Here is a 65,810-nt window from a genome sequence, read left to right on the forward strand (position 1 = left end):
AAAAAAAAAAAAATTGGGATAGAAAGTGTGTGTGCGTTGCTCTTCTTCTCTCCAGACATTGTTGGTGTATCATTTTTTATTTTTGCATCTTGACCAACAGAAATTAAAAATAGAATCCTAGTGCTACCTCATGCCAAAGCTTCAAATTTTGCAGAAGCAACCAGTTTTGCAGAGATAAGAGGAACGTGTTATTTGGTGTCTGTGGCATAACACACCTGGCACAAAAATATGTAAAATGTCAGTATTAGGATGATGGAATTATGGTGATGCTGGAGACCTAAATCGCAGAGATCAAGGCTCTTGTCCTGTTTGCAGCCTTTGTTTTAATGATTTTCATTTGCTTGGTTAATTTTTGTTAGTTAGGTTGGGTATCATACCTCAAGAAGATAGATGGGGTCAACAGAAAGATCTGTAGACTCATAATGCAACGTAAATGTGTGAAACGTAATCATATGTTTGGTGTCAGGTCTCTCATTGATGAGCCTACTTCTTAATAATTGTTAAAGGGTCATATGAGGTCAGTTTGTTCAATTCAATCATGATTCAGTAGCAGTATGCGATTGCTAGCATCAGAGCTAGCTTAGCATGAGCAAAGGGTCAGCAGTTTGGAGCTGTTTCAAAGCCTAATTGTGGTCTAGTAAGTTGATGTGCCTGACAAGCAACAAATCTTTTAGCATCACCCTCACATGTCCCCCGGAGGCTTTAACATGATGTAACAGTGGCTACTTCCATCTTTTATATACAGTTTATGGTTATTGTTGTTTTTTAGGTAATTATGTGTCAGTACACAAGCCAATAGTACAAAGAAACAAATGATAACTAATGATTTGTAAAAAAAATAATAATAATATATTGATAATAATATTGATTAGTGGTAGTTATAAAGTGTTATTTTTTTTCTTAATTCATGTGAAACTATTCGGACTGATCCAGAGCAAAATGTTAAAACAACAACAACAAAAGCAAAATGTGAAATGAACATCACTCTTTGCCTGTTACACAGTATTACTGGGAGTGATTTGGTCCTTGCTGTTGGAGTTTCCAAAGTTCACACCACAAAGCACCCCAGGCTACATATACACCAAGCCGAGCACAGAATCTCCACAATCTCCACTGAAGCCCTACATTTCCTTTTAGTGAGCCAAGAAAATAGGACAGAAGTTTCACAAAGCCATGTCATTGTTCAGTGAAAAAAACAATCTATCTTTTCTGGTCTTAGAAAAAAAAAGTTTATAGAAACAGCATCAGTTTTCTGGACTTTTTTTCTTGGAGCGGGAGGTTACACACGGTGTACAACATACACCGGAAAAGGTATTGGTTTTGAAAGGGAACACACGCACGAGGAGACTTTAATTTATTTTTCGCTCAGAGCGCGTGATGTGCTTTTGATTGACCATCAGTCTGGACGATTACTGCCAATTCACAATCAGGGTAAATTGATGTCTACTTGCAGGGCAAAATGCTGTGTTTGTTTTGTTTTTGTTACTGCACAGACAGCCTGGATGTATGTTCATCTCAGAGCAGTGAGGGTGACTTTAACGGCTTACCAGAGGGAGGGAATAAATGAGAAAATGTGATGGAATTAAAAGAGAGGAAAGGCCAGAGATGTGGCAGAGGCCGAGAAATGCAGGGAAGTCTTTGAATAGCAATAAATAAATAACTGTACGGCAGAGTAAATATATAAAAGCTTTCCTCTGAGGCACTTCATGCAATCGTTCCTGTCATATTCTGCAAAGTTTCCTCGCCTGTCACAAAAACAAGGTTAGCTGTTTTCCAGACTTAGCCCCACACACCCCACCCTTTTCTGTGACAGATACAGAATGTTTTATTGAAACCTGACTGTTTGGAAAATGTCACGCCTCGCTGCAAAAAGGAACTAAAGATAGATGAAAAAATAACACCGGGGGCTGACAAGCCATGAGTGATGTGACGTTCCGGCAACAGGTTCCCACAGAAATGACCCGCGCTCATGTGACCGATCAGTCACCTCAATATTTTATACGATGAATGCACCATGCTAAATTTCCCAGCGAGGTCTTGTCGGGTTTAGATCCAATCTGCCTGTCTGTTTATAGAAGAAAGCACTCGAGTTCCACAGAAGTCTAGTAATGATGTCAGGGAGAGCCAGGATCTTATAGCAGATAGGGAGAATGGTAGATGAAAAAGTGCAAAAGTCTCATTTGTCAAATGTCTTGTTTGGAGAGGCTTCTGGATTTGCTTGTTTGTTTTTTTTTATAGCAGCAGTTGCTCACACACCAATTCTACAGGAATTTAATCCTCTCAATATATAAATTAGAATTCTGCGAGCGCTTCGGATTGACCCAGTTAGGCACCAGAGTATGGATTCGACACCTGATGTCCCACTTTTCGAGAGTGCCAGATGTTTGGATGTTTTGCACCCAGGGGCATTTAGAGCAAGATGAAACTGAGAGGCTGTCAATTATTTGCACATAAGTCCTTTTTTCTTTTTCTTTTTTTGAGAAAATAATCCATCTGTCAAGAATAAAAGTTTGCTTCTGGAATATAAAATGCATTTATGTAAAAAAATATTTAACATTTCAAAGTATCTGTTTCCCCGAGGCTATATTCCTGTAATAATTGCAATCCAGACCTCCTCTGGGGCCAAGAAATGACACATGCATATGTATGTGAAGGCCTCTTTGGTGCGTACACCCACCAGACCATCCACCGACACACACTGAAGAATCTCTCTAGAGAGAAGCAGCAGAGTGCACCCGAACGCCCACAGAGTCTGATCTAGCCGAGGCGCTGTCTATTTAGCCAGACGGAGCAGAAAGCTGAGACTTCCTCCAGCAGAGAGTCAACCTTGTTATCCAGTGGCCGAAAAAGTAAGATCCACTGCACGGCAACAGCAGCAGGCGTGTAACATTTAGTTATCCCCGAGAGAAATCGGACACGCGCGCACACACACAATACAAAGGAGGCAGCACACAGGACCTAAGCTTCATCTCATTCACTGGGTCAATATATTAGGGACGAATATAACTCAGGCAGACAGCCCAGGGAAAGCTGAGGACCAAAACGAAAAGCATGTGCCAGAGCTGGCTGTCCTGGTGCGAGGAAAAGTGGCTCAATATACACAAATTCACACACACACACACACACACACACACACACACACACACACACACACACACTGCAGCAAAGGCTCACAAGCTGTGTATAAGAATGACAGGCATGAGAGACAGAGGGAGCATATTATGAAAGCTTTGTGGAGTAATATCAGGAAAGGGCGACCTATTCAATCACAGAGATCCAGAGGCTAAGTCTGTCATGTAATTAGATGCTCTTTCATTCCTGCTTCCCCCGGTCTCATCTTTTTTTTACCCTGCTCTTGCATACTCAATGAAACGCGCTCTGGGTGCAAAGCTGCAAATAAAGCGTTGTACATTAATGAGAGCCCCCTCACCATTTGTACGAGCATTAGGCTCAGACATTAATGGGGCCCCTCACTTTCCTGGGTTGTGCATCGGAGGGCAGCGCCCCCCTTCTGCGTGACGTGACAGGCGTGCCTGCAGAAATGTCACCCAGATCACAGAAGGGACGTGTGCAGACGTGGAGGGATGGGAAGAGATTTAGTGAAATCTGATGAGATGTTAAAGATACAGAGGGGAACCGTCGAGGGTCGTACGGAAAGGCTGAGGAAGACGGAGAAAGGGTGTAAAGGGTCAGACAGTTGGATTACAAATGGAGAGAAGGCAACGTGGAGGGGTGAGGCAGCTTTCTGTCAGGGAAGGCCAAAGGTCTGGAAGTAAGCGTTGTTGATATAATGATATGAGGAGAGGGATGGAAAAATGGCAAAGGGTGGATGCCGAACAGGAAAGGTAACACTTACTAATCCACATGCACAATAACTGCCCACGTAAGACAATAAATTCACTGACTAATAGAAGCATGTGTCTTTATCTTATTGTGAGAAATGGCGGGGATATCTAAGCTCTGGGTGTAAAAAGGCTGACCTCCACTGGGGTGATAAAAGCTAGAAAACTGATCATTTCCCTCTGGGAAATAGCCTCCAGTCTTTTGCTGTAAGAGGTGAGAAAGAAACTGTGTGCTTCCCGGCATAGAGTGTGCATGGAGGCATTCACCAGCACTCTATTTCTGTGTGTGTCATAGGCAGAGAGTGTGGCCTCTGCAGTTGTCTGATTTACCATGGCAGACTTTTTAGGGGTTGGCTCCTCCATCCTCCCTGCGTGGTCCTCCCCCACAGAAATGGACATCTATTTCTGTGAAGATGCTGAGATGATAACGTCGAGTTTCTAGGGAAATTGCTTTGGGTTATCTTTTTTTCTCATTTCTCTAAGTGCTTTCCAGCAAGAAGGGTTCCTGGAGTCTAGTAAGGCTTCTTTGTGTGCCACTCGGTAAACTCAGTGGTCGAGTTTACCGAGTTGCTCAAAGATCTACTGCTACTGGACATGTGTGAGGGGTTGTACACGACTCTACTGGCAGTGTTGAGCATGCCTGAAAGCACAGTCAAGTACTATCAGGTCGCAATCAATTTACTAAGCAAATAGTTATTCCCATACGGAAAAGAAATAGTAAAAACTTATATGTGATTACTCATGAAAGTGGCCACTTTCATGAGTAATCACATATAAGGCTTACATGATTTACTCATGAAAGTGGCCACTTTCGCATTACATTGTTTTAGTAAGTATCCAAAACATACAAGTTTCATTATATAATTTTTCAAGGGATCTTATATCTGTTTTCACACTTATATGCTTTTCATACAAGTTTCACACAAGACAGATACAAACTTTATAAGATTTATATATATCTTTTCCATATGGGTTTACTCAAGATGTTACTTATTTGGTCTACTCTAATAATCAATAACTGTATGCCCCACATAGCATGTGACTCTGGCAAGAGCCCACCTGTAAGTTGGTTATCACTTACCATCAACAGCGCGCTTGACCTCAGCCTTATAGGATGAGACACTGTAAAAGACTGTATTAAAAAGATGGTTGCTGGAACTATTTTTTTTTCCACAGTTTTTCTGTTTCCTTCTTTTTGTTTGATGTCTTCTTTACTAAAAGACAAAATTTGTAGATTGAACAAGGTCCTTATGTATCTCTGCTTGGTGTTTGAGCTTTCCAGCATGATGTCACCATGTCACACACCAGACAGGGCTGAGTCACATGACCCCACACTTAGTGCGACGTTTCAAAACAGTGTTTCCCAACCTTTTGGAGCCACGGCACATATTTCGACACATCACCAAACAAAAATGTTACAAAAAGCATATTGATCATTTTTCCCTGTGCACCAGGCATAGCGGAATTGGTTCAGTATGTCCCCCTTATACATTTTTTGCTTTCTTCTGATCACTGCTCATGCTAGGGCCTTCATCTGGCTCAGAATTTTCTTCAGGACCCAGGTCAGATTGACTATGTTTTCTTTTCAAATATTTATCTATTGCTGTTACGTGCTTTGTTGTGTCATTCACAGCATGACTATTACGTAAATTCTTTTTCATCTTCTTCGGTTTTACTGGCAGTTGGCAACTCATTTAATTAGAGCAGGTAGTTGTACTGCCCTCTAGTGGAAGAGAATGTAATTGTTCTGCCCGTTATTCATGCAGGTGGAACCAGATAACCTTTCACCTGATCATATTTTGAGAAACACTGTTTTAAAGGGTAGAGTGCATACTGAAGGGAGTATTAACAGGATTTAAAACAGCAAAAAAAAAAAACATAACCAACACAGACATGATTACGAGTTTCTGAATGTCAGTTTGGATACATTTTTGACAAATTGTCCATCCCTAGGTGTAACCATAATTTGACAGGAGGGTAACTCTGGAGAGTTAACAGCTTATCAGGTAGTACTCACTAATTAGCCCATTTGGAAAGGTGCATCCCTAGCATCACCTTGATATAAAACTGTATTAAACCAATGTTAGCCTTTCCAATCAAAAAAAATTGGGGTAAAACAAAATGAGAAAAACCTGAGAAATTAAAGAGCCAATTACTCTGAGTGACAGCTGGATTGTGTTTCATCGTGTCCAGCTTTTGATTGAGCAAAAAGACACCAGCGAGAGAGACCGTTTACTGAGATTAGCAGAAACTGAAAAATGACACCAACACTAAATTACCAAAGCACTTTCTGTGACGTCCACTCAGAGACTTTTTTGCCCATCTTCAGCTATAAAATCAAAATGTTTCCGGTGTGGTAGAAAGGAGACAAGAGATATTTCTGCTCAGCCTCACATTCACTAATTCAGGTCACTGAAATGGATCTTTCTACTATGTTTGCACTGGTGGAGGCTTTGGAGCAGTTTTAAAGTAAGCTTGTCCTGTACAAGAAGATTGTGTTTCAGTGTTACTGAGTGGAATTATTGGCCTCCTTACACTGGCTTGCAGTTTATTTCAGAATCCAGTTAAAATGTTTGTTTTTTATATTTTTAAGAGTCACAATGGTTTGGCTCAAACTTACATAACTGAACTTTAGCAATCCTGCACTGCTATCAGAGCGCTGAGGTCTATGAACCAACTACTCCTGAATAGTCCTAAATGGTAAATGGCCTGTATTTATATAGCGCTTTACTAGTTCCTAAGGACCCCAAAGCGCTTTACATATCCAGTCATCCACCCATTCACACACTGGTGATGGCAAGCTACATTGTAGCCACAGCCACCCTGGGGAACACTGACAGAGGCGAGGCTGCCTACCACCAGTAGGCAACGGGTGAAGTGTCTTGCCCAAGGACACAACGACCGAGACTGTCCAAGCCAGGGCTCGAACCAGCAACCTTCCAATTACAAGGCGAACGCCCAACTCTTGAGCCACAATCGCCCCACACGTAAAAGCAGAGATAATACAGGGTTTTCAGTGGCGGCTCCTAATTTTTGGAATTACCTATCTTTCCATATAAGAGCCACACAGTCTCTCAATCCTTTTAAAACACTGTTAAAAACCTGCTTGTTGTTGCTTCCTTTCAGTTCTACTTGCACAAACACAGTCTTGCATATTTTTGTTGTTTTTAAATAATTTTAGTGTATATTTATTGCTGATTTAGATCTTTTCAGTACTCTGGTTAACTGAGCTTGCTTAAAATGTGCTATATGAATAAACATTGACTTGACTAGGGATGGGAATTAATAAGAATTTAGGGATTACAATTACAGTACCAATATCACTTATCGAGTCAATTTACCACTGTTGCTAAGCAGCATAACAAAGACATTACATTCGTGGAAATTAATTGCATACTTTGTGGTCAAATGTTTGTGCATGTTGGAGGTATCTCCCTTCTTTTTTGTGATCAGTGTTGCTCAAAAAAATTATTACACATATTACCCAGAACACTTTTCTAAAGTAATGTGGTTCATTAGTTACTCCCAGGATGAAGTAATTCGTAATAATACTCATTACATTACTTTCCTGTTTCTCTACAAAATGGCCTGAAACACATTGTCTCTAAATTACCATTTAACAATATAAACCTACAGGCTACAGTACCACAACACAAATTCTAATGAGGACAAACGCAGTGTTGTCAGCTTAGTAATTTTATCGCTATACTTAGCGAGTTTTCAGACCCCCTTAGTGACTTTTTTCCTAAAAAGCAACTAGCAACAAATCTGGCGACTTTTGCTGGTGTTATTGGAGACTTATGATGACTTTCCGACGTGAAAGCACACGTCAAAGCTTACTCTCAACAAGCAGCAGTTGCTGTTGTGGGCACCTCGCCCATGCCAAAGCGCTCACAGGCGGTGGATAGCCCCCACACAGCAGTCGCCCCCAGCTGCTGTTAGGAGTTGTTCACCCCTACGCATCAAAACTGCAACTGAATCGCGCATAATTGAAGTTGCTGCTCCCGCCCTGACTTCTTCTTTTACTGTTACTTTTTGTGGATCACAAGGTTTAAAACTACTTAAAAACACAAACACACAAAAAAGTAACTCCACCAGAGTGCCTATTTCAGGTCACTTTTGCCGATCCCAAGCCCAGACAAAGGAGGAGGGTTGGAATTGTGACATTAAAAAAACGATAATTGCTAAAAGAAAATTAATTTGTAGTTATAAATACATTCTAAATGCATTTAAAGTGTTTTTTTTACTCAATTTATGTCTCTTCCACAATGTTATTTCTCTCTGCTAAAGGGTAGGTTACAATTACATAAGCATGAACAATTATGCAAATTAGGTGATGATGTCTTTTAGCGACTTCTAGCGACTTTTTGGACAGCCAGTAGCAATTTTGCTTACTGAGGCATTGGCAACATATGATCTTTCTCTGGGAGTTTAGGCATGAACACAAAGTCAGTGGTTCAAAGAAAAGATAAAAACCACCTATTCAAGTTTAGGGTCTGGTTGTTGGGCTAGGGTCAGCATTCACTCAGCTTTAGCAACATTCTTGGTTCTTGGCTAGTTTAGCATTAGCATGCTAGCTGTGTAGGTGCTAATGAAAAGCTAAAGTTGTGTTAGCAGCATAGTGCAGTGGTCCTGGATCCAGTTTGGATTTTGCCATCACACTCTTGTTTTTGTGTACAATAAAATATAAATAAAATGCTCATATCTTGACTGTAGACTGTGCCGCTTGTCCTCCAGCACACAAACTGAAATTAGCTGATTGTAGCAGAAGTGCAAGTAGCCAATAAGCAGAATCGAGACACAAGCTGGCTACCAATTCCAAGGAATTGGACTACTGGGAACCAGCTCTTGGCAAGAACTGCTGAAATAAGTACAACAACCCAGCGAAGAACCTTACCCAGCCGTCGCCTTAAGTAGTGGCGGGAGCAATCAAGAGCGATGAGTAGCAGGTGAGTAATCACGACAAGGTATGTAGGCCAAGGCAGGAACCCAGAACCGAATACCGTCCAGGCAGGGAGGTGTGAGGATGAGAGAGAACAAACAAAACCAAACAGTGAATCGGAGAGGACTGGAGGGCCATGACAGTGTTATCTGTAATGGATGTATACATGCTCATCATATATTACATCTTGTTTAAGCATCAACCTAATTTTTTCCTGAAAATTATTCCTGCCTGTTACATGTTTTTTTGTGCACGCACAAACAAGAACCACTGACACGCTGAGCGATTATGTTATTTGTTAACTGCGAAGCAGCACTAACAATTGCTCTCCATCACTTGGCTGCTAGACTCTGTCTTGCTCAGACTAACTAGAGGTGAGACCTCTTTGTGCACTGGTTTATCCAGGTTGCGGTCTGGGTCTGACAATCTCACTAATACTGCCACAGCACTGCTGGGGGAACCACAGAGGGCAAAGAAGCAGACACACCTACGCTACATGCACACATACACATAAACAAAAGGCCTCACGGTAAAAAACTTTATCTCAACTTCCCTTGTTAAGGATTAGTATGATTCTGTCTCTCATCCTTCTTTTCTCTTTCTTTCCTTTTACTCCACTGTCACAGGGGGGAGCAGCATAGCTCTGAGGCAGCCTCTGCAGATAGTAAATTTAGTTTAAGTCTCTGTGGAGAGAAGTAAGAGAATTTTTCTAATACCTTGCTACCTTTCTCTGTGCTTTAAAACATGCCGAGTCAGCAGTTTTACAAATGTGCTGGGGAAGGCCTTGACGACGCTTGCCTGGAATAAGAACACTCCAGTGTTGAGGGATAGACTCAGACCTTGAGTTTTAAAAGGCAACACTAGTACCAAAATAAAAGAACAGGTTGCCTTGGAGAACGATGATGCTTTTGTGAAAATTTACGATATTAATGGCGTTTTTTTTATTTTTTAGCTGATTTAAAATCTGCTCAAGGCAATAAATATCAAATCCCCAACCTGCGACTCCCAGAGAGCACATTACACATATTGAGCTTGGTTAAAAACCCACATAGATGAATTTTGTTAATTAAAATTGTATCATGGCAAGAATTGTAAGAATGACTACAGAAGAAACACCGGCTTGATTTCATTCAAAAATGTCTTTTTAATGATGCTGAAAGGAAAAGCAGACTTCCATTTGAAAGAATACATGAAATCAATGAAGCATGGAAACAATCAGACAGAAAATAGATGGTGCCAAGTGGGAAAAGCTACTGAAGGAAAAATTGAAGAGGCACACTGAGAACATTCGAGTTCAATTGGTTCAAGAGAACACAGTGAACCACGGGATTTATCCAATTCAGTTCAATTTGATTGAGCCAGTTTGGGACTTTGTCATTTACTTCTTTTTGTCCAGTTGTGTCTCCACTTTTATATTTCTTTTTTTTTACTTGTTCTGGTTATCTTTGAGAAACAAGAAAACTGATGTCAAACTGTAATAGAAGCTACTATTATAGCCACACAAACAAATCTTAGAAAGGAAAAACAACAGAATAAGTGTAACAGCTTTCAGCCTTTGATACTTTCTGCTGTGGAGGATCATCCATCCACCTAGACTGAGTCATACAAATGTATTAGTGATGTGTCGGTTGCGAATGAAATGGCTCTTATTGGCGGATCTTTGACGTAAACGTTTTTTCCCTTCTCTCACCCTCTCTCTCTCGCACTTTTTTCCCGCTTCACTCCACGCGTGAGCCTTGTGCTTTGCGCTGGGCAGAGGGGGAGGGGCGGTAGTTACACTCGCATTAGCACAGGAACAGAGCAGGAGGGACAGACAGAGAAAGAAAGCCAGGGACAGCAATGTCACATTATAAAGGTATAGTAATCATCCACAACTATTTCCAGCTGCCGACGATAAAGGATTCAGAAGGTTTATTCATGCAGGCCCATATGACAGAGAATGTGCATCTTCTTTTTGTTTTCATATTTTAATTTATATTTAATTGTGTTGTGGTTTGCAGTGTTTTGTGTTGTTTCACTTTAAATTTGTTTAAAAGGACAAAGCTGAAAATTTAAGTAGTTAAAAGTTGAACTGTGACTAGTTGGTTTTTGTATTATATGATTTATTTATTAAATTTTATGTGGAGTGATAAATAAAAGTATATTTATGGTGGCCCCTACAGACAAAGTACGTACAAACTTCAAAACACGTAAAAACTCCAAAACACGTACAAAACACAACAGAAGTGCTCCAGGATGCTAGGCGCAGTGTTGAGCTTTTGTTACCTAGAGGCTACACAAGCCAGGAAGTACCAACGACCGGATTTGGTATGTGGTAGTAACAGGTAAATGAACATTTTTTTAAAATTATTTGAATATATATGAGTGCTTGTGTATAAATACACAAACAATACACATATGCTTTCAATTGTGTAATTTAAGTGATCTAGGTAGCTCTGTTTTTAAGTTCAGTTAACGCTAGAAATTTGTTTTGGAGTTTGTACGTGTTTTGTCTCTAGGGGCCACCACATATATTTATATATAAACATATATAAATAAAACCACTTTTTTTACATTAGTAATTCCTTTTGTGCATAATTTTATATTATTGTTAATAATAAATTACTTAACCCTCTGGGGTCCAGGGTATAATTGGCCGTTTTTGACTACTTTTGATTTTACCTCTATATTTCACCTTTAATATATGTTTTTCTTGCCTTGTTTGGCATCATTATTTTCAGCACAACCTCAAATATCTGAAATTTGAGTTATTTTTTAATTTTGGTATACTATATTAGCACAGTTGATCTAAATTCAGACAAAAAATTCAAAATCCGAGTTGAAAAAAGTTATATTTTTTACTGTAAAACCCACAAACATGTTTAATGAATCATTTTCATAACTTGAAATGCAAATAGAAATTGTACATTTCTAAAAAATTATGCACAAGTTTTGCAAACAACAAAGTTATATGGTACTATTTACCTAAAAATGCAGCCAAGGCCTCAGGTGTTTTTTATATAACCATTTAAATCTATTTACAGAACAATCAAATAAGAAGTCACACAAATTATTTGTGTCAGTCCAAAAAATGTAGTTTGTGTTCAGTATAAGACAGAGGAGAACACCACAGGCCTAAACCCTGCAGGTCTGACAGCAGGAGGTGTATCAGTCCAGTTTTCCATGTGGGAACAGCGTTTCCACTGGAATCTGCCTTTGACAGCGTTTTTTTTTTTTTTTGGAGAAAATATGAAATTCAACAGTATAACTGACATACAATACAAAACAATAACTACACAACAAACTTATTATAGCCTCCAAACACGCTAAACGTCACTAATGTTTCACATATGAATACTCGCTCGCCCGCTTTCCGTCGCGGGTGTCACTCCCAAAAACTTCCCCTTCTCCCTAAACAACCAAGTGCCACATGTTGCCATATCATTTTTTTGATTGGCTGACATGGTAAAATCTAGCACCAATAGGGAAGGGGTGTTTTTTCTTTTTCTTTTTTCACCCGCAAGCGGAGAGTGTTTGCAAGCGGAGAGTGTTTGCTAGCGCTGTCTGTAGACAACGCGGTTTTTACCGTTCTTCCCGCTGTAAACACCACTGTTTTGTTCAGAAAAAGACATCATGTGTATTTTTTATCGTAACTTTGGTTTTACATGGCCCATCGACACAATTCAAAAACTGGTATATAGTTTGAATTCCGCACTTTCAACCCAAGGTGAAATGGAGACTGACTTGCTGCACCTTGTAGCTGTGTCGTCTTAAATTAGTCACGTGATTTTGACGCGCCGACGCGTCCGGCGACCCCAGAGGGTTAAAGCAACAAAACAACCTGAAGAGCCGGTTCGGAGCCGAAAGAGACGGCTCTTTTTAGTGAGCCAAGCCGAAAGAGCCGGTTCTCTATAAAGAGCCGGAAATACCATCACTAAAATGTATTAAGCTGTCTGTAAGACAGAATGACTGCAACATTAATGGGACACAATAGATAGAGACTAAAGGTAAACAAAGTAAACATTGATATTTGTTATCGTATCCCTAAACAGAACTCTTTTTGCAGTCTGTTTGTGTTAAAGTAGGGGTGGACTATTCAATTTCCCAAAGAGCAACATAAGAAACTGGGACTGTTGTGGAGGGCTGCAGCAGTAAGTTTGAAAACAGATGTAATTAATACTGAACAGAACTGAGTGCAGCTTATTGGCACGAACCTTCACAACAGTCCCAGTTTCTCAACAACTAATACACTCAAGCATTCCCACTCTCTGGACTTTGGTTTCATTGGCGTTGCTCGAGATATAGTGCAGAATGAATGTGGTTCTACGGGGCTTTAGCCCCCAAATTTTATGGGGTATGGTTTTTTTTTGTCTGGCAACAGGTTTTTGATTGTAATGAAATACCTTTTTTGTAAATATTAGGGATGTCACAGGACCATGAGCCACTTTATGGCATCCACCTTAGTAGTCCCTTTTAGTCACCATAACCAGCTGCTTCTTATTCACAGAAGAGAGTTTCTGTTGTGATTTCACTGTATTTCCTACATTTAGTTACAATCTCACTAAACTGCAAATTAAGCTGTGTCCACAGGAAGCATTTTGGAGGGACATGCCGACCAGAGACCTAATTGACGTTTGACAACTTCAAGTTCAACTATGGGTAGAAAAAAAACCCCACTGGTACAGCAGGTCTCAAAATAAATCTTTCTCAGCTTCAAGACAAGTGAAGTGTGTCGTCCAATGAGAACAGATATGAAAGGGTACACTGTTAAAGAAAACATCTTTAAAAAACGGTAATATCCCGCAGCTGGGGCGCCAAAATACAACCGTAAAATAACAGAAAATAACTCCCGCATAAAAATACGGTTATTTCCAGTAATGAAAATACAATTAGTTGCGCTAATTTGACATGGGATCTCGCCTTTTCAAGTGCCACTAAACATTAAATTAGGAATATGTTAATGTGATTAAACAATGAAATCATCTATAAATAGGGGAAAAACGGTAATATTCCGGCAGCTGGGGCGCCAAAATACGACTGTAAAATAACAGAAAATAACTGTCCCATAAAAATACGGTTATTTTCAGTAATGAAAATAGAGTTTGTTGCGCTAATTTTACATGGGACTCTGCCTTTACCAAGTGCTTTCAGACATTAAATTAGGAACATTTTAGTGTGATCAAACAATGAAATTACCTATAAACAAGGTCAATGAATGTGGCAATATGAATCATAATACGTAAATGTACAGAAATATACAGTTAACAGTTGGTTTAAATAATAATGGATTGCATGCCCTGGGACAGACTGGCAGAGGCGAGGCTGCCATATCGCACCATCGGCCCCTCTGGCCTTCACCAGTAGGTGAAGAGTCTTGACCACGGACACAACGACTGAGAGTGTCCGAGCCGGGGCTCGAACCGGCAACCTTCTGATCACAAGGCGAACTGCCATCTCTTGAGCCACGATCGCCCTAAATAGGTGCAAATGCATAGAAAAATCTGCGTTTTCAAAAATACCCGGGTACGTGTGGACATAGCCTTAATCTGACTATCTTCAGTTTTTAAACGCTTACATACACACACGTAGTTACTGTCCCTCCATTTAGAAATGCAGAGGTCATGGTGTAATTATTTTATGTGTAGTTTTTTTTCTTCTGTGTAATAATATTCAACATTGCTATCAATACATTTTTCAAAGAATGCCTCTCTGTGCAAAATGGGTTCAAAAACATAAACAGCTGTGGGATACTGTTTGTCCCTGATTTGAACAATTCGTGGTAGGATCAGCCTGATATTATTTGTATCCCACTGCAACTTTACTGTATAAAGAGCTAACATCTCCAAAATGTCAGGAGTAGTTAGTCATTACAACAAGTGTTTGTGAACTAAAAATCAAGAATGTGGGATACTGTTTGTCTGTGATTTGAACAGCCCAGCGCAGTGCAGGTGAAACCAAATTTTTTCCCCCTTTTCAAACCGCACCTCCCCTGCACTTTGGGAAGGTCTGATCTAGGATGACCTGTCTTGACTTACTTTGCACGGCAACCAATCAAATGTTAGAGAAGCTGCAGTGGCAGCGTTAACCCCGCCCCCTTAGTTTGATGGGTGAGGCTGACAGATAAAATGATTTCAAGGTGAGACATGAAGGGGGCAATAGTGCCAAAATGAATTAAATAAATACATCACTAAATAATTAATTAAAACTGTCAATTATTTAAATGTGTTATTAATTAATTATGTAAATAATTAAATGTGTCAATAATTAATTTATTAAATGTGTTGTAAATATTTATTTAATTCATTATTTCCAATTTTATTTAATTATTGCCACATTTAATTAATTATTTAATTAATTCATTATGTCAGTCCTGACGTTCCATATGTATTCAATTCAATTTTATTTTATTTATATAGCGCCAAATCACAACATAAGTCGCCTCAAGGCGCTTCATAGATACAGAGAAAAACCCAACAATCATATGACCCCCTGTGAGCGTGCTTGCTCATAGGGGGTCATATGATTGTTGGCATCATTTGGCAACAGTGGGAAGGAAAAACTCCCTTTTAACAGGAAGAAACCTCCGGCAGAACCAGGCTCAGGGAGGGGCGGCCATCTGCTGCGAGCGGTTGGGGTGAGAGAAGGAAGACAGGATAAAAGACATACTGTGAAAGAGAGACAGAGATTAATAACAGATATGATTCAATGCAGAGAGGTCTGTTAATACATAGTGAGCGAGAAAGGTGACTGGAAAGGAAAAACTCAATGCATCATGGGAGTCTCCTGGCAGCCTATGTCTATTGCAGCATAACTAAGGGAGGATTCAGGGTCACCTGGTCCAGCCCTAACTATATGCTTTAGCAAAAAGGAAAGTTTTAAGCCTAATCTTGAAAGTAGAGATAGTGTCTGTCTCCTGAATCCAAACTGGAAGCTGGTTCCACAGAAGAGGGGCCTGAAAACTGAAGGCTCTCCCTCCCATTCTACTTTTAAATACTCTAGGAACAACAAGTAGGCCTGCAGAGCGAGAGCGAAGTGCTCTAATAGGGTGATATGGTACTACAAGGTCATTAAGATAAGATGGGGCCTGATTATTTAAGACCTTGTATGTGAGGAGCAGGATTTTGAATTCAATTCTGGATTTAACAGGAAGCCAATGAAGGGAAGCCAAAACAGGAGAAATACGCTCTCTCTTTCTAGTCCCTGTCAGGACTCTTGCTGCAGCATTTTGGATTAGCTGAAGGCTTTTCAGTGAGTTTTTTGGACATCCTGATAATAATGAATTACAGTAGTCCAGCCTGGAAGTAATAAATGCATGAACTAGTTTTTCAGCGTCACTCTGAGACAGGATATTTCTAATTTTAGAGATGTTGCGCAAATGGAAGAACGCAGTCTTACATATTTGTTTAATATGTGCATTGAAGGACATGTCCTGGTCAAAAATGACTCCAAGGTTCCTTACAGCGTTACTGGAGGCCAAGGTAATGCAATCCAGAGTAAGAATCTGGTTAGATACCATATTTCTAGGCTTTTCAGGGCCGAGTACAATAACCTCAGTTTTATCTGAATTAAGAAGCAGAAAGTTAGCGGCCATCCAGGTCTTTATGTCTTTAAGACATTCCTGCAGTTTAACTAATTGGTGTGTGTTATCTGGCTTCATGGACAGATAGAGCTGGGTGTCATCTGCATAGCAGTGAAAATGTATGCTATGTCTTCTAATGATACTGCCTAAGGGAAGCATGTATAATGTAAACAGAATTGGTCCTAGCACTGAACCCTGTGGAACTCCATAATTAACCTCAGTGTGTGAAGAGGACTCTCCATTTACATGAACAAACTGGAGTCTATTAGATAGATATGATACAAACCACTGCAGTGCAGTACCTGTAATACCTACAGCATGTTCTAATCGCTCTAATAGGATATTATGGTCGACAGTATCGAATGCTGCACTAAGGTCTAGCAGGACATGCACAGAGATGAGTCCACTGTCAGAGGCCATAAGAAGATCATTTGTAACCTTCACTAAAGCTGTTTCTGTGCTGTGATGAGCTCTGAAACCTGACTGAAACTCTTCAAATAAACCATTCCTCTGCAGATGATCTGTTAGCTGTTTGACAACTACTCTTTCAAGGATTTTTGATATGAAAGGAAGGTTGGAGATTGGCCTATAATTAGCTAAGACTGCTGGGTCTAGAGATGGCTTTTTGAGTAAAGGTTTAACTACAGCTAGCTTGAAGGCCTGTGGTACATAGCCGATCATTAGAGATAGGTTGATCATATTTAAGATCGAAGAATTAATTAATGGCATGACTTCTTTGAGCAGTTTTGTAGGAATGGGGTCTAAAAGACACGTTGATGGTTTGGAGGAAGTAATTATTGAAGTTAACTCAGAAAGATCAATTGGAGAAAAAGAGTAACTTAACATCGATGGTACTAAGAGTAGCTGTAGATAATATTACATCTGTGGGATGATTATTGGTAATTTTTTCTCTAATGATAAAAATTTTATTTGTGAAGAAGTTCATGAAGTCATTACTAGTTAACGTTAAAGGGATGGTTGGCTCAAAAGAGCTCTGACTTTTTGTCAGCCTGGCTACAGTGCTGAAGAGAAACCTGGGGTTGTTCTTATTTTCTTCAATCAGTGATGAATAGTAAGATGTTCTGGCTTTGCGGAGGGCTTTCTTATAAAGCAGCAAACTATTTCTCCAGGCTAAATGATGATCCTCTAAATTTGTAACACGCCATTTCCTCTCCAGATTACGAGTCATCTGCTTTAGGGTACGTGTTTGAGAATTATACCACGGAGTCAGGTACTTCTGATTAGAGACCTTAGTTTTCACAGGAGCTACAGTATCCAGAGTTGTACGTAGTGAGGAGGTGAAATTATTAACAAGATAATCGACCTCTGTTGGAGTAGCGTTCAGATAGCTGCTCTGCTCTATGTTGGTACAGGGCATTGAAGATGATAACAGTGGGTGGATTATATTCTTAAACTTAGTTACAGCACTTTCAGAAAGACATCTACTTTGATAAAGTCTACTCTCCACCGCTGTGTAATCAATTATTGTAAATGTAAATGTTATCAGGAAATGATCAGACAGGAGAGGGTTTTCAGGAAACACTGTTAAATGTTCAGTTTCTATGCCATATGTTAAAACAAGATCTAGAGTGTGATTAAAGTGGTGGGTGGGTTCTTTTACATTTTGAGAGAAACCGATTGAGTCTAATAACAGATTAAATGCCATGTTGAGGCTGTCATTTTTGTGGGTGATTTTAACATGGATGTTAAAATCACCCACAATAATTATTTTATCTGAGCTCAGAACTAAATTTGATATAAAGTCTGAGAAATCAGACAGAAACTCTGTGTAAGGCCCAGGTGGACGATAGATGATAACAAGTAAGACTGGTTTCTGAGTTTTACAGCTGGGGTGGACGAGGCTAAGCATCAGGCTTTCAAATGAATTAAAAGTCTGTCTTGGTCTTTCATTAATTAATAGGCTGGTGTGAAAAATTGCTGCCACACCGCCCCCTCGGCCTGTGCTTCGAGATTTCTGGTAGTTAGAATGACTCGGGGGTGTTGATTCATTTAAACTGACATAATCATCCTGCTGCAACCAGGTTTCTGTAAGGCAGAGTAAATCGATTTGTTGATCAATTATTAAGTCATGTACTAACAGAGACTTGGAGGAGAGAGACCTAATATTTAATAATCCAGATTTCACTGTTTTACTCTTTGGTTCAGATGTGGATACTTTATTGTTCTTTCTTTGTAATTGTTTATGTTTAAGTTGTTTGTTGCTGGTTTTTAGTTTTTTTTTGTCTGTTTGGGAGCTGACACAGTCTCTATGGAGATGGGTTTTTGGGGGGGTAGCAGGAGGAGAGAAGCTGCAGAGAGGCGTGTAAGACTGCAACTCTGCTTCCTGGTCCCAACTCTGGATAGTCATATTTTGGGGGGTTTAATAAATGTGTCCATATTTCTAGAAATGAGAGCTGCTCCATACAAAGTGAGATGGATGCCGTCTCTCCTAACAAGACCAGGTTTCCTCCAGAAGGTTTGCCAATTATCTATGAAGCCCACATCGTTTCTGGGACATCACTCAGACAGCCAGCAATTTAAGGAGAACATGCGGCTAAACATGTCACTCCTAGTCTGATTGGGGTGGGGAGGGGACCAGAGAAAACTACAGAGTCCGACATTGTTTTGGCAAAGTTGCACACCGATTCAATATTGATTTTAGTGACCTCCGATTGGCGTAACCGGGTGTCATTACTGCCGACGTGAATTATGATCTTACTGAATTTACGTTTACCCTTAGCCAGCAGTTTTAAGTTTCCTTCAATGTCGCCTGCTCTGGCCCCTGGAAGACAATTGACTATGGTTGCCGGTGTCTCTAGCTTCACATGTCTGAGAACAGAATCACCAATTACCAGAGTTTGACCCCCGGCGGGTGTGTCGCCGAGTGGGGAAAAACGGTTAGACACATGAACGGGTTGGTGGTGTACAGTGGCGGCTGGCCCATAGGGGGCGCTCGGGCTCCGCCCCCCCAAATGTGGAGGAGTAAAAATATATATTTTTAAAAAATTCATCAATGATAGTTTTACTATGTGTGTGCCCATATACAGCCAGGCGTATTTTAACATTTTCACCAGCTGACTCATTAAAGTTCAACCAACAAACGGTGTTTTTCTTCTTCTGGGGCGCTCGTCAAAGCGCCCTTGATATGCAGCGAAATAGCCTATCATTAAATGGTTGCCAGGGGAAAATAATAAATATTTGACCTATCAGCGTCGCTGAATTAAATGGTTTGGGGGCGCTTAAAATTGCGCCCCTGCAGAAAACGCGCGAAGATTTGCTGTTCTAGAAAAAGCAGTCCCCGGTGATCGTGCCCCGGTGATCGTCGCGACTTAGCCCGGCAACATGCACTTATTTCGGCCTAGAGGAGGAGCATTTGCCGCCTGGAGACCATTTTCTGGTCCTGAAAAAAAAAATAAAAGGCGATCGAAATGACTGTTTGTGCCAATCTTTAGTCCATCTAAAGGCCTAATTATAATAACAATCAAATATTACTTCAAATGTTTTTTTGGGAAAATATTTAGTTTTTTAGTTTTTTTTTTTAGTTTTTTTGTAATTTAAAGGGTTAAAACAACGAAAATATAATTAAAACTTTATATGAATATTTCAGGGAGAAGTAGTTTTAAAAGACTGACCAATTTAAAGTGAAAAAAAAAATTAATATTTAATATTTTTATTGCACTTTTTGGGCGTGGTCGATAGTGTGCATTTTATGAAATGCGCTCCTGGAAAAAAAAATAAAAGGCGATCGAAATGACTCTTGGTGCCAATCTTTAGTCCATCCAAAGGCCTAATTATAATAACAATTGAATATTACCTCAAATGTTTTTTTTGGAAAATATTCAAGTTTTTTGTTTTTTGGGGCAAAAAAAGCAGTGCGCTCATGTGACGAAACCGGGATATAAAGGGTTAAAATCCGCGAAATGTAATTAAAACTTGACATGAATATTTCAAGGAGAAGTAGGTCTAAAAGATTGGCTAATTTAAAGTGGAAAAAAATATTAATATATAAATTTTTTATAGCGCTTTTTTGGGCGTGGTCGATTTGTGGCTCTAAGACCAATAGTGTATGCATTTTTCTAAGATCCTCCAGGGGTTTTAATTAAATCCGGTAATTCCCGGTAATTAGAACACAACCTTTGTTTGGTTTGTGTTTGGTTAATATATCCCTATTCAGTTTTCAGAAGCCATTAATGAAACTTATGTATTGGATCAGGGAGGCACTTCCTAATCTGGTTGTGGATGAGGAGTACAGGGGACCTGTTCAAGACCCACCCACAAAGAGACGGAGAACATTGGGGGAAGACAGGCAACACCATTTGGCACTGGAGGTAAGCACTAGCTGCTTGGTCTGATTTAAATCGGATCATCAGATAAAATCTAATGACGATGCTGTCAGATGTCATTTGATATAGTGGTCATGACTGTTTTGTTTTGTTATGGACAGATTTTTTTTTTTTTTTCAGAATAATGATTAACATGAGACATGTGCCAAAGTCTTACCACTGAATCTAACTCTTACCAATTATATATTATTGGATAGGTGTGCGACACCATTATGAGCCATGCCAAGGAGAGGTTTTCTTTCACCAAGCACCTTGTCAGCGCCACTCTGTTGCAAGGAGACTTGTTCCAACAACACAGCAAAAATTTTCCAGATGCAGCACTACAAACCACAGTGGAAGCCTATCCCTCATTGGACAAAGCCAGACTTAAAACAGAACTGTCCCTGATCTACGACAACGAGGAGTTTCAGAGTTGTAGTGGTGCGCTGGCGCTCTATCAGGTTCTGATGGAAAACAACCTTCAAGACACATTCACCGAAACTGTAAGTCTTCTTAACATCCTCATCACCACACCAATGACAACATCAGAATCGGAGAGGTGTTTCTCTACTTTAAAGAGGATAAAAACTTTCCTGAGAAACAATATGGCTCAGGATCGGCTCAACGCTCTGGCTATGCTGTCCATAGAGAAAAAACTCACACAAGAACTTCCTGATTTCAACACCAGGGTCATCGAGAAATTTGCCACTCAGAAAGACAGACGAGCAAAGTTCTTGTACAAATAAGAACCCTTAACCATATTTACTCTCTTTCTCCATCCCTCTCTCTTTCTCTCTTTAGCCCACCCCCCCCAATCAGTTTACAGTTGTTGTTTTCAATAGTTATTTTTCATTCATTCAAAAAAAAAAAAAAAAAATCTGTTCATGTTCATTTTTACAAATCTATACAAATGGCCAGAATATGGTTGTTCATTTTAAATTTAAATTAAAATTGTGTTGTTTGATGTACTCATTAAATGGGTCATTTTAGTCGATATCATAAAAATTGCCCCCCCTGAGATTTTTTTCAGGAGCCGCCACTGGTGGTGTACCTGGGGCTTCTGTTTAGGACTATGCTTCCTCCTCACCGTGACCCAGCCGCCCTCTTTCCCCAGCTGCTTGGGGTCTGCCGGGGAACAGCTAGCGGGGCCTACGCTATCTTCGGCTGCACCAGCTACAGGGGCCTGGCTAGCTATGGGTGAATGAAGGGTGCGAAGCCAAGTCTCCAATTCAGTAATCCTGGCCTCCAGAGCTGCAAATATGCTACATTTGTTACAGATATCATTACTGCTAAAGGAGGCCGAGGAGTAACTAAACATCTGACACAATGAGCAAGAAAGTGCAGGAGGGACAGGTGAAGTAGCCATGGTGCTAACAAGTCGGCTATGAGCTAAGCTAAGCTAAGCTAGCGAAACAGTACAGAGACAGTGAGTGAATACTTTGGCTATAAATTAGGTAGTGAGTACACAGAAAGTGTGCTTCGAATGAAGCACGTGAAGATTATACTATGAAAAAGAATGTATTTAAAAGTTGTTAATTAAATTGCTAAGCAAATAAGCTACTCAGAAACACCACTGTGTTTGAGCAGGAACAGGAAGTGATACTCTACCGCAGAGCGAGCGAACACCTAGTGACAGCGCCACCAATGGTGGCTAGCTACCACCAGTGGTAGTTAGCCACCACGTAGCACATCCTAATATAAATGGTCTGCATTTGTATAGCGCTTTTCTAGTCCCTAAGGACCCCAAAGCACTTCACACTACATTCAGTCATTCACCCATCCATTCACACACTGGCGATGGGGCGCACTGACAGAGGCGAGGCTGCCGGACACTGGCGCCACCGGGCCCTCTGACCACCACCAGTAGGCAAACGTGGGGTTAGTATCTTGCCCAAGGATATTTGGTATGCAGCCAGGAGGCAGCCTGGGATCGAACCACCGACCTTCTGATTAGTGGCTGACCTGCTCTGCCACCTGAGCTACAGCCACCAGCTAGCCCAACTTCAGTACCCTACAAACGTCAGTGCTGTTTGGTTTTCTGTCTTCATTTTTGTCTGAAGACTGGATAGTGCCTGTGGTGACTAACCGTCATGTTCAAAGAGATGTGCAATTTGCAAATCGCTCACTGTGTTAACTGACTAATTGGAATACATTAATTCAGTTTAGTTTTTTTTTTTTGTATAACACCAAATCACAACAAGAAACAGTTCAAGGCTTTTTATTAAGACCCTATAGTAACAGAGAGAAAACCCCAACAATCACATGACCAATTATGAAAAGCACTTAGTGACAGTGGGAAGAAAAAACTTTCTTTTAACAGAAGGAAGCAGAATTAGGATCAGGAAAGAGCAGCCATCTGCTCCGGCCAGTTTCTATACAAATATAGGTTGATATTTAGTGGACTGGCTCACCTAAAGTACATGGAGTCTGCACAGAATATAGATAAGATGTTACTTTCTTGTCAGTCAGGTCATTTGGATAGTGCATTAGGTTGTTAGTTTAGATTACCATAAGTTTTGTAAGTAGAAGGACAAATAAGATCAATGCTCAGCCTTTAAAACCAGATTTATTTTGTGGTCCTGGGAGATCTGTTATTGGAGGACAATAACACATTACACTGGAAATCCTGCATTAGAAATTGGGGCCAAGATGTTTTGAAAACCTGGTCAGAAGTTTTCCAACCTTCAAATGCAATGAAAAAACGCTGAGGTATTCCTGTAAACAAAAGGAGAACAGCTTTAAGAAAAACAGACTTGCTCTTTTAAGAAAATACTTGTGGCAGGAAAAAAAATGTTCACACAGAATGACAGTAATTGCTATTTGTTATTTTCGTCTCTGCTGACAGTGAAACATGTAAACATGTCTTGTCTCTTTCCTGCAATAAGTAAAATATTGTTTTTTGAATTTCCTCTTCCCAGCACTTCATAAAAAATAGACCATGTAAAATTGGCGTCTGTTGAGTTACTTCATTGTTCTGACAGTGACAGGTAGACAGGGAGTCATTTTTTTAAAGAGATGTTTGAAAGTGAATATCCATATTCTTCTGTTGTAAATGTGTCTTTTGGCTGTCAGGAATTACTTTCATAGCTCTCTTATTTACGCTGAAATTTTAACTGACAAGCTTTTTTTTTTGTTCAGCTGTGGATACATCTTGTGAAACAAAGCAGACATTATTTCGGGCATTTTTATGAAATCATATCTCATTTTCTTTCCTTTAACACACTTTGTTTGAAGTCCCTGACACCTGCAGGAGCAAATAAGTCAAAGATTGCCTTACTGATTATGTTCACATTGAACTGAGATGGTTTGTGGAGGATTTCGTTTCTTTTTTTCCTGGGGCAGATATAAAGCCTTTTTCATTTATCCCCAGGCAAGTTCAGGAGGAAAAGGACAATAGATCTTGCATTTTCTTTGTTTTTCCCTGAGTGTCCTGATAACACACTGCACCAGTACATCCTCTTTAGGTGACAGTGTTATCACTGTGTTAGCCGAACCAATATATAGTAGCAAATAAGAAGAAGAAGAGAAATACTTTCTTTATCCTATTGTTCTAATTATTTAATTAACCTAAAATTCATCCTAATTAATCAACAATTATTTTATTAGTGAATGTTCAGTTGTTTTTATAATAGATGTATATTGATGTTCATGGACAAACCTATTCATAGTCTGACTGTTGACTCTCAAATGGACTGATTAATAGTACTTTGTTTATGCACGAACATCCATCCAGCCGTTTTTTTGTTTTGTTTTTCAGTTATTAGCTTCAGTGTCGCTGGTGGACCAAGACTAACATTTCATGTAGTACCGATTTGTACCACAAGATGGTGAAGAGAGTCAATGTAACCCTCACAGGGTTTTTTTGTTCGCTGTCGCCCCCTGGTGTTGCTTCTAATTTTGTGGCTTCGTTCCTGCACCTCTCAGTTTTTGTAACCTGGTGCATTACGATGTGGCCGCTCTTGCTTGAAGACAAGAGTGTTTTTACCGCCATTTTAATCATCATCCGCTACAGAAGCTTGGATATATCTTTGCTTCCACTTTTGACTTCTTCTAAATCAACGCTTATGTGGCGGTATTGTCTGAGTAGCGACACCTGACATGTGTATTTATTGTGTGAGTGTCACCTTCTCGTGTTTTTCAGGTTTCATGTATTTAGTTCTGCATAGTTAAGGTTTTATCTTAGTTTTCGTCTTGTTAGTTTTGTTTGTCACAAGCCACACCTCGCTTTCTGTTAAGGTCAGACCCACCTCTCGTTTGTCTGTATTTGGGTCCGCACAAAAACTATACTTGAAGTAGTAGTTACAAAAAGTACCTTAAAGGATGTGGCAGCTCTCTGGTGCAGGGGTTGGCATTGTTTGCCATCTTCTGTGGTAAACCCCGGAAAGTAAAGGAGCAGCAGAAAGCACCTTCCTTAAAGTGTGTCCCATCCGTCCATCGCCTTCAGCTCTCAAGTCAGGTCTTGGTGGGAAGTGGGTTAAATTTGTACTATAAAAAACATTAACAAATCCATCAGAAAACCTCTGATTCCTAAATAGAAAGTAAGTTTGTGTAAAAACTTCAAGGTAAAATCTGCCCAAATCCCCCCTGTATTTCCTTGAGAAGCATCCTATCCCCAAGCTTCAAACTCTTAAATTCTGGGTCAGTCCTTGATTAATTCAGCTCCTGTGATGTTATTGCTAGTGCATTAAATACAAAGCAATATGAATTTTCTACCACTCACTTACTGAACCTCATGGATACTGTGGTATGTTTGAGCTGCCCAGCCAAAATGAAACAAAGTTATGGCTGTGATTACACTGACTATAAAATCTTAATATAATCTAGACAAGCTTTGTGTTTCTATATAATTTAACTTTGAGGATTGTTGGTTGCATAGAGGTTGTTAGGTTGTCATATTTAACAACCTAACAACTCTGGATTCAGACTCAAGACACTGTTGATGATTTTAAAAGAGTTATTAAAAGGAGCAAGTGTGAGTCTTGAGACTTTGTTGTGACAGCGGCAACACAACGAGGAGCTTTGGAGGTTTGAGTGACTGAGTCAAGTTTCAGGTTTCAGGTAAGTCCTTCTTCCAAAATTCCAGAGATGAGTGGTGGAGGAGCAGAACAGAACAGGTTAATGTGGCTTGGATGAGGCTGGCAACTCCATTAGTGGACAGAGTAACAGTGATAGTAAATGATTAGCAGAAGGATAAGTAGCAAATAAAAAGGGTCTGATTACCACAATCACAGCAAATAGGCTGGAGGAGACCTGCTACACCACCGAAATTCTCAGGTGTGCAAAGGACAATCCAAGCAGAGCATCTCCGCCCATAGGTGGACCCACAGAGCCCCCTATTCCAACAATAAAAGTCATCAAAGATGCTTTTTCTAAATTAAGAGAGGAACAAAAAGTAAACATAAGCCCTGGAACCTGCAAGGATCATGACATGTAAGATGCTACACTCATAGAAACTAAAGTAATTAAGTAATTGATGTAAATATACAATTAAAATCTTTGTACCTTAGCAGTAAAAACACAGAGAAAACCCACTATGTACAGAGAAAACAAATATTCAAGCTGAGAACATTGCCATGAGGAGATAGTGCTAACGCTGCACGTTTATCTACTCTACTTGAGCACTTAAAGTGCTTTATACAACATGCCTAGCTCACCCATTCACACTCATATTCATAAGAGCACTTTTGTCTATGTTTAAGTGCTTTCTTTCTAACATCCACACACATCTGGAGCAACTCAGCGTTCAGTATCTTGCCCAAGGATACCACAGTCACCAGTAGCGGTTGCCCGGGGCAGCATCGTGGTGATGGGCGGCATCACGGGCATCGGCAAAAAAAATAAAATAAAATGCTCGTACTCATGCTGCCCCGATGTCAGCCAGCGCATATTGGGAATGGCATAGGCACCGATCGGTTTTCTATCGCCCATTTCCTGGGAGTAAGGGTGCCCTTCGTTTGCAGAGAGGAGAGGGCGGGGCGGCGGGGGATTCTCTGACCGGCTGGAGCGGCATCTAAAAACCAACTCGCAAAATAAAACAAAATAAAAACAAAACAACAAACACGAAAACACCAGACATTATGATACAGACTTATAATTTGCACCAATGTTTTTTTGAAATTCTATACATGAAAAGTGAGCGCGAGAGCCCTCGGTGCACCTGCTCGCTGCTGTAGTCAAAGTAAACTTTATTGTCATCTCCGCTACATACAGTCCAGTATATAGAGACACGAGACAATGAGGCAAGTAAACAAACAATATATATAAGAAGAGTAAGAAAATAAATATACACTTTAGGACTAGGGATAAAGGGATCAATAACAATTTAAAATTTACAGTTTGATGATTTAAAGTCTCACACACAACCCGTTGAAAGGGGAGGGGGGCCGCTGCTTCCAAATAGAGCACATTTCATTTATAATGTTGTAAATCCAAGCTCATTATGTATTCATGATTTGAATCCTGGGTTGTGTGAAATCTCAGAAATGCACAATAGACAAAGTGAATCTGTGAACTAAGGTGTAGGTGTGTTAGATCAAACAGGCTAGGACCGCCACTGACAGTCACCCCAAATAGGGAATTAATAAACTACTAATTTGACCATAGCTTTATAAATTATGCACATTCATTTTTTATGTTCGAGATAAGGTGAGAAGTTCAGCCATTCGGGAGGGGCTCAGAGTAGAGCCGCTGCTGCTCCACATCGAAAGGAGCCAGCTGAGGTGGTTCGGGCATCTGACAAGGATGCCTCCTGGGCGCCTCCTGGGTGAGGTGTTCCGGGCATGTCCCACCGGGAGGAGGCCCCGGGGCAGACCCAGGACACGCTGGAGAGATTATATCTCTCGGCTGGCCTGGGAATGCCTTGGTGTTCCCCCGGATAAGCTGGAGGAGGTGGCTGGGGAGAGGGAGGTCTGGGCCTCTCTGCTTAGGCTGCTGCCCTCGCGACCCGGCCTCGGAGAAAGCGGATGAAGATGGATGGATGGATGGATTTTTTATGTTCTTTTTTATACCAGCTGAAAACCCTGCTCCTTGGGGACATATATGTACCTTTGTGGTGCTTGAGAAAGTTATAATTATAATAGTTATAGTTATAATAATTGTTGAGACAGAAACAGGTTTTTTCTGTACTCTTATTTCAGAGACTGTGGGAATGCAAAGCAAAGAGCTTTGATTGCAGTCGATAACTGTGGTTACGGTTGGGCAGCAAAAGCTCTTAGCACTTTGCGTGTAGTGTTTCAAGCCATTACAGTCTTTTTCTGTTATCATATTAAAAAAAACAGAATGCCATAATCACTGTGAGGTGACATGTGACACTGAGTGGAAAGCAAATGAAAAATGTTATATTTTCTCCATATATTAATCAGCTATGCAAGAATTAAATGTCAAAATGTGTTGGTGGTACACCATGTAAGGGTTTGGCAGGGCTATAGAATGAGGTATGAGATCTCTGGTATTTTCTGGCATTTGGTAAGATCCCCGTTCACATCCACTATCCTGCAGAGGTCAATCCGTAACCAGGCCGGCTTCGGCTAATCCCAGTGTCAGAGTGTTCCACCACTCAAACTCTTTATCTACAGGCTTTGATTACACACACTCTCCATACGCGTGTGATGCAATCTGTGCAGTCTCATGCAGATATAATAATTGCTGACTCCAAGGTCAAACCAGTGTTGACTTCCTCACTATTTTAAAACCACACATTTCCAACTAATTTTGCAAATAATCTCGAAAGCTACCGCCCTGCCATGTATTTTTTTTAAAATTATTATTCATTTGTACCATGGGATGTATGCCATTTGAATTAGTTTTGCATGATTTGACCTTGAAGACATCATCAGAGCACATGCATATACATACACACACACGCACATCATCATCATCTTGATCCAAGCCTCACAATGCCATATGGCTGTGAATGATCAAAGATCCTATATTTGACTTTGAGATTTCTCCAGAGGAAAGCAGCGCTGCATTTGAGAGAAATTCACATTAAAATGTCTCCAGCTGAATCTAATTGCTCCCCAGCTCCCCTCATTTCTTTAAGATGGAGCTCCTGCCATGCTGCTCGTGTGTGGGTATGTGAGTGTGGAAAAAAGAGAAAGAAGAAGATGGGGAAAGAGGAGCCCTGAGGAAAATTGGCCCTATGGTATGGTGGATATTAAATCCCTTAATAAAAGGCTGATGCCAAACGCACACAAGGACTGGGCAGAAGAAATGGAGGGAGAGGAAACAGAAGGAGAAAGAAAAAAATATCCTTCTTTTTTTTTTTTAAGATGACCGTCTGCTATCATCTTGAAGATAAAAAAGTCTAATAAAATAATTAAATATAATCTGGTGCCAGCATCAGACACTGAACTAAAGTCTCTGATGGTGGAATGATTAATTAATTGATTACAGAGTAAACTGCTGCAAAGGAAAGTCAGTGTCTAATGAAAAGGAATGCAGTTATTTATCACACAAGGGGCATCTCAAAGATAATTTTCATCTTCAGAATCATGACAGGGACTGAGAAATGAAGATAATGCATTCAGCGATTTTGCAAAATAAATAATGCCTGCACCTACTTACTGCAAACTTTGGACCAAGTGATGGGGTCCTTTTATAAACCGGGGCACAGGAAAGGCAAAATGTTTTTATGTTGGGATGTGACGCTTTTCAATTTTAGAGGAGCAAAAAACCTCTTCGAAGCTGGTGTTACAGAAGTCTGATCAGTTTTTCGAATCAAATGTTTCGCATCTGTTTTTCACTTTAAACAATGAGACAGCGCAGGTTGTTTTATTTGTTTATTTTTTGTAGGGTTAGTTTAGCTGGAAAAGTCACAGGAATGTTAAAAAGAAGTTGCAGTATACGATCAATGCGTGTTTGATTATCTTCTTACATTCAGTGCTCATAATTGTCTCTAGAAGGAGTGCACAAGCAAAAACATCTATGGCTCAATCAGTCATCAAACCGAGCAAGTCGATATTTTTAATGACTCCTGTATTACATTACTATGCAGCTACATTTAGCTCGAGATTTAGATCACTTTATGATCAGTTTTGTCTTTAACTGAATGCTTTAAGCACTGGTCGACAGATTTTCATGTTTTTCTAGTTAAGACAACTGTAGTATTTAGCACTCTTAATGTTTCCTCTAGCACCATCAGCAGACCTGAAACTAATAATGAAACCAGCATCAGGTGTTGCCTCTTAATTAGCTGATTTGCACATTGTTAGCTCAACCACGTGGTTAATTAGGTTGCGGACACATGTTAAACATCGCCTGGGCATGTTAGCATGCTGAAGGTATTTATCTCAACGAACCACTGTTTGCAGTGCTATGTTCACAGAGGCACTGTCAGTGAAAGTCGGTCATGTGAAGCAGTTATAGTTTTTTTTTAATTAATTACAGTGTAATTACATCTTCCATCAAATGGATGCATTGTCATAAACTTAAGAGTTAAAAATTAAAAACACTTGGGAGTGGGCTGGTTTGTGAAAGCCGCCATGTTGCCTGTCATTTTGCATATAGTGGCTGAAATGAGCATCACTGCTTCACCTAATCCTGCTTTATGCATGTGGCTAGAGGCTGACCACATATTTGCTACGTCAAAGGCGGAGGAGAAGAGATTTGCTGTGCCTGCATCTTTAGACTCAAGATATGAAGGATGATACCCTTGTTTTGTCATCTGAGAAGGGGTCTCCTTCACCAATGAAGTGAAAACGTGAAGGACAGGGACAATTCAACCGCATCTGGATCAAACGTCATCCTCTTCCTCCTCTCTGCAAGCCTCATCTCCTGAACTGAAGCCAGGGCTCTAACACATGAAATCATGCATAGATATAACTATTTATTCCTGATATTGTCGCAATTATTTATGGTCACCAGATTAAACATGCAACCCTCTCGTCTCCAGACAGCTGAAAACGAGTCAGCTAAGCAACAACATTAGCTGGTTATAAGCTAACATTATGACAGCTAATCTTGAGTGCCCTGAAATTCCCACTTTGCCTCTGATGAACAGTTTTCTGTATGAGAGTTTATTTGCTAAGTTCAATAATGTTAGATCCACTAGTGTGGACGACACACCAACACCAGCTAACAGTGTCAAAAACAGCAGCGCTTATCAACAGAAAAGTTCAGCAATTCCAGAACAACTCACCTCAGCATCTGTATTATCAGACGTAAGCTTCATCAAGTCTTATCAGACTCCATTCACAAAGTTTGACAGCCTCTTCCAGAGTAAATAAGCGTGGGCGCTTCTCACCCGGCTTATTAACAGCTGAGTTAAACAGCGGACTGACAGCGTACCCAGATAGAAAAGTGATTCCAGTCTGGAGTCACTTTGTTATCTGGGTACGCTCAGTAAAGATGAAAACCAGAGTTTTAACATAAAATATTTCATTCATATCCATTTTTTATTTCTTATTTATTGCTCTTTGTTTATATTAGGAGTACTAAAAAAAATGCTGCCCGGCTGCAACTGCACAGTCAGAATTTAATGATTTGATCTCTCTTTGCTGACTAAAGCAGCCACCAAAGCTATGATTATGCACTTGAATTTGGAGGGATAAGAAAATAGAATTCAGTTAACCACGATCAGCAATTTACTGACATCTAGTGGTGAGATTTTACACACTGTACCACACAGTTTTGAGATCCCTTCCCAGACGCCTTAACGCCCACTCACATCCTGGGCCATCTGATCTCAGGAATTCGCATGATAAGGTGGGGCCAGGTTTCACAATGAACTCACCCGAAACTCTGGCTGATTGGGACCCACACCCAGTTTCACACCTTGGCTCAGGCGATTAGAGGATCATCAGGGGGTCCTTTTGTCCCTCTGTGGGGGGATACTCCCACTAGGTTTATATCTGGGACTCTCCACCATTTGACCTTAGAACTGAAGAAGCTTCTCGGATGAGAGGTGAAACGTCTTCAAGTGACTTAAAGAAGTCCAGACGCTTTTCTTTGCAAGCTCCTTCGACTACACACTGTACCTTTAACTAACAGTGCAATATGCTGGTCATCACTCACATATCTTTACAGATTAATGGAACCATACAATGCTAATAAGCACAAACCCCGTTTCATGTTGGTTTTCTGTTACAAAGCCCAACTGTTAGACAAAAAAAGTCTATATGTATATAATTATGTGACAAACAGAAAGTCCAAGAGGTCTTTGTGCCATTGTTGGCAGGTAATGGTGTCTGTGCAGCATTTTTCGACAGCTTTGAAAAGACTATTAAAAAAAAGATGCACAGAGTTTCTAGATCTGAGTGAAGCCAGTGGTGTTGCTTTAAACATGCATTCTTTTTAATGGCCATCAGGAGTGACTCTGACTACAAAAACAAGTCCAATAGTGGAAAAGTCTGCAGGAAAACAGCACTCGACTCCAGAGACTGGTGTCAATACTGACCTTATTAAGTGAACTGGTTAGTTGCCATGACATGATCTATTGCCATTAAGCTGACAGCTGAATAACAGTGTAATTTGAAATTCAGTGTTTTTGCTCCTATTTACATTCATCAACACTAGCTTGCTACTTCTACCAATACTAAGTCAAGGTAAAATATCACTTTAACCTCAACCCCTGGAGACTGAAAACCTGGCCTACTGTTGTCATTTCTAGAAACTACACAGTTTAAAGAGTGGACATAGCTTTTGGTTCTGAAAGTCTGTGGGGAAATGACATTTGGCTTCCTCCAACTATGACCTCAGTGAGCACTTTCCTCTAAATTTATGCGTTCAGTCACTATTTTGAGGCCTTGTTTAGCATAACACGATGTTCATTTTCTAAACTTGGCACAAAATGTAATGAAATTTGTGTTTGGTCAATTATTTCTTATTTGTAATAATACTTATTGGCAGTAAATCTTATACAATTGGAAAGCCTGTTTGTTTTCTCCTAAATGGAGCCAAATTTGTAAAGAACATATATTTGTGGGTTGAGCAGCAAAGCTGAGCATTCAGGCTGCTCCCATAAAGAACTTAAGAACTTTAAAGAGCAAATCTTTGCTACCAATGCTAACGTTTACTAGTGTCTTCTCTACCTATTGAGTCTTGTTTTGGACTTTTGGTGCCATGACCGCTCTTTTGTTTACATAATGAGCCCTATTTATGATCAGTCTACTTTGTGATTGACACGTCACTAAGGTACGAGGTGCAACATCCCTTGGTGTTGCAGTCAGATCCACACCATGCTTGCATCACCTGGCTCAATAGAATCAACACAGCAACAGCCAAAGTTGAGGGTTTGAACAGCAGTTCACAAACCAGTGGGTCAGATCATGGTGGCTACACGGCTAACTTTCAGTCAAAATTTGCCACCTTCTTTGCAGCACCTCGTTCATTTAAAAACAACCTCTGTCTAGTTTTGTCTGTGTGCCCTGAAAACACAAGGCTGAGCTTCCTTTTTTCATGCATTCGCCCACAGTGTTTAATCATACTCAGCGATGACCTTTTATACTTTAAATACATTTATTTGTAATAACTTAAAACCCCGGGACAAATGGGACTTGGATGTGTGAGGCGATGAATCTTATCCTTAAGCTCATCTACATTTCCACAACTCGAAAGTCTCGAAAGAAAAGCCTGCTCACACATTTCTCTGACGTTCTATAATTATTAGGTAATTAGATTTTGACAAACGATTCCAAACATCTGAAATATGTTACAAGAATGTTTTCCCTCGCTGTAATCAAAACCTATTGTTGGGAATGTAATGAGGCAAAACTGCAGGTAACACACACACACACACACAGACGTGCCGCGGATAAAAGAAATAGCGCACCGATGAGGATCCTGTGTGTCGAGCCTGCCAAGTGTTCACCCATAATTAGGTGGTGATGTAGTGGCTTTTGTTCTCTCTGATTAATTATCAGCAGCTTTCAGAGTATATGGAAACAGCCAATTAACTCTATCCAGGTTTTTCATTCAATTACTCAGATGCAACACGCAAAAGGTCAGCAAAGGTTGGGTTTGGTTTGGTTGGAGTCAAAAGTAAAGAAGAAGAAAGGAACTTTTCAAGCCTCTGAAAGGGCACGGAGGCAATTTTCTAATCCACTTATCATCACTCTGTGCTGTTTTTCCCATTTTCCACTCAATCTGAGTGTTATATCAATAATAGACCACTTGAAAAACAAGCCGAGGCAGCGCGCCGTTATGCATAGTACAGGAATACATCTAGTTAAGTGACACGCTGTCAAAGAAAATTCAGCCCTTGTTTTTTGACATTAACTTAAAAGCCATTTGTCCGCCTTGAACTAAATTGTATTCTGCGGCCATCAATTCCACACGTCCAGCACTTTTGAAAACAACAATTAATATTGTGGAAGAAAGTGAGAACGCCACAGTCAAAAGACTTTTAATTTTATTCAGTTAATTTTGTGTCCTGTCAGAAACTGTTATGCCACAGAAACCTCTGATTGACTGGAGGAGAGACTCTTGGGCTTCAGCTGCAGAGTTAATTAGATAGATTTATTGCAGGAAGGTGATTGTGGCAGACCGAGATGATCAGACTGCTGTCAGGGTCAGTGGTGGTGTTATTTACGAAGAAATGTGTGTGCGCTCACAAGTCTGGCAGTGTGGCCAAGTAGTGCGCCAGGCCCCCTCATTACCTCCTCTCTCCAATCACGGGGTGAATTTATGGCCGCCGCAGGGAGGCTGTGAATCCCTGTAGATAGGCACTCCGGCACATCCACGGCCATACACATCAACTTTATGGTCAGTCCTTCCCTTCCCTACTTGTAGAGCCAGCCATAGTGGGAGTCGAAATGCTCAATTAAAGCATCCAAGCAGGACTGGAGACTGAATATTTTCAGAACTGATTGCAGTAACATTTTAAAATACGACTCAGGGCGTAATTCCCCCATAATTTAATGAAATTATTTGATCTGTATTTATATTTACCTACAAATACTAGGCAGACCAGAATAAGAGGTAACAAGTCAGGTTTTTACAGGACACAATAAACAATTATACTGTAAGTAGTACTGCATAATTTCATGTTAATTTTTCAGAGTAACAAATATTTTCCAATCTTAAATTGTAAGTACAATTGAATTAATGGACTAAGTAGATTAATTTTGCCTTTTTAAATCTTTATTTAATATTCATTATGTAGATGTAAATGATGGATGTTCTATTATTCAGTTGTGCTTTTATTTTACCTGACCCGTTACCTTTTCATTCTAATGTAAGCATTTTACTTTAAGCATTTGTAGGTAACTATAATTACATTGTAATTTCAAATACAATGTAGTGAAATTCTATTTAGTTACAGTGGAATAATTAGTCCCTTAGTCGCTTTATTATAAATCTGTTACATTTCCTGTAGAGGGTGTACAACAGGAAGGTACATTGGAAGAGTTTGCATTTCAGGGATTATAAATTTAAAGTACTGAAAGTGTTGCATTGACGCAGTGGAATTTCCCTGGATAGTTTACAGCACCTCGCAGCAGAAGACCTAAAAATAAAGATAAGTCCTCCGATACCAATGGCAAGGTAAATAAAAGCACTTTGACTTAATAGACCTTATTGAGCCGATTCGATTGGGCTAAAATTGGCTTGTAAGGTTTAAAGAGTAGAAAGGAAGTCCTTCCAAGCCACGTGTTCATCAATTAGAGTGAGTGTACAATAATTGTGCCATATTGATCTCGTTCTTTCATCTACTCCGCTGGCATCCCTAAGTTTTGTCCTGATGCAACACTATCTCGGCCCACCCCGCCCCACCACCCGCCTCTGTCTGTGTCTCTCTCTCTCTCTCTCACTCACTCTTTGGCATCAAGCTTGTATTACATGCAGCCACCTCAGCCCACGCTGTGACATTGCTGCGCCATTTCACAGCATCATTTATCTCCGATGATGAGCCATCCAGCAACCAAGCGCAACACAGTGACTGGGATGCAAATGAGGAAGGATGCAGTGAGGGATTTTGGGTCCCTGAAGAACATTTGTTGGGGTGCACATTAGGGATGCAAACTAATATTTGACTGGTATTTAAGATCAGTATTAATGTCAGTAAGAACCTTATTAAGTTAACTAGGAAGCTGGAGTTGATGTGGCCTATTGCCGTTTAGATGAAGTTCTCAGTTCTTAGTCAGTGTCATTTGTCACTTTTTTATCAGTTACCTTCACTGACACTACATCGCTAACTTCAAAAACTGTGTGTAATTCGGAAATTATGCTCTAGTTACGTAGTGACTGCAACATAGACTGTATATTAAAGATGAACGTTGAGTCGCAAAAGTCAAGCCAATGTGGAAGTGCCTTAAACCTGGTTCTTTGTATGTTTTGTGGCCTTTTTTTTTCCTGAGCCCATCTTGTGTTTAACTAGTTTCCTAGTTTGAATTCGAGGTACAGACAATGTCCATACTTTTAGGATTATGCTTAAAACTTTACTTTTTGACCAAGCTTATAGTTAGAGCTGAATCTGGTGACCCTGAAACCTCCCTTAGTTACACTCCAATAGGCAGTTTTTTCTTCACTCACCTCTTTTCACTCTCTATACACCTCTCTGCATTTAATCATTGGTTATTATTAATCTCTGGCTTTGCTCCACAGTGTGTCTCTTGTCCCGTATTCCTCCTCTCATCCCCAACTGCTCAGAGCAGGTTGGTGCCACAACCTGATCCTGGTTCTGCCAAAGGTTCCTTCCTGTTAAAAGGACGTTTTTCCTTCCCACTGTTACCAAGTGCTTGTTCAAAGGAGGGTACTGTGATTGTTGAGATTTTCTCTGTATTATTGTAGGGTCTTTACCTTACAATATAAAGCACTTAGAGATGACTGTTGTTGAGATTTGGCGTTACATAAATAAAACTGAATTGACTTGAATTAAACCACCACTGGCATATAATGTCCGTGTCCCTTATTATGCAATCCAGCATACAGAAACCCACAGAAAAACCTCCCCATATGATATGTTGACAGGTCTCATTGGATTGTAGCGTAAAACAATTAGATTAGAGCAGCAGGACATCTCAGGTAGTGACTTAGATGCAACGTGATTTCCCACCTAATCTATTTCTCTTAAATGAAAAATGCCATTGTTAGCTTCAGATGTGTCTCTGTGACTCTTTTATCCAGCGAGGTAAAAATTATATATCAGTTTTGAAATATTTCACACAAATCTCCCTCTCAGACACACGGGGAGCGATCGAATAATCCACAAGAACATTCAAAAATCATATAGTCAGCAACTTACTTATCGGCCCCCCCACCTGGTAGATGTCAGAGAGTGAGCAGAAGACAGGAGGACGGAGAGAGCGAGGGAGAGGGGCCCTTAGTCGTCAGATTAAAAAAAACGTATGGAATGGACGGCGCTGAATGGATTTTCAACACTATATTATGAAGATATATCTCCTCTTTTCCATTCAGAGCCCACATGCACTGACACACCGCTCTCTCCGCACACTATCCTCCCCACAGCGTTATCTCTCTCAGCCTTTATTACTCTCGCACAAAGCGTTCAGCACCGAGCCTTGCAGATGCTCTCTTCCGCAGGCGGCCCGACCACATTCTCACATTTCAGCAAACTAGCCTTATTATCATATTTGCCATAATTGAATTAAGGAGCAGTTAAATTGGCCGTATTTGCACAATCAAATAAGCACAATCAAAACTAAACTGCTTTTGACGCCTCATAATTGAGTTTTTGCTCTGCCAACATGCTCCTTGATGTTATTAGCCTATTTGTGTGAGACATATTATTTTTGTCTGAGCGGACTAAATGCACAAAGGCATTTTTTTTCTGCGTGTCTCTTGTTGCAGTATCCACCTGCAGAGATCTGAGTCCTGCTTGGTGTTTTATCATGGATAGACTGCCAGGAGCATGATGCAGAACAGAGCAGACATTTTGTTTTTGCCTATGAAACCTCTCCACTGGATAAAGTACAATCCGCTCGCAAATGAAAAGGATTTCTGTCAGCATTCAGCATACAAAGAGGTGAAGATCTGTACACAGAGGTCTTTTAACTGTCACCAAAACAGCCTCAGTAGATGAAATGCAACACAGTACATTCTGCAGCTTCTTTGCAGATACAAACAGGAGAAAAAAAAACCCCATTTTAATTAAATCTACACTTAATCAACATCTTATTGTCGTACTCATTGAGCTGTTGCCCACATTCCTAATTTTCCTTGTGCATTTTCTCAATATTGCTGACTCAGTCTGGATAGATAACGACCAATAATGAGGCTTGAAGGACGGGTCCTTCTGTTTGTTCATTTAGATGTCCCCCGCCTCACTTTAATTTAGAACATTTTGAATTTGGATGGGAAAAAAATTGTGTATTGATTACAGTGCTTATTATGTCTCCATTAGGAAGTGATAGTGAGTGGAAGACTCCAGCAAAATGTCACCGTTCCCCATGTACCGCCGTTTAAAATCCTTCAGTTATACGCCTTGCTTTGCTCTCATGATTCCATTACAGAAGCTCTCCTTACGCTGTGGCATTGACTAATGGATAGCCTTTGCTTCTGTGTGAAGTGTAGGCTGCTGTATGATGTGCTTCAGCAGGTCTAGAAATGAGAAAGGTAAAGAACTCATAAAAGAGACCCTGTAAAATCAGACTCGATGAGCCCTGGCTACAGCCCCGCGGACTGGATCTGAGAGCATTTCACTGCTGACTCTGTAGCACAAATTGGTCCTGTGTGTTTGTGTTATTTGATACCAGTTGAGAGCAGCTATCCAGCCGGCAGTTGTTTCATCTCTGCGCCAGCACACCTGCTGAAGGCTGTGAATTCTCAGCCCTTATGGTTCGGCCAAGCGGAGCTCAATCCGGAGCCCGTGGATACACTGAGAAAGCATGGAATCTATGAACAATATTTGCTCACAGCTGCTAAGAAATTGTAATCATGGGAAAGTATCTCAGTTGTGCTACAGCTGACTTGACCTCCCCCGCCCTTTCTAATAGGGGAAAAGAGCAAGCCTGGCAGCAGCAATTACTTCTTTATTTGTACAACATTGCCCCCTAAAGTCTTTTTCTGGTGTATCTCCGCAGGCCCCCTCGGGGGCCGTGTCAGGAGGACACTGCATCACAATATAGTGCAGTAATTTACCACCACTTGCTCCCAGCAAATTGACCGTGGATGAACCTCACCTGTATTACTCTGTCACATTCAATTTAGGGAAAACACTGGGGAAGCACGGCGGGTCAAATAGCATTTCAAAACTATAGAGGGATATGCAGATCCAAGAGAAATTGAGCTACCTGAAACATGCCAGTGGGTATGTAAAATAGATACAGACGTGAGTAACAGCTGGCTGGGAAGGAGGATGCACTGTAACCCTAAATCATGTCCTTCCCTACCAACCACGGTGGTGCTTTAATGACTGGCAAATCTACGAATAAACAGATGGTTCTCTGTTTTGAAAATTTTAAGAATGAAATTAATCCTGTAGTAAATTTTTTTTTAACATTTTGAATATATTTTGGCTATAAGGCATTCGTTAATGAAGGTGCGTGAGTGTGACGTGTTTTGTGGGTCTGGGGCGTCCTCTAGTGGCAGGAAGTCGACGTTATATTTTGACGTTTCCGTCTCCGGCAGACATATTGCTTACCGGAGCAAATTCTGGAAAGCTAGAAGTGGGAAAGGATTTAAAATTGAATCACGTCTTCACAACTTAGCACAATAAACCCGCATAGGACACAATGGGTAAGCTGTTTGGCAAGTTCCTACTATAGGCATGTATTCAAAGTGGTTTTAAGATTCACTTTTGTCGTCGGACTTGACGGTTATGAAATCTTCATTCTGTTACTGTTGTTTAGCCAGTACGCTAACTCGTTAGCTAGGTGGCTAGTCGGCGTTGCTACGTAGTAAGGAAAGATGAGTTGCTATTTTACGTTAAGTCATTTGCTATGTCTCCAAATTATAAGGTCTTTGGACAGTGTTTCCCTTTTTACAGTATATCATGTTAGACACATTAAGGCAATTTTTACCAGAGATAACAGCTAGTGCCGTTTTTAGCCAACTTGAGGAAACTTGGCTAACAGCTAACCACGTTAGCGCCGCGTTGTACTATTTCAGAGAAGACGCACGTATAGCTTAGAGCTTAAGTTAGTATTAGTCATGGCAATATAACGGCGTTATCGAATAAAATACGACTTTAGAGTTGTCAATTTTCTCTATTTGTTTTGTTTTGCAACCGCCTGTAGCTTTACAGTTATCACATTACATAGGCGCTTTAAAGCGCTACTGCTGTTTATTTTATATTATGAACGTTTTCTATCTGTCTGGTCGCTACTGTTTGGCGGATATGGCGACTGTAACTTGGTGAGAGACTTCCAGCGTCGTAAAAAAAGTTTTAAATCAAAGCCTCTGGGGTGACACATTTAATAGTGGTGTTCGAGAGGCAGTGATTTGACTTTTTCCAGTAGCTGGCGCCTTCATTAGCAAGTGAAGCTGCGTAATTTCACCCTTGCTCTTCAAACTCGGTGAATTATATAATAAGGTAAAAAATATTTATAATAATTTAATTCCTGTGTTCAGTCAGTCGGCAGTGAAGTGGAAATGTGAGCTAACTGATTCCATGCGGCAAGTAGATGACAGACTGCTATCATCACAGCCGACTGTGAGCTCATGAGACAGAGCGCTCATGTGACATGTTTTCCAGACTGTTCTTATACAGTCCTGTGATAAATACACTTTGCAGTGAATGTTACTGGAGTATGTCGTGTTCAAAAAGCTATATCTAAAAGGGGTAAGAAGTACAGTTACTGTGCCTGCGCATATAAACTGTATATTAAAAGGTGAATGTAAGTTCTAGGTATGAAAAGCAAAACTGGTGGGGAAGTTCCTTAAATCCTGTCCGCAAGGCATTCTTTGTCTGTGATCTCAGCAAACACCTTGCTGATGAGCTTATCATTTCATTGAGTTGTTTCAGTGCTTATTGAATTAAACATGTAAATTTTGGGTCCTATTAGAGTTAATCCTGAAAGTGAACGTATTGGAATGACAGGGTGAAGCTGGTGGCTACAGTCTGATTGGAGAAACATTCATCTGTTTAAGCTCTAATTCCCACAAAATGGCAGCTATCAGGCAAAAGAGTTTCTATAGGGTGATCTTGTAGAACGGTCCAAGCAGCAGCTATTAAGCCTGTCACGTGGGGTGTAAGTAAGTAAAGTTTATTTATATAGCACCTTTCACAGACATGTCACAAAGTGCTTTACAAGGTAAAAACACAATAGTAATAAATACCCTGGTCTAATTAAAAGCTCTTTGATATAAAAATGTCTTTAGCTGCTTTTTGAAGGTCTCCACCGAATCCAAACACCGTAGAAATAGGGGAAGTGCATTCCACAGTCTGGGTGCAACAGCTTGGAAAGATCGGTCTCCTCGAGTTTTAAAACGAGTATGGGGGACCACTAAAAGGTTTTGGTTTGATGACCTGAGGTTATGAGTGGAGGCATGTGTATGAATCAAATTGGCAAGGTGGTGTGTGTGTGTGGTGGGGGGGTCCATGTAATGCTCTAAAAGTTAAAACTAGACTTTTAAAATGGAACCTAAATCTGATTGGTAGCCAGTGCAGCGACTTTAACACAGGGGTCACATGAGCTCCCTTGTTCGAGCCGGTTAGTAGCCTTGCTGCAGAGTTTTGAACAACCTGTAGTAGGGCTGCCACTAGGGCTGGGCTATATCATACCGTTCATGGCAATACCAGTGTAATTTTGGGCAACGATAGGAAAATGAAATATCGCGATAGAATATGGGTAAAACGCGCATGCGCAGTGCCTTTGTTTGCATACGCACATGGCGGCGATGCAGAATGAGAAGGGTGAAAGCGAATCGTTAAATGAAACGGATGAACCAGAATTGGTTTGTAAAAATGCTGCAACTTCAGTGGTGTGGAACTGGTTTGGCTTTCGTCCGTCAGATACACAACAAAGCACTATTTTTGGTAGAGCATGCTAGCGGGCCGTCGTTATTACCGTGTTCTTTGGAAAATACGGCACACTTAATATCAATCCTTTGATTTTTCTGAAAATCGACAGTGCCCCTTATAATCCCATGTGCCTTATGAATGAATTCTGGTTGTGTTTACTGACCTCGAAACAATTTTATGTACACGGCGCTCGACAATCTGTCAAATGTTTTAGTACGACTTTGCTAAGCTACGAAGCCGCACCGCTTGATGGATTGTCGGAGCATTACAGCTGTCGTAGTCAGGAGCCTCGCGGAGTGATACGTACTGTGCTTCAACATAATATTACCGTATTGTGTGTGTAACACCTCTTTTTAAGTTTTGTAGATATTATACATGGTTATGCTGAGGATATGTCGGCCAGTTTCCACTGGAAATGCCTTTTGGTTAAATTGTCAGCAAGGAATTTGCACTGTTACGTTTTTATATAACTTTAATGCACATAAAAAAAACAGCTGCTTGTTTAAGTGAAAATATATTGATGGGTTTTTTGCACTAATAAAGTTGTGGAGTTGTAAAGTATTTTGACTAGTGTCAATTATATTGTCAGTTATATTGTTATCGCAAATTTTCAAATGTATATCGTGATAAATATTTTTGGTCATATCACCCTGCTCTAGCTGCCACAAAGGATTATTTTGATAGTCGACTAGTCACCGATTATTTTTGCAATTAGTCGACTAATCAGATCATGCATTCATTGGACGTAAAACGTACAGCTTATTGCACCAGCATGCATCTGCTCTTATATATCTATCATTAGCTTACAGCTTTAAGTGTTTAAGGTATGTGCTAACTAAAAATAAAGACAAGATGATAGTTTATTAAATTTTAATGAAACTTGCTGATTGTTTCGGTGGAGTTTAATAAACTCAGACATTTGCTCCTTGCTATCTAAAATATAACAGGACACTGGAGTATATTCTCGAGCATCTCACACTTCTGATAATCAGTTGTCTGCTTGACGTTTGTTCAGCTGTGTAAAAACTATAACTTTAATCTCAGCCAAACCGATTTACTCAGGAACAAATAAAATACTGCAAAAAGCTGAACAATAACATTTTTAAGTTATCTAAGTGACTTATTTATCATGTTTAACCTGAGTAGCAAAAGCCGGCGGTGGGTTTGAAAATGATTTCCCCACCGGCTCTAGTGAGCCTTGAACCCCGGCTAGCTATCGAGCTGGTGAGTAACAGATGTCTCCGAAAATGTAGGAGCGCTTTTGAAAATATGTGGTGTCTTGATAAACTGAGCAGATATTTGAAGTTTACACAGTTACATTCTCGCCTGAAAATATGTTAAACATTTATTTTGTGACCCAGAAAGAATAATAAGAGTAATATTAAAACTAACTAGCTGCCACCATTGTTGGAAACTGAGCAGGGACACGCTATGAATTCTGGGATAGGTTGGGCCACGAAGTATACACCCGATCCATCCTTCAAATCTGGGGAAATGAAGGGCGCATTTGTCGGAGTCTTCAAATTTGGACAGTCTTCGTTGTGTTGCTGTAACGTAATCGGCCTACAAATGCGGGCACAGGAGAATGCGGTTCCTAAATTTGGACACTGCTTCTTCTTCGGAGTTTAACGGCACCTGGCATCCTCGTACATGCAGTGCTGCCATCTTCTGTTTCAGTTCGTTATTACACTCTTAAATCCTACTACTTATTCCTGCGTCTTTTGGGATCTTACAAAGCTTCAAACGACGCGTCGACTATTAAATTAGTCGTTAACGATTTTTATAGTCGACATAATCGTGACTAGTCGACTAATCGTGGCAGCCCTAACCTGTAGACGAGCTAGCCCTTTCTTGTTTAGACAAGTAAACAGGCTGTTACAGTAGTCGAGTCTTGTAGAGACAAAAGCATGTATTATCATCTCGAGTTCACTTGTTGACACGGTGGATCTAAGTTTTGAAATGTTCCTCAAGTGAAAAAAAGCAGGTTCTTACTATTTGATTTAAATGTCCCTCCAAAGAAAAAGCTTCATCAAAAATAACACCCAGGTTTCTAAGGTTATGTTTCTGTGAGGAACCTAAGTCACCCAGTCGCTGTTAAATATCAGATATTGCACTGTCTGGTGCAATAATCAAAGTTTCTGTTTTGGCTGGGTTTAGCTATAAGCAGTTATTGTTCAACCATTGTTTAATGTTGGTTAAACAGTCAATCAGATCGGAGAGCTTATGAGCTTTAGCAGGCTTAAATGAGCAATATTGTCAGCAAAAAGATGAGATACTTCAGGAAACTGCTGTGTTATCTGGCTAAAAGGAAGAATGTATATTAAAAACAGAATAGGTCTTAGTACAGAGCCCTGAGGAGCTCCACACAACAACTCTGTAGATTCCAACATGATCTGGTTTGCAAACACACTAGATATTGGAAGTTTAAGAAGTTTTAGATCCTTCCATAGGTTCACCTACAGAAGCCTTACTCTGACTTTTACTTCTTCTAGATCAGGCGTCTGCAACCTTCAACATCAAAAGAGCCTTTTTAGCTCCTACCAAATAACAGGAGAAAAAAGAGCAGCACATGTGGGTGATGAGGGGGGCAGACAGACAGGTGATGGTTGTAATTGGGAGATGACAAATTAATATATATAGTATATTTATTAATAGTGTTACGGTTACCCCTAATTTTAACCCCTGACTCACGAACCACAGGTGGGTTGCTGACCTCTGCTATAGCTGCGTCTCTCACACCAAAGGCTCACTTTGCGACATCTTCGTTCGAGCTGAACTAAACTGCGTTTGACTTCTGGCACTGTTGTGCCACAGTTAATCTAAACAAACACATTGCAGAAATGAGTGCATCCAGCTGCAACCTGTTCATGTGTGCCATCCATCCCTGTGGCTTTGCCATCTGCACACACGTGCTGAAGCATTTCAGGGGTTTGTGCTAATCCCCTGAAACCATAACATGACCTCAATTTCCGACATTTGTTCTGATATTTAACCTCAGAACCTCCCCACTGTTACAGTGGAGGGCTTTTGGCACACAAGGTTGGCATCGTTCTGTGGTGTCGACAGGTTTCGGTGCTGTCCCCCACCTCTCTTTCACTCCCCAATAGGCTCACATGTGACTCTGGGGTTTGCCTGGTGTCCCGTTCTGGTGGCATGACTGCACAAATGCTGAGAATGGGCAGTTTGGCCTGTGTGGGCACCAATTTACGCTAACTCTGCGATTTAACTGAATAAATAGGTTTGTTCTGGGCTGGCTGACTGGTACATGAATAGGTTGGCTGTGTGGGGGGTTTTGCGTCCGTGCATGTGTATTTTTAGGCTGTGTTGTCCGGTTTTCATGAGCTTGTTTATGCAAGGTCTTTTTATATTGAGGCATGTGTGACAGCTGTTTCATCATCATCATAGCTTATTATTAGTAGGAATGAACGGATCCATACCTTCCAGTTCAGATGCTATGTCAATACACTGCCTTCAGGTATCTGATGATACAAAGTACTGATCCAAGCCAGTAGAATTTATAAGCCATCTAAAGACCTGTGAAATCAGTCTGTGTAAGGCAACATCAGGTTTGGCCCAACTTTGTAAAATAAAATTAAATATTTTCAAGAATGCAATTTATGTCTATTGAAATGGTACTTATGAATAAAATAATACAATTTTAACATCTGACATTTAACATCTCATTTCACCTCAGTGTGAGATTCTTTACTGCATGCTGTGATCATGAATGGTCACCTGGCGCCTTCTTTTCCTGCTCTTAGCGTCATAGACGTTCTCACACACACACAGAGGTCTCATGTGGAGCAGAGCTGGTGTTAGACAGGTGAAATGAAATAATAGTAGTCGTGTTGCTTTTTAAGGGCAATAAAAGGTTCCCAACAAGTGATACACCGAATGTGACAAGAGTCAGTGAGAAGGGAAAGCGTTCAGCTTTCTTGTTTCTGGTTAAACTAAAACATGTTGTAGACATATAACTAAAAGTTGTTGGTTTCTCAGGGATGGAAAAAAAGAAAAAGCCTCTAAGTGCAAACGTTGGTTTTTGATTTAATCATGATGTGTCTTTGACCAACCAGAGCCGTCAGCCAGTCCGGCCAAGGATAACTACAGGATGAACCGATACAAGAACAAAGCACTCAATGCAGATGAGATGAGGCGCAGGAGAGAGGAGGAGGGCATCCAGCTCAGGAAACAGAAACGAGAACAACAGGTATGAGACCAAATGTGACAAACTCCCAGTTCATCAGGTTGTTTGTCTCCTGGATGAGATTATGTCACTGTGTAGTCTGTGTTCAGCATGTGAGTGTTTAGGTCTCTTAACAGCTTTTTATAATCCCAGCTTTTCAAACGGAGGAATGTGGACATTCTCAATGAAGAAGAGGTCATGTTAGAGAGCCCACTGGTGGACTCTTACCTCAGCTCTCCAGTAACTGTGAGTAAATGATCATTATTTTTTTAACAAGTCTTGCATAGACAAAAAGATGATCACAGACTAGATGCATTTTTACATCACGTTTGTGTAAAGCAGTTTTTAGCCTGTTGTCCAGCTTGTGGATTGTAAACAAGGGAATCTGTGGTGAGTGGGTGAAGTGTTTAAAGTGCTTGTACATGGCCTCTTGCAGGAAGGAGTTATTACCAGGGACATGGTAGAGATGCTTTTCTCAGAGGACCCAGAGCTTCAGCTTGCTACAACACAGAAGTTCAGAAAATTACTTTCCAAAGGTACCCAGTCATTGTAGTGTACTGAGAGTACTTCTACATAAGAGTGAAACCATTCGTGCTGTTCCCCATAGACCACAAAAAAGCCTACATATAGTTTTGCCTCTTTGTTATTCCAGAGCCTAACCCACCAATTGATGAAGTTATAAACACTCTTGGAGTAGTGGAGAGGTTTGTGGAGTTCCTAAAGAAGAGCAGCAACTGCACACTACAGGTCAGTTATTTATTTATTTGTTAAATATACAGTGTTAAACCTCCAGAACACACAGAGACTTCTGAATTGAGTGCAAAAAATGTGATTTTTACCATGTCTTTGGTAGCAACCATGCTACTTTGCTTTTTAGGATGCCTTTAACAGAAAATAGTGCTTGTTATGCTCGACCTTACTGCAGAGGTAGCCATTGCAGTGTTCTCCTAAATGATAGGTGTCACCACTCAGACAATATCGCCTCATCAGTGCTGATATAGGAGGAGAAGAAGTCAAAACTTCCTTAGTCTTATCTTTTCAAACTGTGGAAATATTTCCCTCTGTATAATCTGAGAGTCTCTATCATTGGAATGACTGTAAAAACAGACACAATTGTATGCTCATGTCTTCAACCCAGCTGCAGCAGTACAACGTACCCGGTTCAAAATTTTCAAACAATATCAAGAGCAGTTCATCAGTCCTACATGACACTGTGTTAGATTATGTTGATGCAGCCAGCCAGCTGTAAGAAAGTAGAAACTTGAAAAGTGTTTTGAATTGCCATCATTCTTGCACATAGTAAGTGCTGTTATCTACAGTTCATGAGTCTCACTATGCTTGTTTCTCTGCTTTGTCGTGTTGCTGCAGTTTGAAGCCGCCTGGGCGCTGACCAACATTGCGTCAGGAACATCCTTGCAGACAAAGACGGTGATTGAGGCTGGAGCAGTGCCCATCTTCATAGAACTGCTGAACTCTGATTTTGAGGATGTTCAAGAACAAGTAATGCACCGGTTCATAGATTGTTCACTGTAATAAATATCTTTCCATACTCTGCGATACCCAAGATTTTTATGTCTCACTGTTTCTTCAGGCTGTGTGGGCCCTCGGTAATATTGCAGGGGACAGTGCAGTGTGCAGGGACTATGTGCTGAACTGCAACATCCTTCCACCACTATTAATGTAAGTTCTTTTATTTCTGCTTTTGAGTCAAACCTTCCTACAGCTTTTCTCCCTGCGACAAATTTCTAATATGACTTCCTGTAATGGGCTTTTGATTTTCTTTGGTATTTCAGGCTTCTGACAAAGTCCACTAGACTGACTATGACTAGGAATGCAGTATGGGCTCTGTCTAATCTGTGCAGAGGAAAAAACCCACCACCTGCTTTTGACAAGGTACCACTCATCGAGTCAACACAAAGGATGCTTTAGGGTCAAAGTTCTAGGAACCCCTCTGAGTGCCTATAGGGGTTTTCCCAGGAGACTCTCGTGGCCTTAGGGTCATTCATGTCAATATAGTTTCAATTAGCTGCTTTTTCTATGCAGACAAAGCTGAACATTCAAGTACGGATAAAGGCTCTTTGTTATATCAGCCGATCACTCTGTACTATTACGAGTTTTCTGGCTAAACCATAAAAAAACGTATCTACAAGAAGTTAATTTAATACCAGTGAAATGTATATCAGATTAAATCGAATGTTGAGTGGGAAGAGAATTTTCCATTATGCATTGTCTTCCTATGGTCACTATATGAAAGATGCATTTAACTTCTAATAAGTTCAAAAGTTTCAGAGATTTGGACTTCAGAAAAGCAACATTTCTGTTGAATATGACAGGAAGTTGCTGCTAATATTTACTTGTGATAAAAGTTAAACACATTCTAAAGTAAACAGAAGTCTGTAAAAGCCAGCCTGTGTGAGGAACACATGGCTGTGTCCCACAACCAGTCAGGTTGCCTGTATTTACCAATTCAGATCAACACTAGATGCTGGATTGTCCCAGGTCACAGCTGCAGGATGTGAATGGTTTTGCTCTTGAATCCTTCTACAATAACATTTCTCAGGTGGCACCATTGGTTTCTGCAGCTCTGTGTACTAGCTGACATTTTGTGGGAAAATTTTGACATATTGTCTCTCGGTGATTTATGTTTGATGCTGAATTCACATTGTTTGTCATGATACATATGCATTATGTTTGTGTTGTCTAGGTGTCACCCTGCCTGCCAGTGTTGTCCAGGCTATTATTTAGCAGTGACCCAGACTTGCTGGCAGATGCCTGCTGGGCTCTGTCCTACCTCTCAGACGGCCCCAATGATAAGATCCAAGCCGTCATTGACTCTGGTGTCTGCAGGCGCCTTGTAGAACTACTCATGTAAGATCAGGCTTTACTGTGCGTCATTTCTGAACCTGTTAATTTGACCTGTACATTTATTAAAATATTTCCCAACCCCATCTTTCTGCAGGCACACTGACTATAAGGTGGCTTCACCCGCCTTGAGAGCTGTAGGAAACATTGTCACAGGAGATGATATCCAAACACAGGTGAGACTATAATAGACTGAAGTTGGTTTGATGACTCCAAAGCTTGTTGCATGTTGAAGAGGCGTTTGTGTCATCTTAATATTTCTCTCAGCTTACCAAATGTTTCAAATGCTATTTGCTTTGTTAATAATTGCTGCTACAGCTGCAAAGTGATGCAGTTCAAAGATCTGAGGTATGTTATAAAGAGCGTGTGAAGTTTTACCCTCTGCTTTGCTGTTTTTAGGTGGTGTTGAACTGCTCAGCCCTGCCCTGTCTGCTTCACCTCCTCAGCAGTGCTAAAGAGTCCATTCGCAAAGAGGCATGCTGGACCATCTCAAACATTACAGCAGGAAACAGAGCACAAATACAGGTATCACACCCTGAGTTCATTTCTCAGTTTACCTGAGGAAAACCTCTGTGGAAGCACTTTAGTGTTTGCCAAACTATCTGTGAAGTTTGTATTTTGAAACTTTTTATTTTTTTTAGACACAAACTACAACTATTAATCCAAATTAAACAAATTAAACAACCTGCAAGAGTCAAAACTGAAACTGATTTTTAAAAAGCACTTGTTTACTGTCAGTAGTTCAGCTAATATTAGTCTACTTAAATCATATAAGTTGGTGTTGTTAGACTCAGACACTGTGATCATGACTGTCACATTATTCTGGTGCAAATTTAGTTCTCCTGCTGCTTGAATGTTGTAGGATTTAATTGTCAGCATTACACAGTGTTGATTAATTTTATGTAATCACAGCTGTAATACAGTGTCAACTGTGTTTTATATATTTAGTGGTTTCTTCTTTTGTGTGGGGCCAGAAAACAAGTGTCTTGTGTGTCACAGCTTTTCAGCTCCGTTTTAATCTGTGTGTTTGGCTGCACTGGGTGGCTGTTTAGTGGAGATGCTGTGCCTTATTTGTAATTCAAACGTATTTTAACTAAACTTGTACTGACTGCAACCTTAGCCAGTAACTGTATTCAAGGTGCAAAGATTGGATTAAATTTAAGAATTATTTTTATGTTGGTCAGTTTCTGTATTTTGGTCATATTGTAACATTCATATTAAAGATTCCTAAAACTCTAACGCCCTGTCAAATAACATTAGTTTTTGTTAGTTTTATCTAGTGTATCAAGTTGATGATTTCAAATCAGTTTTGAATGACTTTTGCATTTCTCCTGTACTGATCTCTCATCCTCCTCCACAGACGGTAATCGATGCAAACATCTTTCCAGTACTGATTGACATTCTGCAGAAAGCTGAATTCAGGACCAGGAAAGAGGCAGCCTGGGCCATCACCAATGCCACGTCTGGAGGAACACCAGAGCAGATCAGGTTAGCTTCGCAAGATTCATTTAGTTGACAGTCCCTCCATTGTCATTTAATCACATCAGCAGATCAGATGAGTAGCTTAAGTCAATTGCTGGTTTTAATGATAAGACTTTTAGAGATGATTTAAAGTAGGATTTCAGTAGTACTGTATTGATTCAAAATGCATTCTGCAGCAAAATGTTTTCTCAAGGAACAAAAAAGGTTTCAGCTGGTTGATGAGTCTAATGGAGTTTTCTGTTTGAGGAGAAAATCAATTAACAGCTTGTTAGAAATGAAAATCCCCATGCAGAATTTGGGTGATTGGAAAAATAAGGAGGTATAATTGCATGAAAGTGAGGCGATAATGTGAAAGAGCTGTGAAGAATAACTCGGACTAAATTGTAAAGTAAATAAATGAATCACCTGCATTCATCTGCCTTATCCATGTCTGTTTGCATAAAGATATCTGGTGAACCTGGGCTGTATTAAGCCCCTGTGTGACCTGCTCACTGTGATGGACTCAAAGATTGTTCAGGTTGCTCTTAATGGACTAGAAAACATCTTGAGACTGGGCGAACAGGAAGCCAAACAGGAGAACAACGGCACCGGAGTTAATCCTTACTGCAGCCTCATCGAAGAAGCCTATGGTATGCTGCAGGAAATGCACACAAACATGCATGCTGAAAAAACATTTGATTTGGATTTGATGCAGTTTACATATAATACAGCATTATTGGAACCCTTTCAGTGTCACAGACAGAGATGATCAGTGCTGATAGGCTCGTAGCTTTATCACTTTGGCAGACACTGAGGCCATATTTCCCTAAATGAACCTCATAGGCATAAAAGACATAAAGGCATAAAACTAATGATTGAGGCCATAAAGTTAACAGGAAAGTTTCTTGAGGTCACAAAGTACGAAAGCTACCAGTCTTTTTGACGCCATACTAGTTGCCCTCTGCTGGCCATTTGAAAGAATGCATGTTTAAGGCCTGGATTAGCTGCAGCCACGGACGCTACATCTGTCTTCTGTATATGATCTGTAGCTGGTAGTAGTACTCATTCTTTTGTTCTGGAGATCGCCTGTGAGCTGGAGGGCAACAAACCACACAACCTGAAATTGGTTCACATGCAAGACCGAGTACTGATTACTGTGGTGAGCTGCAGTCCAGCCCAGAGTTTGATTTTTACCACAGGATTAGACTCTCTGGAGAGGCAGCTACTTAAATTCCTCCATTAGGGCAAATAAAATGTCAAGCTTCTGCTTTTTTCTAAGGCTGCCATACATACTACACCACCAGAGGCAGAACGTAGGACAGCTGAATTTAAAAAAATCAGTTTGGGTTTTTTTGTTTGTTTGTTTGTTTGTTTGTTTTTTAGTTTAACAGCCATTCTGATATTCCATTCCTTGTTTCTCCAGGTCTTGACAAAATAGAGTTCCTCCAGAGTCACGACAACCAGGAGATCTACCAGAAGGCCTTTGACCTAATTGAGCACTACTTTGGTGTGGAGGACGAGGACAGCAGTCTTGCCCCTCAGGTGGACCAGGCCAACCAGCAGTTTCTCTTCCCTCAGCAGGAGGCCCCCATGGAAGGTTTTCAGCTATAAGTCAGCCACCCTTTCCTCTTCATACCTCCTCTCATAGATGGCTCCTTTTTACCACCGTGCCATCCTCCCTGAACCTCCACTAAATCACCATGAGGCCACGCCCCCTACCCTTTGGAGGAATGCTAAAATTGTTCCGCTCTCCAGCCTGAAAATGCCTCGCCCCCTTTCATCGTTTCCAACCAGTGTACTGACCTCCTGCAGGGCAGACTCTCATGTTTCCTGGCTGAGGGGAGGGTGCCACACAAACTCCCATTACAGCTAGAAGAGGAAGTAATCACCAGTAATCATCAAAACGCACACCCAGACATCTTCCTGTCATTTGACAGCGCTTAGATTCTCTCATTGGCAGCAGTAGTGATTTGTTAGTGTCTTTAATATACACTTTCATTTCTTTTCCAAACGGAAATCTTTTGTTTTCAGGATTATCCATACAGAGCGTGCAAACTGGGGTGCATGAGCAGAATCTGCCCAACTCTTCGTGTCACTATGACTCAGTGCAATTCAAAAAATACTTAACATGATCCCTTTTTTTTTTTTTTTTTTTTTTTTTTTTTTTCCCCCTCCTCACCCTTTATCTGCCCCCGCCCCTTTTTATTTTTAAATTATTTAATTTTTTTGTTTTATTTTTAGTGCTTGTGATATTTTCTTTTGCTTTGCCTGCTCCCAGTCAGTAGGCTTAGGCCTGCTCTCTGCATATCTACTCAAGGTGAGAAGAAAAAATAGTCTTTATGGGGTTTAGAGCCACAGATGTCAACCCCAAAGTTTGTCGCCCTGAGTTGGATGCCCAAGCTAGGAAGCATGATTTGTTTTGGGGGGTTTTTTGTTTGTTTTTTTAAGCGGGTGGCAAGAAGGGTGAAACTTTATCAAACAGAAGGGCTGTGAATGTTTTTTTTTTGTTTTGTTTTGTTTTCGAAAAGGTTATGTTAAAACGTCTAGAAAAAATATCCAGGTTTTGAGGGTTAAATAGTTAGAGACCCAATGTTCGTAGTGTGCCGTGTTATTAATAACATTTGAATTATGAAGTGATCTAACTATTAAAAAAGGCATAGTTGGGGATTTAGGAGGAGAAGAGCTGTTGGCAGCAAAAGCAGCAAGAATTAAGAGCCTGGGGACGATGTCTTGAAACCCATTGTTAACTGGTTGCTGCTGGCCTGCAAGCCCCCTCCACTTCCCCTGGTGTATGTGGTAGGGTTTTTGCATGGTGTTATATTACCCTGCCTACAGCCCTGAGCATCCCTGGCCAAACACTACGAGGAGTCGTTGCTTCTTTGTAAACAGCATTTGGAGTCGAAAGCAGGAACCGGGCCGGATTCGGTGATGTTAACAGTGATTGTGTATTGACGGTGGTGGTGTCGTGTATAGTGGTAGAGTTTATCTATAATATATGGCATTCTATATCACTATATATTTTTGAGGAATGGCAGTGACATAATGATTTTGCATGGGTTCATTGTAATATGTGTCGATGTAAATTGCCTGTTCTCTGCCTGGCAGGGACGGTCTGCACCGCTTCCTCGTGTGTCTAACGACAAATGGTGTTTAGCCGGGGATGGAGCTCAGAGAAATAACAAGCCTAACTGCAACAGAAATTCAAGTATAAGTGTATATTTGAATTTTGGTGTATTTTCATTATATAAATATATATATAAATATATTTGCGCACACTTCATGCACACTTGCATACACCAGCAGACACACTGTACACACACCTCACACAGATGAGTGGCTAGTAGTAACTAAAAAGGTTTCCATAATCTTTGGATTTAAAAAGAACTAAATTTAAAAGGGTTTGTTTTGAAGTTTTGATTCTCCTCAATGTGAACATATTGGATGTTTTTTGTTTTTTACTTATTATTTTATATTTAAAAAAATCCTGCTTTCTGGAGCAGATGAAGGATTATTTCCCAAAATCCTAAGGATTGCTTTGAAACTGTTTTAGTTGTTTCTAGCCTCGTGACTTTTGATGGTTAAAGTGAGTCCTGTAAACTCTGACCTGAGGGCAGTTTGACCTCTAACAGAAGCTGTTCTCAGGTCAGCGCTCAGGTTTTGTGGATGGAGCTGAACTGTGGTTGTGTGATGTTCGACTTACGGGGGCACTCTGTGAGGGAGGGATCGATTGACTCAGTGACTAGGTCCTAATCAGAGTCTGGGAGCCCTCTGTTCTGTGGATTACTGAAGCATCTCCAACTTAAGACCATGAACCTCTACATTAAGTCTTTATCACCGAGATTAGGAATGGATCAGTCTGCTTAATAGCAAATATTTTTTGACAAAGGCAGTTCTTTCTTATTTGGTAAAAAACACTAAATTCACAGGCATATTTTTCCATTTTGACGTGCGTGTTAATCTTCTGTCTCAGTGGATGACACCGTCATGGGAGACTTCTATTGGTTCATAGCTTGGGATGGGGTGTTAGGCACTGTTGGGTGTTGTGAAGTGCAGTGAGAGTTAAAACCTGTCCTCCTATGAGACAGACATTTGCAGTCGGTCATTACTTTTAGGGGAATTAATCCTTGTTGGAAAATTTTTGTTGCAGGCTGACGAGCTGTAATCGACTCCACCTGCACTGTTATCTTTCTTGCTACTGTGCTACATTTTGTACTCCAGACCTTCACCCTCACGCACGACTACAGACTGAACTCTGGTAACAGAGAAAATCATGAGAGAGAGTTTTTCAAGGCAAAAAATGCCACACACACAAAAAATTCTTCATGACTTATCATGATTGGATTCTGAACAAATAAAATCTGTTGTTGTGATGCACAACCTTTCACCAGACCAGCACATTTTAACTGGGTGTTGCTGCAGAGGTAGATCGGCGATTTCACGTTCAGGATTGTTCCACTCTTACTTCCAGCGTAGATCAGCAGTAGAGCACGTGATGGTGACAAGATTTTTGTGTTTGACGTTGGGTTTGCGATGTTGTCCACTGAACGCGTGTCCTCCCAGTAGATGTAAAAGGCTGAATCAAGAGTTATATGAGGATCAAGAACTTGCCTCTACACTCCTCATGTGTAGGGGCAGCATTTATGACTGAAGTCTCTGATTTGATGGCCAAGTCTGTGCTTGGCCAACAGATGATAACAGAATTTGCAGTTTTTAAAAATATTCATAAATAAATCAGTGAATCAACCAGGGGGGGAATAAAGTGTAAAATAAAAATGCACTCCTATTCACAAAAGTGCCAATCCGACCAACAAAGACTTGAGGTTCTTATGTATCTGTCTTTGACTTAAAGATTTGTTTTTCTTTATATCTTTTATTTACTTGAATGTTGCACACGTTTTTTTTGTGCAAAAACATTGCTGCTCTATTTTTCTTATCTTTAAAGTTACACGATTTGCCATGGTTTCTGTGGATAAGTGGCATTCTTTACTGTGGGCGCCTATAAAAAGGGAGGGGGAAAAAGGAATTTAATTAAAGAAAGCCAATTGTCCTGTGTCGGGCGGGGGGGCGTAAAGGACTCAACAAACGAATCAAACTGGTCTTTTCCAGCTGCTGTCCATTGGTGTGATGGTCCCCTCTGTAACAGTCTTCTAATAGTTTTCACTGTGCATAGATGAGCAGTGGGTTCATGTTCATGATGTCACGACCTGCAGCCAACCCTCTGCAAAAAAACAACAAAAAAAAAAAACGTCTGCACTGATACAAACTTTGTAATGATGTGGCACATAATGCAAATAATGGAAACCTAAGCAGCTGTCAGGGCAGACAGATGCAGGTACTGACCTAACTGTCCACGTTAGTTTACCAAAGTTTTGTCCTCTTGAAGGCTGAAAAATTTCCTTGATGGTTAGTTTGTATGACTTTTATGTGATTGGCTTGTGTCGACCCGGTCAGAATGACTGACAGATCCCTTCAGGCTGTTTAAACCTTGCTTCTCTTCATTAGAAGCCGCACTAGATGGCACGCTCACTCCTGAGTTTTCTTTTCTCTTAAATTCAGGCGCTGTTTAAGGAGTTGGAAAAATGTGCAGATGAATCCAGAAGACTGCAATAAAACATTGTCCAAAAGAAAGAAATAAAATCAGCCACACCCCGAGAGGCAAAGGCCCACCTACAGGAAGAGCAGCTCTCACAGGTGACACTCCTTCCACTGGGTGGAGCGAACACAGGCTACTACTTGACATTTTTCTAAGATAAAAACAAAAGAAGTTTAAATAAATCTGGGATTCAGAAATAGTACAATGATTTACATTAAAAGTATTATAATTTAAACTATATGTATGTTCTGATACATTGACAGGGATTCAGATGTAATTCTAATCACTTCTAAGAAGTGGAGAAAAAGCCTCATTAGAACATGTCACACGAAAAAAAACAAAAAAAAAAATAGGTGGTGAGGATGCAAGCTTCTCTTTTTTGTTTTTGCTTTTCTTGATCTTTTTCCTGATCAGGATATTCTGGGCTATATTTTTGGATAAATGTGTTTAAAGTTTCTCGTCAGGCTGCATGATCAGGAATCTTGTAATCTATCGGGGATTGAACAGAAATCACTAAAAATCACAAATCCGACGTGTCTTCCGTCCTAGGAGCTATTGGTGTCTTTATCCAAATCTAAAGTAACGTCTACGCAACAAATGTTTACAATGCTACGTGTTTGTAAAAATACTTTTCATATGCCATCACTGACCAGTCGTGACGTATCTTCTGCTCTGGTCCTCTCATTTCTTTTACACGTATTTATTTTCTCTATTCTTGTTTATGGTTTTTCATTTGCTCCAAACGACCCATCTTTAAACTGTGACTCGACTTGACTTTTACCGACGGTATGAATGAGCGATGAAAAACTAGTACACTTCAAAACTGAACATGACACACAAACATGAACATGAAGAAAAAGATGCATACAGGAAACGGCAACAATATAAGTGTAAAGAAAGCATATTGAGATTTAAGAAAAAAACTGTTCAGTGGAAATATTGTGCAAATCAAATAAAGTTATGTTGCAACCCCTTTAATGAGTTTTTCTTCCTCAATGTTCTTTCATGTTGGGGTGTTGATGGTGATATTTAATGTGAAAGAAGACAACAAACAGTACTGTTTAAAAGTCTTGAGCCAACATCATTTGTTTAGATTTATAACGATTTATTGAAATGTGGAAACATTAATGTAAATATGTTGTAGAAGGCAAAAACAGTTGGTATAATTCTTACAAGCCTGATATTCAGTATTTGGTATGACCAGTTTTATTAAACACAGTCTGAACTCTCGTAGGCAAACTTTCTTTTAATGTCTCTAAGGAAATTTTTTTTTTTTTTTTAAGTTCTCCAGACTTACTGATGGACATTCAAAGCTATTGTTCTATTACCTGTAAAGCTGATCGCACAATGACAGGCCAGTCATGACTGTTCTCCTCTCTGCTGTGCTCGTATGCCTTTACTGCATTGGTGGTGTGTTTGGCATTATTCTCATGCTGAGAAATAAAGCTGTTGCCAGTCAGACACTTTCCAGATGGAGACTGCACGGTGGATAAATCATATTTTCGGCATTTAGAATTTCACTAGTTTTTCCTCCTCAACCATGTTTTATAAATGGCTGTAGGCACTTACTGTTGTGCTCTCTTAATATGACATAAATTAAAATTTGGATTAATCGCACCAGCACACCTGTTGCCACTGACTTTACAGTCTAGTTCTTGTGTAATTTGGCATATCTCAGCCTCCTTAAGACTGGCCTTTTGGAAGCCATCCAGCAGATGGATTCCTCCGATCCTGTGTAAGGTATACATGACTTTCAGACACTCTTCACTTATTGTAGGTGGTTTTTTTAGGCCTTAAGATGCTACAACCCATGGGTTGACAGTTTATCAAATACTAAATATTTTAAGTCTTCAGGAAAGACTCACTCCGAGGCTGTTCTTTATTAACATTTGGTCCATTTTCATCATCCTTTTCCTGCCGTTACATTTGTCTGCCCATCAGGGACTCTCAACCATTAAATGTGCTGTTTATATTGCTCTGTTAACCATGGCAGTGGGACTAGAGCTCTGTAGTAGCCACCAGGTAGTCCAGCTTTCATGCAAACATTGCAGCTGTTTAGTTTTTCATCTAAAGTGAAAGCAGAGCTGTATGTTTTAGGTTTTTAGAAATCCTAAAGTCAGAGCATGGTACAACATCTTTAGATGGAAAGTAGCGAGCTAACTTCAAACTCTGTTGAACTCGGTTTGGACACAAAAGTGGCTAACAAGATCATATACTAAGGATCCAAATATGAATTTTTATTTATAGATATATATATATGTGTGTGTGTGTGTGTGTGTATATATATATATATATATATATATATATATATATATATATATATATATATATATATATGTGAATATATATGAGAGAGAGAGATCTCTAGATAGATCTCTAGATATGCGCATGCAGTCTTTTTATTTGAATAAAAAAATATTTGGAATCCTGTAGATCCCAACAACTCATGAAGTAGGAATTTCAGGAAGAAGCTACTGTATCAACGCCACACATGCTGATGGAGGAAGGAGAAAAGAGAATGAAAATGAACAAGATTGATAGGGCAGTGTAACAGAAAGCAGCAGAAATGGAAACAGATCAAACGCATCATTAGCATTAAAAGGATTTGAACACAGCATGGGCATTAACATACTTTTACCGCAGTTATATATCACCTTTGGGCTTTTGGAGCCTTGACCTTCAAGTGGTGAAAAAAAGCACTATGCTTCTTAAAAAACAAAAATAGATATTTGCAAAATTCTGCCTAAATATGTATTTTACCTGGTTAATGCGTGCGGCGGGGCGTGGTCTGCAGCGCCGCTGCAGGGGAGGCGGACGCACCTGAGCGGCACCCGCAATCACGCCTCGCGGCCTTAACGTCTGTGCTGTCTATGGCTGTATCCCAATTCAGGGTCTGCAGCCTTAAAGTACGCAGCCTCAACGATCCTCAAGGGCCGCGTACTCAAAGACCGCTAAGGCCGGAAGTGCGAGGCTTGTGTAATGGGACGGTCTAGCCTCCGTTGCGCTGATACTGTTGTTTGTCAATAAAGTTTAAAAAAAAAAAAAAAAAAGCCTCCGTTGCACTGCCCAGGTTGCCTAGCAACCATGATACTAACCACTGGACAGGTGTCATACAGCTTTGTTTGATAGAATCAGAATCAGAATCAGAATGGGTTTATTGCCAGATGTTGAGGTTTACAACATTAGGAAATTGCTGCGGTGCTTCAGTGCAGACAATAAGAATTAAAGTGCTATGTAGAAAGAAAGATATGTACATGAGATATATACATGAGAATAAGAATTATGAGTGCTACGTAGAAAGATATATACATGAGTGCAGGTGGTGATCAGTGCCAAACATGAAATGATGCAGTTACACAGCGTAGGGTCATATGTTAGTGGCGGGGACAATCATGTGGTTATTGTTCATGTGTCCAACAGCAGAGGGGAAGAAACTGTTCTTGTGGCGAGAGGTTCTGGTGCGAATGGACCGGAGCCTCCTGCCTGAGGGGAGCGGGTCAAACAGACTGTGTCCAGGGTGAGAAGGGTCAGCTGAGATCCGGGCTGCACGCCGCAGTGAAATGAAGGAGAAAATCTTTTGTTCATTTGTTTGTTTGTTTCTACATGAGCTTTGATCATTCTCTGTAAGATTAAGCTCAGCTATTGAACGGCGTATATTTTAAAGTAAAGGCTTTAAAACCAAGTTAGTACAAACGTCACTAATGTCACATAACTTTGCCGACATGTGGCCAACAGGAATGTTTAACGTTCTTCGTTATTAAACATTTGCACATAAATACGTGACATAATATTCAGTACTTACTTTTCACAGTTTACTCTTCGGCCGCTCCGCTTCTGCCGTCTGCGGCAGAATTCTCCACACCGACTGCCGCGCTATGAATTGTGGGATATATGGGACCACGAAGTCTACACTGCCACCGCCTTAAAATTCAGGATAATGAAGGACGCATTTCAGGGCCGCATTTCGAGCAGCCTTTGAATTGGGACAGCCTTCGGCGCGCCGCTATGACGTAATCGGCCTTGAAATGCGTACTTTAAGGCTGCAGACCCTGAATTGGGATACAGCCTATGCTGTTGTTGGTATGTGTCGGGCTGTGAGCTGAAAAGCTACAGCCGACTGTATGCATACAGCAACTGTGTGTAAAAAGTGGTCAATAAAGAGATGCTAAAAAGCAGTGGGTCTGCCGTGGTATGTTTACAATGGGACTTCTGCTCCTGAACCTCAGCGCACAGCGTCTGCAAATCGGGGCTGTACGAAGTCACTTTCATCTTTAGGCAGGACTGTAAGCTGTCATCTGTGAGCAGTGGCGGCCTGTTTGGCGCCCTGGGCGAACACTCCCTCTGGCAAACATCGGTGCAAATTATAAGTCTGTATTATAATGTCTGGTGTTTTCGTGTTTGTTGGTTTGTTTTTATTTTGTTTTATTTTGCGAGTTGGTTTTTAGATGCCGCTCCAGCCGGTCAGAGAATCCCCCGCCGCCCCGCCCTCTCCTCTCTGCGCCGCAAGCAGCAGGCGCGCCTCGCAAACGAAGGGCACCCTTACTCCCAGCAAATGGGCGATAGAAAACCGATCGGTGCCTATGCCATTCCCAATATGCGCTGGCTGACGTCGGGGCAGCATGAGTACGAGCATTTTATTTTATTTTTTTTTGCCGATGCCCATGATGCCGCCCACCACCACGATGCTGCCCCGGGCAACCGCCCGTGTCGCCCGTATCTAAAACCGCTACTGGCTGTGAGGCGTGAGCGGTGTTTGTTTTTAACATAGTTCACGATGGAGCTGCTGACATAATGTGGATCCGAATGCACAGCGTTGTAACAGCAGTCTGGCGAGGAAGGAGCGGCTAGCCGGTCCAGCGGGCATGTGGTGTGGAGGTTAGCCGGATAACACGGAGCCAGTCAGTTAAATTAAACAACAGACCTTTATTCCTTGTCAGCAACATAAGACCATACAAGCCAGGTCTCCACGGCTCTATACTGTCCGTACATACATGTGCGGGGATCGGTAGTCGCCGGTGCCAGGCCGTTACAACGGTGAGGTCTATCCTGAGAACAGAACACGAGCAGCATGTAATGGCTGCCACGCTATACTCACACACCCCCTAGAAGACTCCCCCCCTAGTGGTGCTATAACCCAAAAGGTTTGTTACAGCGTTCGGCGGGTACACCAGCTTCCGCGAGTGTGATGCTTATTTTGAGCGATGACAAAAATAATAGAATATAATTTTATTTTTATATTTCAATATCACAATAATCTTCCAATTTAGAACTACAAGTTAAAAAAGAACTAACATAAATAAAATACACTTCAGCTAAATACTTATAATTTATTTTCCCAAACCACGCAGAGCCGCACTATACGGACTAAAGAGCCGCGTGCGCTCCGGAGCCGCAGGTTGCCGACCCCAGCTGCTGGGGTTTTATTATAAAAACTGGGTGGGAAATGATTAAACAAATCTATTAATATATGGTGAATTTTGATCTAAGTTCAGTCTGTCTGTTACTCACAAATAGTACACAGTGGTGTTTGTTCCCCAAGCAACTTTCAATAAAGTTGGTTTACAATGATATGCTGGCTTATGACATCAAGTCATTTTGAGCCCGATAGGACATTCCTATTGGCAGGTAGAAGCTGCAATTAGTTTTTGGCAAAGTTACATTGTTGTGATATTTTGATACCATGGTAGCATTTACAGGATATTGTTTTGTAGTGATATTATACAGAAAAGAGTTACTCAATAAGGCCCATTTACTAGTTGTTTTTCTCTTTCTCTCTGACCCAAGAATTGATGTGTAAGAATCACAGGCTGGTACCCCAAGGTCGAAAATACCACAGAGACGAGACCACTTCCTTACTCCCATCCTCCCTTCCTTATCTTTTAGAAAAGAGCTTGTTAAAAGCCAGGTGGTTTGTTTCAGAATTCACTAATGAAAGAACTCTGTATTCTATGCCTAGGAGTGTATTTTGCTGGGATGATCATAAATTGTAGCTGAACTGATAAACTACACAAAGGATACTTCTTTGCTCAGAAGGCAGGAAGACGTTTCCTTATTTGGTCTGTACCGGTTTTGAACTGAGAACCTGCTGACACACGAACCTTTTTTTCCTCTATATAAGCTGTTTTGTACTGAATAAACCTTTGAGTTGGTTTGGGAAGGCAACCTGAAGCAGTCTGTGTTTCCTTGTTCTCCCAAGCTACTCCCAGCGCTGTAACTAACCCAGCTGAACGGCATACTTGAGCGTTACTTTGAATAATTAGGAATCTTATAAGGAAAGGACAAAACTCTGCTTATCGGTGCTCACGCCTTGGAGGGAAACCGGGACGGAGATTTTCTCTTCAATTTGGTGTCAAGAAGTGGGATCGCTGACGAAGGTAAATATGCGTCTTTCATATTTATATAAAGACCGTATTATACCTCTCTCAGTGATCGACCCACAAAAACGGGATATGCTGACGAAGTTTCACTTAGTGATCCAGAGAGATACACTGACGACTTCCTTAGTCCCCGAATAAAGTAAATTAAAAGCAGAAAGACACAGGGAGTTGCCTGTTGTATTGCGAGAAGTTGCTCGTTAAGTGAGAAGTTGCTCACCCAAACAAAAATTGCTAGCAATAAATTTAAAGTAACCTCAGCTGTGCCGCAGCAAAATACTAACATAAATCCTTCAAAGCGTGTAAACCCCTCTGGAAATCACTGAACATGGGTCAGAATAATTCAAAGACCACAGACAGGTCCGAGAAAAAAATCGAAATTAACTGTAAAACCAAAAAAAATAAAAATAAAAATAACGGCTCAGTACGCCTCCCACTTCCGGTCACGTGCAACTCACGTCCGCGAATCGGTGAAGACTTCCATGATTACGTAACCAGAACATGCGGAAGTACTTACGTGACTGACTTTGTTTACAACTTAAGAACTGTAAGTTCAATGCATTCTAATTTATTTCCAGAGCCCTATCCCGAACGATTATCGCCAGAAAACAGGTCAGTAAAACTGAAGGCCAGTGCAGATACTACCACGAAAGCTAAAAGTGTTAAGATAATGTTGAATGATGTTGAAGGCTCAGAGGAAAGTGAGAAACTAATGTATGCAGGATCTGCTCCAGCACAGCAAGGAAGTTTCAGAGGACGGAAAGATAAGAGTAGAGATGTGTGTTTTTGCTGTGGAAAGATAAGAGTAGTGTCGATTTGCAGTCTCCAACAAAGCACGCGCGCCTCGACCACAGAACGCAGTACAAGTTCCTGCCACTAGGTGTCAGCGGAGCTCTTCCAGTCAAGGTAACTGGTAAGCTCAGTTTTCCAGCAGCCGCAGACACCCAGAGCAAAAATGAATTTGTGTATTTAATTTAACACAAAGTGTGAAATGTTTGTTGACACTGATAACAGCTTATGTTTTCTCTGCCCTTTGCATCGACATCATGGAGAAGGAACAGCCTCTGTGTCAGCTGGACGCCTCAGCAGAGAATGAACTCAACACCTTTTTGTCTGGTATTCCACGACACACAATGTGCCAAAGACGTGTTCAAAAACCACTGCCAGGTAATCCCATATCTGGGAGCCACACTTTTGTTTCTCTCACACTGTTCAACAACATGATAACTGCTCACACAAGTGAAGGTCAAACAGTGGTTTTGTCACATAACTCAGACATAGGTTATGACATAACTAAACCATGTCGACACATAGATCTAACCTACCTTATATTGACTTTACACCTCATCACGCACAGCTCATGAAATGCAACAAGCCAGTATATGTCAGGCAATGTCCCATTTCCACCGAAAAAGCCGCAGCTCTAGATGTCATCATAGGAGATTTATTGACTATAGGAGTAATAAAGCCCACATTCCTGTCAATCCTGTGCCAAAGCCTAACAAACCTGGCGTATGGCGTTTCATACAAGACTTAAGGCAAATTAATGCAGTCATTAGGCCTCTGCCACCTCTCAGACGTTCGCAGGATATTGACATACATTTCCATCCACATTTTACTGTGGTGGATTTATGCTCTGCCTTTTTCTCAGTACCTGTGCATGAAGACACAGCCGTTATTTGCATTTACACATAGAAATAAGCAGTACACTTGGACTCGTTTGCCCCAAGGCATGGTAGACAGCTCTGCTGCTTTCTCAATGGACCCTGGACAGCTTTACTCCTCCTGAGGACTGCACCCTGATCCACACGTGGATGACCTCCTCCTCTGTGCTCCAGTGAGGAACTATGTCAAACTGCTACACACATGCTTCTCCAGCACCTCCAACAGACTGGCCACAAAGCATCGGCAAAGAAAATGCAGTACTGTCAGACTTCTGTTCAATATTTGGGATTCACATTGTCTCACGGAAAACGTTCCATGACTGCAGACAGGGTCAAAGCTCTGACCTCCGTCCCTCGGCCCACTACACAGAAGGAAATGCTGTCCTTCTTAGGCATGGTGAACTATTGCAGACAGTGGATACCAGACTGTTCTTCTCATGACCACATTCTGTGTGACTGTTGTGAACCTGCACAGGTGTACTGGCCCAAGAGCATGGCAGTGGCTACCGTCCAGTAGCCTTCTATTCAAGGTGCTGTCCGTGGTTGTTCAGGAATGCCGGCCTGCCTGAGGGCAGTAGCAGCCTGCTCTATCATGATAAGGGACTGCGAGAAGCTCACACTCTCACATGACACTATTCTACACACCAATCACCAGGTCACGACCATTCTAGCAAACATAACTACACAACATATGCAAATCTCACTATAAAAGCAAGCAGCACACCCAATTCGCCAGCACATTTATTGATCCTATGCTGTGTTCCTCTGACCGACAGGTTGGCTCAGACAGGCTTGACGATCATGACTGTGTCACCCTTTTTAACTGAGTAGTCCAAAATCAGTCAAATCCACAGTAATCTGTCATACAAAGTCAAGGAAAAAAACTATATTTGGGAATCTACTCTTGTTGGGTTCAGTTAGGATCGTAAGGAGACTGGCAGTGGTAACTCAACTTAAAGAAGGAATATCCCTCCACTCAGAATGAGACACTGACAACAACTTAAAGGGAGAAAAGTGATTTGAGTGTATTCAACATTTAAATGCTCCAAAACATAGACATGAACAAAACATTTAGACCATTTCAAACATGTAAATGTCAACAATGTACAATATATCACTTAAAGTGTCCATAAATATATTAGGTAGGCTGTCCTTTTCAGTTCAGTGCACTTAGTATTCAGTGTTCTTAGTAAGTGTTAATTGTCTTTAGTCACAGTTTTGCTTTTTTGATGTTAAGTGGAATCAGATCTGACCCAAAAAAAAGAAAAAAGTAACAACATAAAGTGTCCTGAGATCTCAGAAAAAACGTTAATCCAAAAAAAATTGCAAATCGTTGTATCCTACCACCCTCCAAGGAAACAGGTGGCCTTCAGATTGAGAACGTCCTTTCTAGGCACCTCCAGTGGCATCCAGTCCTTAGATGGCACCGCTCGGTCCTTGCAGCAGATTTCTACTACATAAAAAAAAAACCAGCCAGGATATTCTTCATAGAAAACATTAATTCCGTAGCGCAACACGTTACAGGACTGAATATCCACACAGCTTTGCGCATCTAGCTCCGTGCAGGCGGATGCAGTGAAAGAAAGTCACCACGCACGCGCTATGGTGCATTCACGGTACATGGGGAAACTCAGCATTTAACAAACAGTAACACTTCAAATTAGAATAAAAACAGAATACAATTGGCAATAAAATAACCATGGGTTACAACTGCATGACACGTATACAGGAATCCACAGCACCACGTCCAGATTTAGAGCAAACACCTATCCCAGACTAAGCCACGGTTTATGTGGACGGGTCCTGTTCAAGGCCGAATGACAACTCATTTCTTTGTGGCTATTCGGTGGTGACATTGCCTGACATCATACTAGAGGCTCGCTCATTACCATTTCACTCAGCACAAAAAGCAGAGCTCATGGCTTTAATACGCGCCTGTGAGTTACATGTGGATAGGCGTGTGACAATTTACACAGACAGCCGCTATGCGTTTGGCGTTGTACATGACTTTGGCACATTGTGGAGACAAAGAGGATTTAGATCTGCTGATGGAAAACCGATTGCTAATTCTGATCTTGTGCAAAGACTTTTGCAGGCTATACAGCTACCATCGGCCATTGCAGTTGTGAAAACGAAAGGACACAGTACA

General features: G+C 40.7%; 1 protein-coding gene across 1 annotated transcript; it reads left to right on the forward strand.

The window, feature by feature from the left end:
- Positions 1-39,184: 39,184 nt before the first annotated feature.
- Positions 39,185-52,160, forward strand: kpna6 (karyopherin alpha 6 (importin alpha 7)). Its single transcript, XM_085347000.1, has 14 exons — positions 39,185-39,297; positions 45,598-45,731; positions 45,861-45,953; positions 46,144-46,243; positions 46,360-46,454; positions 47,076-47,207; positions 47,299-47,387; positions 47,501-47,600; positions 48,412-48,575; positions 48,667-48,745; positions 48,969-49,094; positions 49,930-50,057; positions 50,496-50,680; positions 51,454-52,160. Exons 1-14 carry the CDS (start codon positions 39,294-39,296, stop codon positions 51,639-51,641), a joined length of 1,617 nt encoding a protein of 538 aa, XP_085203126.1. The 5' UTR covers positions 39,185-39,293; the 3' UTR covers positions 51,642-52,160.
- The last annotated feature ends 13,650 nt before the right edge of the window (positions 52,161-65,810 follow it).

This window comes from Diplotaxodon limnothrissa, linkage group LG22, assembly GCF_057381915.1.
Source record: "Diplotaxodon limnothrissa isolate DT_005_m linkage group LG22, D_limnothrissa_male_GT1.1, whole genome shotgun sequence".
NCBI lineage: Eukaryota > Metazoa > Chordata > Actinopteri > Cichliformes > Cichlidae > Diplotaxodon > Diplotaxodon limnothrissa.

Excerpts from the sequence above, each read along its gene's own strand:
- kpna6 (XM_085347000.1), top strand. Across the intron at positions 48,576-48,666 it reads CGCCTTGTAGAACTACTCAT|GCACACTGACTATAAGGTGG; the intron begins GTAAGATCAGGC and ends ATCTTTCTGCAG. Across the intron at positions 50,681-51,453 it reads CCTCATCGAAGAAGCCTATG|GTCTTGACAAAATAGAGTTC; the intron begins GTATGCTGCAGG and ends TTGTTTCTCCAG.